This window comes from Martes martes (assembly GCF_963455335.1).
Source record: "Martes martes genome assembly, chromosome: 9".
In the NCBI taxonomy this organism is placed as follows: Eukaryota; Metazoa; Chordata; class Mammalia; order Carnivora; family Mustelidae; genus Martes; species Martes martes.
In genome coordinates, this window is record NC_137896.1 from 46,459,072 (window position 1) to 46,531,160 (window position 72,089).

A 72,089-nucleotide genomic window follows, 5' to 3' on the forward strand; every position below is an offset into this window, starting at 1 on the left:
AATCAAATAGGATAAAATGTCAGTCTAGCCCAGCCTGGGAGGTGGAAGAAATCTTCTCAGACTAAGAAATACTTACACAGATGCTTAGCAAATCCATAGGAACTGGCAGGTAGAAGGTGGGCACTGGGAGCGTGGATGTAAAGTCAGGACAGTGTCAGGTGTAGGAAGCAGTGAGGACACAGGCCCTGTGGCAGGAAAATGCTGACTTGGTTAGATAAAACTGACAGTTATCAGTAAGCCCAAAACAGAGCTAGCAAGGAATCAAGAGATAAAAAATAAGACTTAGGAGGTAGGCAAGGTCTTACAGGTTAACGTGAAGGTTAGGATAATATTCTTAGAATCATGGAGAGCCCTGAGGGCTCTGAGCTCAGGCTTGGCATTTTCCAATCTGTTCTAAAAGAGGATGGAGCTAGAGTATCCTACATTTCCTAAAATGTAGGAAAACATTTTATATGTGTGTGTGTGTGTGTGTGTGTGTGTGATTATATATATATATATAATTATATTAAAATTTTATATATATTTAATTATATTAAAATTAAAATTAAAATTATATATATATTTAATTATATTAAAATTAAAATTAAAATTAAAATTTTTTAATACTGCTTGGTTTGCATCCATTATTAACCCTTGTTTCCGGGGCTCTCACCAAGGCTTGAACGGAAGAGAAACGTTGAACAGCCACTTTGACGGTCTCTGCCCCCAACTGCCACATGGGGGCAGCACTTCCCTATGGTCATCACTGCAGGTCAACCAGAGCACTGCGGATGCTGCTGAAGGGGCAGATCCTGAAGTGCCGGGGAGACCTGGTCTTCCAGAAGGCCACAGCCACTCTGCGACACACTTTATCACTCAGGCCTCCGGGATGTGCTCTAGTCCTGGTTCCTGTCTCGACAGAGTCCATCCCCAAGATGACCCCTCCGGAATCTTCATTTTGGCTCTCTCCTCAGCCCTCGGATGTGTGAGACTGCTCCCAACAGGGCCTCTGCTCCAGGGTCTGGGCTGATCCTGGTGCTCCAGCCAGCAGCTCTTGCAAAGAGAGGCCTGACGCTCACCCACCTCCTCGGTCCCACGGCAGTACCCCTGAGTCCCTTTGGGACCCTGCTAGGGTCCCGGGGGCCCACTGCACTACTTCAAAGGAGCTGAGATGTCTGCAAAGTGTCTTGTTCACAACGCTACAGACACAGAGGAAACGATGGCAGATGCCAGTCTCCTACCCAGAATGTGCATTTGTATTAAATCCCTGTAACAAGGTCAGAAGCACAACTTCAACAATACCAACTTTCTAAATGAAAAACAGACAAACAACAACAAAAACATAGGTATGCACATACAAAAATCTCTTGGTCCAAGTCACAGAGAAAGTCAAAGTCACCAGTGGGATTTGACTCAGCAACTCCCCATAAAGGCTGTGCTTTCCCCCTCTATCATGTGGCAGCAGAAACCCAAGGAGTGTTAGCTACATCACAACAGCCACCCCCAGCCGCCCACCCTCACCCGCTCTGTTTAGTGAGGCAGCAGGCTTCAACAGTAGTTTAATGTGGTTCAGTTGCTAAAAGACTGTCTTTTGAAAAAATAATTCATGGGGTGCCTGGCTGGCTCATTCGGTAGAATGTCAACTCTTAATCTCAGGGTGGTAAGCTCGAGCCCCATTCTGGGTGTAGAGATTACATTTAAAAATACAATAAAATCTTAGGGGTGCCTGGGTGGCTCAGTCGGTTCAGCGACTGCCTTCAGCTCAGGTCATGATCTCAGGGTCCTGGGATTGAGCCCCACATCGGGCTCCCTGCTCAGTGTGGAGCCTGCTTCTCCCTCTCCCTTTGCTGCTCTGTCTGCTTGTGCTCTCTCACTCTCTCTGTCAAATAAATAAATAAATAAAATCTTTATAAATAAATAAACATATAAAATCTTAAAATAATTCATAATAATTCAGGAGGAATTTAGTTTCACAAAGAAGACAGTCTCCTATAAACGATGCCTGAACATTTTTTGTCTAAAAGTACACTGTGTTCTTCTGTAGCTCAGTTCTGAAGAAGCTGAGCGCCTCCTCCATTCCCTGTTGCTTTAGTATCTACCTGTTCATCAAGGGCCTGCCTTTAATAAGCACTTTATTCCAAACATTGTATTTTTTGTTTCTCTGATTTCCATGTTTTAATAGTTTCCATTTCTTTACCAAAAATGTCTCTTTTCCATCGCTAGGAGCGTGTTTTCTCTTACCTCACTGGGAATAGTTAAGACAGTTGCTTTAAAATCCTAAGGATTCAAATATCTGGGTCATCTCCAGAGTGGTTTGTGTTGTTGTCATTCTCCTGGTTCCTTAACATATTGAGTGATTTGGGATTCTGTTCTGGCATTGGGACCATACACTTTGGAGTCAATTATTTTTTTTAAGAAGAGTGCTAATGTTCGTTTGTTTTTGCAAGAAAGTCGGGCTCTGACTGAAAACCCTCCTTCCTGGATAAGAGAACAAGTCTCAGTTCAGGATCCTGACCCACAGCAGAGCTACTTGACCTTGTGGTTGAGGAATCAGCTGCAAGGCAGGAAGAGCCATGCACAGGATACAGGAGCCCCGACCCAGACTCCCCCTGTCCGGCAGCTGTAGTCACCCTGAACCGTGACCCGAGCTCCTCGAACCAGTAAAGGGACGAATCATCTGTTGGAGGTTTAGCCTCCCAGAATGAAATAGACTGGGGTCTGCCCTTGGCCAGAAGCCTGAACAGTACCGTGTCATTCCCTTCTTTCAAGTACCGATCCCCCCCCCCCACCGGGAAACTTTCTGCAGACCCCGTAGAGAATGTAAATACACCCCTCATTTCAGCCTTTTAGCCACCCCCTCAGGTGGGCGGTAGCTTAGTCATCATCCCCGCTTTACTGAATAAGAAACAGAGGCTCAAAGAGCATAAATCATGGCTTCAAGATCAAGGTCACACAACTAATAAATGTCACAGCCAGGAATCAGACCTTGTTTAGCCGGGCTCTGAAGCCCCAGTTCTTACTCTTTGGGCTGTGACGTCATCTCTGAGCAGCACAGTTGTCTCTCCTCAGCAGTGGTTGCAAGACAGCCACGGGTATCAGCGAGTTCTACATTGCAGAGGACCTAGAAGTGAGGAGAGCTGCTTAGGCTTGGATGGGGGTATGGGGTGGGGGCGGGGAGGGTAGGGGAGTTGGGGGTGGAGTGGGGAATGGAGTGTGAGAATGTCCCCTGGACACAGAGCTCAGAAACACACGGAAGCACAATGGAGAGTCACCAGAGGGGCTGAAGTAAGTTAAATAAGTTGAGTTGTCAAATGGAAAGGCAGCTTATGACTTTCTCAAGATGTGCAGAGAATGTTCTGCAGCATACTTGGAGGAAAGACGCAAACTTCCTTAACTGGGTGGTCGTTGGTAAAATCCGGCGCAATGGATGCCTACAGGTCCCTGGGCAAAAGCAAGGCTCTTCCTTATGGCACCACAGTGGGAGCCAGTGTCTGATGGGCAAGACCACCTTGAAAGACCACTGCCTCCAAACCACCTCGTTCTTGCGTGGCTAGTACCTTCCAGCTTCATCATCCGAGAGGCAGGGCCCACGCTATGTCCTTATCAGATAACACTAAGGAGAAAGGAGACAGGGTACGTGCAGCTTTTGCATGGAGCTCTGTATTACCAGATACAAAAACGTGAACACCATCTGCATGCCAGTAACCTCCTAACACAGAGCCTTAAGGAACGCAGGGCTTATCCATCTGTGCTTTCCTCTTTAATCTAAGTTTCAACAACCTTTCAGTAAATGCCTGTTGGGTATGCACTCATCTATTTAAACCCACAGTAGGTGAGCCTGTGAGGTTTATTTAGTACTGGTTCAGGCAGGGGAGAAGCTACAGAGGTAAATCAGATAAAGACTGTTCCTCCTAGGTATCTGGGCAAGGAGACAAGGGAGTCACAAAAACCCTTGCTAATCCACATATACCCCGTGGACCTACAACATCAGCTCCCAAGGAGCTTGTGAGAAATGCAGAGTCTCAGGCCCTGCTCCAGAGTCACTGAACCAGGAACCACATTTTAACAAGACCCACGGGGGTCCGTATGCACATTAAAGAAGTGCTGACATAGATCTCTAATTGCAGTCAGAAGGCTCTGTGCAGGTGTGAATCAGCTGCGAGGAGATTGTCTGAGGGAGGAGATGGGGCTTAGGACCTTTGCAGAAGCAGAAGCACCTGATTATTGATTTGGGTCTTGAGGGAGAAGCAGGATTTGTCAGTTGGGGAAGGCCAGTCCTGCTGGTGGGAACAGTGTCCTAACAAATAGCATGAAATATGGGAATGCGGACAATATTGTTTGCAAACCGAGACGGTGTGAGGGGTGACCAAAGGGAAGAAACTGAGACAGGGGCCAGGACATAAATGCCTGGCTCCCATGCAAAGAGACAGGATTCAGTCCAAATGCTTGCTGTGCATTTCTTGCTGTCCCGGGCCATCACGGTCCATGTCTGGCTGAGGGAATGAAGACGAATGCTGTCACCGAATATCCCAGTGGCGGTCTGGCTCAGAGGGTAGAGACAAAGCAAGTCCGAACCACGTTTAAAAGAAGAACATGAGCTGGAGCGAAAGTGGGCAGAGAGGAGCCGGGTCTCAAATGCCAGTAAAGAGTGTGAGGCTGGAAAGATGAGCCAGACCCAGGAAGTACCTGTGCTGCTGACATCTTGGTCCTGACATTCAGGAATAACGTCCGCTAAGGCCTGACCCTAATCCCAAAGGTCCTGCAGCCTGGGGTCTTCCATACAGGAAGGTGTCTTCCCGTGCCTTCCAGGGATGTGCAGCCCCTGGCTCTGTGGATGGGGTGACCCTCCCCCAAAGTCCTGATGGTGCAGCGCCGTGCTCTCAGGGACCCATGGCCGTCCCTGCGGGGGACTGTCTCCTCGGCCTCCGTGTTCTGGGCTCACACACACACCATGCTAGGGGGACTGTTCTTGTCTCCAGTATTCATAAAAGGCAGTATTGGTGACTGGATTTCTAGAAGTAGAGACGGGGAAGGGGATTCTGGCTTGTTTAGGATGAGGAGAAAGGTGGTGATAGAAGCAGGACGGAGAAGAGGAAGGCTAAGTGAGCATGTGGCATCAGCAGGAGACCGGCTTCAGCCTGATCCCACGGGGAGCTCTGAGGCACCCAGAGCAGGTCTCCCCTGGAGGCAGAGGAAGCCAGCCTTTTGTACCCACCCCCTCCGTCATTGGCCAAGGACCGTGAAGTGTCACATGGTCTGAAGTGTCCTGGCACCTGTAGGCTGGCTTGGCCCCCAGCTACCAGAGTCACACTCAAGCACAGACTGTAGCTCCAGGATCAGGGTGCCGGGCCGTGAGTGACGCTCAATGGTTGTCACTGCAAACATTTAAAGAAGCTCACCTGCTTCCCCACTTGAGCAGAACGAAAGCCTGGCCAGAGTAAACCATCCACTCGAAGGGCTGTGTGTGCAGAGTGCAGCCAGAGCTCCAGCTAACTACAGTAAGCCCCACTGAGCTGGCTAAAACCTCCTTCCCCAGCAGGGGCAGGGGAACGAAATGTAGACTTTGGGGTGAAAGGGTTTGCTTTGGGTTTTGGGGGTTTTTTTAGATTTTTATTTATTTATTTGAAAGAGAGATAATGAGAGAGAGAGAGAGAGAGCACAGGGGGAGAATGAGAAGAAGCAGACTTCCCACTGAGTGGAGAGCCCAGTGCGGGGCTTGATCCTAGGACCCTGAGATCATGACCTGAGCTGAAGGCAGATGCTTAACCAACTGAGCCACCCAGGCACCCGGGATTTGCTTTGGTTTAAGGACTCTTTAAAAATCGCCTCCATCTTTTTTTCTTTAATCCCTCAAGTCCTAAGCATAAGTTGTTTATTTTGAAAAAAAATGTCTGAGTATCTTGGTTGTCAGATTTCAGAAGCAGAAATGCAAAACCAGAGTTTATTTAAATATGTAAAAGTCCTCATTTCTCAAGGTCTGAGCATTGTAACAACTAGAAACTTCTTTGTGACAGATGAAAAGGCACCTGGCATTTTTTAAAAAGGCTTATTTCCATTGAATATGTAATTTTTAAAAAGATTGTTATATTTAAAAGCTTGCAGTAAACACACACACACACACACACACACACACACACACACACACACGACATTTAAACTTCTCCCCCAACCCCACCATGGCAATCAGATAACTGGGAGTTTGGTTCTTATAAACCCACATCAGATATTCTCCAGCACCTCTTGCTCAGGTGGAGATGGTCACCATCCTTTGTGTTCCCATAATGGGAACTTTGTCCCATAAGCATCATCATTACCACCTGCAGTAACAGCAACTGCTCATGGACCATTTATTCTGTTTCAGGCATCATATCAGAAGGAGTGCCTGCATTATCTCCTTTGATATGTACCATATTTGGTACTGATACTATTTGATAGTACTAATAGGAGATGTGGCTACTATTAGCTCACTTTACAAACGCAGAAACTGAGGCAGAGAGAGTGAATTTGCAGAGGCCAGGAAGATGGGAAGAAAGGACAACCAACCAGGGTCTCACCATGCCCTACCATACCTTGGCTTGGCCTCCACTAGGATCCTTTACTGGGAACCCACAGGGCAGCTCGTATGGTTTGATTTTTCTAGCAAATGTGACATTTGTCAGGCTAGGTGCTTTATTACACAGCAGGAGTAACTGGAAACGCCTAGCCACCCCCCCAGCCATACACATAATCCAATGATCAAAACAAATTAGGAAGTGCTTCGGATCAGAAAAGGTTTCATTTTTCATGCAAAAAGAAGTAAGGTAGAGTCAGCCAGACATCCCTATAAGCTCTGCCCCACTCCTCACGTGCAGTGCCCCCCTACCTGGGCATCACCTGCCTAACCTGTAAGGTGGGATTCTTAACCAAGTGCCCAGGTGCTGAGAAGAAAAGAGATACATATGTACACACACATACTTACATGTATATACACATATTCACATGTAGATGTGGCTGAGTCTTGAACAATGCAGGAGTTAGGGGTGCTGACGCTCAGCATAGTAAAAAATCCAAAAGTAACTTTTGATTCCCCAAAACATGTAGCTACTATTGGCCAGAAACCTTATCAATAACAAAGCATTTGCTTAATGCATATTTTCTGTGTTATATACATTATATTTTGTTTTCTTGCAATAAAGTAAACAAAGAGAACATACATTTAGAGAAGTATACTGTATTTATTGGAAGATATCCACATGTAAGTGGACAAGTGTGGTTCAAACCATGTTGTTCCAGGGTCAGCTGTATATGCGTAGCTGTGAGTATGTGCACACACAGTACACACATGCACACACGTATGTGTCATGCCTAACACAGTGTTCAGCTCAAATTCAGGCTGCAGGCAGAGTACCTTCCTCCTCCTTCCACCAGAAAACTAGATTTATTTTTTTTAAAGATTTTATTTATTTATTTGACAGACAGAGATCACAAGTAGGCAGAGAGGTAGGCAGAGAGCAAGGGGGAAGCAGGCTCCCTGCTGAGCAGAAAGCCTGTTGTGGGGCTCCATCCCAGGACTCTGGGATCATGACCTGAGCCAAAGGCAGAGGCTTTAACCTACTGAGCCACCCAGGTGCCCCAGAAAACTAGATTTACCACAAGTCCCCTTCAAATAGCATCCTTCTCAAATGGAAGGATGTCAAACACCATCCAAAACAGCTCCTTTATGATAAGAAGGTCTTGTTTGATGATCAACCTATTAAGTAGAGTGTTTTGCAGTCGTTGCTGTTTGGAACACTTCCTTGAACATGGCCAGAGATCTGGAGAGTTACCACAAACAGGTATTTCTAAGGAATTGTGCTATTTCTAACAACTGGTAAAGTAGGAATAAACATATGTCAAAAAAACACAAAGAAACGTGCATAAAAGAAGTCAGATGGGGACTGGCTTTAGCCTTGCAGTGGCCCTTTAAGAGGACAGGGCGTCCCAGCTCAGCAGCAGGCTTTACTGGAGGCATTTCCTCCAGGCTCCCCATGCATTGTCTGCAAGGGAAACCCAGGCACCTTCAAACCCCTGGCAGAGGTCGGCCATTCTGACTTCACCCCACAGAGCGTCAAGCTAATCCAGAGACTCGCACGTTGCCTGTTTATACGTTCAAAAACCAAGCTCATTGTAGCGAGGATGTCTGTGATCTGTGTGCGTTATCTTGGTAACCATGTTTGAAGAGGAGGAAGATCCTTAAAATAACAGCCATTATCTTGCGGATTTGGCATCTGCCAAGTATTGTCTAGATCTTCACCCAGTAACAATGGTAAAAGTACCAGAAAAGATAATGATCTCTCTAATATCACTGAGATGCTTAGCAAGGCAGAAAAAGCAAAAGGAAGGTACTTCAGTGCCTCCTCAAAGACCTGGCAGCCTCACATTTTGGGATGGTGGAGCATACAGAGTAGTCAGCAGAAAGGGTGTCCTTATGATAGTGAAACTCTCCAGGAAACATGTTAATTGTGTATGGGGAAGAGACATACCCAGTAGCGTGGGATCTGGAAAAATTCAGGCTTCCCAGAAAAAGGGAGGGGCAAGAGGACCAAATGCTTTCATCTACAGCTGCGTGAGTTAATTATCCCACTTGTGTGTGTGGTTTGGGTCCTATTTGGTGGGGGGTTGTGGGTGTTTCTTTTCTTTTCTTTTTCTTTTTTTGTCTGTAAAATTACCAGCTTTATTTTTATTTATTTTTTATTGTTATGTTCAATTAGCCAATATACAGTACATCACTTTTTCTTGATGTAGTGTTCAAAAATTCATTAGGTGTGTATCACGCTCAGTGCTCATATGTGTTTCTCAAATCCTTTAGGGAAGTAGGCACAGACACCTTAACCAGCAGAAAGAAAAAAAAAAAAGCACAGGGTACCCTGGTGGCTCCGTCAGTTAAGTGTCTGCCTTCAGTTCAGGTCATGATCCCAGGGACTGAGCCAGGCATGAGTCTCCCTGTGCAGGGGGGATCGTGTTTCTCCTTTACCCTCTGCACCTTTCCGCACTTGTGCTCTCTCTCTCTCACTCTGCTCTCTCAAATAAACAACAACAACAAAAAATACTTGAAAAGAAAAGCACAGTTGGAATATGTATGAAAAGAATCATTTTTTTGTATCATTTCAATTGTTCTTGGATTTCAAGGATAGTTAATGCTTATGACGATTACTTGGCAGAAAACAGATCTTTAAAAATGAAAAGGAACACGGCCCATAATCCCGCTACTTAAAAACAATGATAGCAATGACCATTCCCTCTATTTATGCACACTTTTTTAAAAAATTAAGTTTCCACAAAAAAGTCGTAAGAGTCGTTCAAAGACTTCCCGTATGCTCTTTACAGAGATTCACCTACTGCTTACATTTATCATTTTCATTCGCTCAGACTCTCCTTTTACTGTCTAAACCATTTGAGGCTAAGTTATAGACATCCTGCATACTCACTTCCTAAATATTCTACTTGTGTTTTCTTAAGAACAAAGATATTCTCTTACACAATCACAGAACAATAATCAATATCAGATAATTTAACACTGAACAATACTATTACCAAATGTACTGGCCACACCGAGTGGTGTTGGCTGCCCACTGATGCTCGTGCTAGTCCGTTCCCCCTCCCCAACATCCAATCCAGTACCACATGTGTTCAGTTGTCAGTTCTCTTGAGCCTCCTTGATTTGAAACAGCCTTTCAGCATGGTGCTCTTGACCTTGACGTTTTAAAAAGTAGGGGTTGGTTATTTTGAAGACTGTCGTTCAGTTTGGGTTTGCATGATGTTTCCTAATGGACTGATTGAGGTTATGCATTCTGGGCAGTAACGCCACAGTCATGCCTGGTATTCCCATCAAGATATCATCTTAGATGTTATGTGGATTTGTCTTGTCCTGATCTTGCTGATTTTTAGCTTCCATCCTTGGTTTATGGTAGTGTTCACCAGCTCTCTTCCCTCTATAGTTTCCCCTTCACACACCAATTTTTTTTTAAAGTAAGTTCTAGGGGCACCTAGGTGGCTCAGTGGGTTAAACCTCTGCCTTTGGCTCAGGTCACGATCTCAGGGTCCTGGGATGGAGCCCTGCATCTGGGCTTTCTGCTCAGTGGGGGGCCTACTTTCTGCTCGATGGGGGGCCTGTTTCCTCCTCCCCTTCTGCCTACCTCTTTGCCCACTTGTGATCTCTTTCTCTCTCTGTCAAATAAAAAATAAAATAAAGTAAGTTCTACACTTCTACACCCAGTGTGGGACTTGAACTCACAACCTTGAGGTCAAGAGTCACATGCTCTATAACCGAGCCAGCCAGCCACCCCTTTCTCATACTAAGCAAAAATCTTAGACTTTTTGGTCTTACATTAACCAACAATGTTACTAGGACTTTTTATTTCATAAAAGATAAAGAATTTCACTTGAATTCACCAAGGATGGTAAAAGATGGCTGGTAAAGAATATGGGGACATTGCAGCTAGGAATTTGTTCCAATGTCTCTGCACTGCAGTAGGAGGCAAGAAGATCTCAATTGTCCCTCTCCCATCTGATCAGGTAGCAGTGAGAGAGAGGACACGCCTCAGGTCATGGAGACACTCACCAGGCAATTTCCACCTGTCCACCAAAGTCGAAAGCATTGGTTCTCAAACTTGACCACAATCAGAATCCTCTAGAGGACTCATGAAAACACAGCTTCCTAGGACCCCAAGTTGATGATTCAGATTCTAGGGCACAAAGTTTACATTTCTAGCAAGGCCCACAGTGATACTGACACAGCTGTTCCAGACAATCATTCCACTTTAAGAAACATTAGACTGGGGCACCTGGGTGGCTCAGTGGGTTAAAACCTCTGCCTTCAGCTCAGGCCATGATCTCGAGGTCCTGGGATCGAGCCCCACATCCAGCTCTCTGCTCAGCAGGGAGCCAGTTTCCTCCTCTCTCTCTCTCTCTCTCTCTGCCTACTTGTGATCTCTGTCTGTCAAATAAATAAATAAATAAAATCTTTAAAAAAAAAAGAAAAGAAAAGAAAAGAAAAGAAAAAGAAACATTAGACTAGACTTCTTTAGAGTGACAACTAGTAATATCCTGCCCGAACTGAGAACCTGTCTCTCTGGGACTTGTCCTATCCCTCAGTCTCACCTGAAAAGTCCTTGGCCATCTCAAGGTCTACTGACCTTCAACTCCTTGTGTCACTTCCATTTACTACGGGCTATGAAAATCACCTCAGTTGAATCACTAAAAAAAAAAAAAAATGATTTATGATGTTAGGATAATTGAAAATCCATTCCAGCTGTTCTGCTCTAAAATCACTCTTTCCTCATTTATAAGTAACCAAAGTGCTTATAAAATATGTAGACTCTGGAATTTCAGCTCCATGGATCCTGGTTCATGTAGCCAGGGGCCCAACCCAAAAAATCTCAGAGGCACATTACATACCCATGGCCCCCACACAGATCAGCTGTAGCAAATCCTGGTCTTTTTTACCAGATCCTTTTACCCAATTTCTAGAAAAAGGGATTCAAATTTTGGCTTCCATTAGAATCATCCAGGGAGTGTGCTAAAAATGCAGATCCCAGACTGCAGCTCCCCACCTCAGCCCAGTGTTCTCAAGTCAGCCAGACCCCAAGCCTGCACTTGACCATATGCCCCAGGTGAATCTGAGAAGCATTGTTCCCCAGGAAAGTGATAGCTCCAGTCTTGGGGCTCTGCACAATGAGAGTCAACTCATCACTCAGCAAATATTGATTTTCAGCATGAATTGTTTTAGCAAAACAGAGAAGCTGGAACTTGCTAGAGTAATTGTTCCTAATGGTATGAAAACACATCTCCTGGGGCTGTTCCAGATGGTGCCTTTGAAGACCACCTCCACCCAGCTCCTAGAGGGTTGGCAGGGAAGAGATGAGAGCGCACGCGTCAACTTTAAATATATGTTCTCTTACTTTGAACGTGGTCCCATGCACACTTTTCTAGCCATATAAAACTGTTCAGACATGGTCAACACTCAGAGGTCCTCCAGGGCAGACACCACCCAGAATGTAAGTTATTGCCAAAGTGATGAGGAGAAATGTTCTCCTATAAGGTAAAACCCACCAGGGTTCCATCAGCACTGGGAACAGATGGGAAGGAAGCCTTCTCCCCTAGTCTTGAGTTCCCTGGGTCCCTCCACCCCCACACTCCTGGCTCCATCTTGACCACTTCTCTCGTCTACAGAAGTCTGAACACATCTTCAGAGTTGTCTGTCATTGTGAAGTGTGCCCAGGGCCCCCAAGATGAAAGGGGGCCATGCTCCCTAAATCCTAATGCAGTCTCCAGTCTGGCCTACATGCATTTGAAGAGTACCTTGTTTGCTTGACTAGCTCCTTCTCACAGTGGATTGTGATCTCACAAGAGAAGACACCAGGCTTTTGTTTTCATCCTTAAACTAACTTAGTTTGTTTGTTTCTTTCTTTCTTTCTTTTCTTTCTTTCCTTCTTTCACAGATTTTATTTATTTATTTTACAGAGAGATAGAGGGAGAGCACAAGTAGGCAGAGTGGCAGGCAGAGGAAGAGGGAGAAGCAGGTTCTTCACAGAACAGGGAACCCAGGACCCTGGGATTATAACCTGAGCCAAAGACAGCCGCTTAACCGACTGAACCACCCAGGTGCCCCTCATCCCTGCAGCTTTCAAAATGCTTAGTCCAATGCCTTGAGCATGCAAAAACAAACCTGGATGGATGGATAGATGGATGGATGGATGGATGGATGGATGGATGGATGGGATGGATGGATGAATGAATACCCAAGCCCTGGAAAGACAATGGGGATAGGTGGTAGGAAACCACTGTCTGAGAGTCAAGCTGTAGGGCCTAGGACAATACATCAAGGACAAGAGAAAAGCCACAGGCAGGGGTATGAGGTGGGGGACAAGGCAAGAGGTCAGCTTCCCCGTGTGTTTGGAGGAAGGCAGTCTTGATGCTCAGTGTCTGATGCAGGACTGCTTGAGGATAAGTAGTCCCAAAGCCTGGAAAGTGGTTAACTAGTGGGCAGGTATGAGGCCTCTCCGATTATGGGCCACAAGACAAGGCGGGGGGCAGATGTGTTCAAGTACTTCCAAGAACAGAGGAAATCAGACCCACTCCCCTCACATCAAATTTGCCTGTTGGATGTTGGTCATTGACATTTTCTAAACCAGAGACTAATGCTAACTGAGTATACATAATTGACCCTTTCATGCCCTCTGCCTTGTCTTGTTTTCTTTTGTTTTGTTTTGCTTTTTTAAGTAGGCTCCACACTGAGCATGAAGCCCAACACAGAACCTGAACTCACAACCCTGAGGTCACAAGACCTGAGCCAAGATTCAGAGTCAGACTTAACCAACAGAGCCACTCAGGAGCCCCTTACCCTCTGCCTTGTCTTAAACAGACTTTATTCGGGTTTCTTTCTTTGGATTGGTCTTTCATTTCATGATGAAAGAATAATTAAAACATAGATAAGGCCATGAAGTATCATGCAGGTTGAAAATGCATTCGACGCTGAAGTACACATTTACAAATTCAGAGCCTTGTTTCCTGAGAGGCCGGTGATTATGGAACCGGAAGGATTCTACTGATACAGACAAAAGGAGAAAGGCCATGAAGAGGAGAACCCAGCTGCCTGTTCTGACCCCTCCACCCACACTCAGCTGGACAGGCCTGGGAGCAGCCTTGCAGGGCCGCTCCTCACCAGTGGGTCCTGACGAGACAGACTTTTGCTTTTCAGAATTCCACCGTTTCCATGCCCCCACCCCTCCACCCCCATCCCTGGTAATCCCTTTTCAACAGACTGCCTTTTCTCTGGCCGTGGGACTGGTTTTGCAATTGCTTTTTTGTTTTTCATAAACAGCACATTTTGGTGGTGATACAAATGATTCCGATACCTTCCAAAGAGCAAAAACCCAGCAAGCCACCAGCCATAAAAAGAGCTGTCATGCATTGCTCTGAACACACACAGCAGGGTGGCACCGTCTAATTTTTTTTGAATATTCAGAACATGCAGACTGTATACTGAAAGGACTTTATTACAGTGACTGTTTTCTGCTGAAGTTATTTGAGTCATGTTTGATGACTCTCTTTAATAGAAGTGGTTTAGAAGACTTCTAAAGAGTCTGCTGCTGCCAACAATGGTAACATGGATGAAAGGATGGATGTTCGTTAGATTAGTCTTTATTAATGCTGTGTCCCTGCCTTCACCCTAAGAGGATCTGCCCCTCCTGCCCACCCACGAGGATGGGCCAAGTGTTGGTGCCAACTGACCCTGCCCGCTGACCACAGCTCGGTGATCCAGGACGGGGTATAGATCCAAGCTGGACCCATCAGATTCACTTGCCTGTTCATCTGAATGGGGACCCCGAGAATGATTTATTTGGAAAGTGATAGGTTACCAGAAGGTGAAATTTGGGGGCTGGGGCAGCTTGGAGCCCCATGCAGACAGCAAGCATTTCTGTCACATACCAACAGGGTATCCAGGAAGAGAGTGGTAGAAGCAAGACACTGTAGGGTTTCTACTCCACCCCATGTGAAGACAGAGTGTTGGGAGACAATCCATCCCAGTCTCTCTAGTCTCTGCATCCTTTGTGCCCAGGCCTTTGCCCCGAACTATTTTCCCAAGGCTGTTCGTGTAGCAAAAGCCTTGGGAGACATGGATAATGCCTGGTTGGGGCAAAAGGCAGATCTGTCTCCTGATCGGGTTAATAACAGTAATATCTCCCTCAGGAGCAAAGATGAGGCAGGTTTGCTACCTCTTTTTATAAGATTAGGAGTCTTTAAACTCAGAATTCTTTAGCTGTGATGCAAACTTCCATGCATGCCCAGCACACACGTGAGCCCATGTCCCTGGCATCTTCCTGAGCTGGGGGCAGGGGGCAAGGGACAGAGGAGAAGAGGGGGGATCTCAACAGGAAAGCCATGCCCCTGCTGAGCCCTAAGAGATGAAGTCCATGCCCCTGAGCCAGGACTTGAGCCAGCTTCCAGGAGACTACGGTCAGCTAACAGCTTTCAAGTAGGGTCAGTCTTCAACCCTTCACAGTTCTTGACAAAGCGTTAAGAAGCAGATGATTGATTGAGAGCCTACTTCTGTCCCAGACCATGACAGATAGAGCGTGGTGTTCCAACAGAGCAAAACCCATCCTTAAATTCGAGAAGCTTAGAATCTATCTAGGAGTCATTCCTACAATGAACTCTTTTAGCTTCCAGAGAGATTTTCAGGAAGTTCATCGTGAGTCTATTTTTAAATAGCCATTATAACCTGAACACAAGAAAGCAGCATTCTATGTATTGATTTCTATGTCATTCAGTTGGGGGAGGATGTGAATTTCCAAAATGGGCTGAGGGGCAAAAACATTTTTCAACTGGTTCTCAAATCCTCCGGGAAAGGTGGAAGAAGAACCAGAATGGCTACTTCTTCCCAGGGTAAGTAAAATGTTTAGGAACAGAATGTCCAAATTAATCACCTGGCTCCTGTGGCAATGTTTATAATGCTAAATGGTGAGAACATATAAGATTCAGGATCCCATACTAAGCATTTTATGGTTGCTACATGGGTCTGCTGTATTGAACAGTCTTGCACACAGTGAGTATGACATAAATGCCTACTAACACAAGTATCACATGATCTCATAGAATGAGGTGAGAAATCTGTGTTCATGTCTTAGAGATGAGAAAAGCAGGCTTAGAAAGGTCAGTGGCTGTTCCAAGGATAATGGGCTAGAGTGTTTCTGGCTGCAAATAACAGAAAATACACCAACAAGAATATAGGACAAGAATATACATCACTTCACATTAAAAGAAGTTCAGTGGGACCAGTGTCAGAGTTGGCTGTCCCGTCAGCTCTCAACTATTACCAAGCACCCTAGTTCCTTCCTGCTCCCTGCCCTCCCATCTTCAACACACTGGCTATCATATTAGATAAGCTTTCCACCTCACAGTCACAAAGTGGCTGCAGCCCCTCTAAGCATTATATTTCTGCCAGAAAATAGCCAAACCTTACTCAGAAACTACCCCTGCAACTTCAATAATTTCCCTCATGTCTCTTTGGCCAGAGTTACGGCCTATGCCCACCTCCAGAGAAATCACATATTCTGGGGAGGGAACCAATGTGAGCACCTGAGTGTATTTAAGGTTGAAGTCTTAAACAAAATCAGAGATTTACCCACAAGGAAGAGGAGAGAGTGGAGTTTGGAAGACAGGCAGCAATGGCTGAAACTTTGTCAAAACCAGACTGGAACTCTGGGAACTAAAGGTCCTACTCTTAACCTCTAATGCTATATTTTCCATTACAATGGATTGGTCTAGATTCCCATGGTTCAGTATGGCAGCCACATGTGACTATGGAGTGCCTGAAATACAGTTAATGTGACTAAGGCATTGAATTTATTTATTTATTTTTTTAAGTTTAATTCGAAGAGCCACATAGGTCTATGGCTCTGACCGCGCAGGAACGGCATGTTAACAGCATTGCCTGTGGCATCCGGCAGGGTCTAATGCTGTACAAATATCATGCAAGACACACATGTAACTTAAATTTTCCAATAGTCACAGTAAGAAAGGTAAAAAAGAGACAGGTAAAACTCATTTTATAATATGTTCCATTTTACCTCCATATCCCTAGCACTTCAACAAATAACCAATTTAAAAAAGATGTTTCCTATTCTTTTGTTCACTCAAAAGTCTGAGATCTGATGTGCAAGCGTTCAGGAGCCATGTGGCTAAGTCGTCCGGAGATTTCAGAGCATTCATGTCAAATAATCCTTCCTGATACTGGTTCACGCCTCTGGGAAGTGGGCCGGACAAGGAAGTGGGGCTCAAAAGGCAGTACCAGCAGCTCTCAGACTCAAGTGTCACCGCAGGCCCCTGGAGGGCTGGTGAGCACTCTGGCTGGCCCCCGCCTTCAGTGTTTGGGACTCAGCAGGTCCAGGATGGGCGCTTCTAACAGGTGGTTTGGGTGCTGGCCACCAGGCCCACACTAGGAGCACAGGTGCCCGAAAGGAGCCACCCACGCTCACACCTGTCATGAGCAGAGGGCTCAGGGTGGAACCCGTGTTTTGTCTTCTGACTCATTCTCTTCTACACACAGAACAATGAAGCCAGGAGGCTGGGATGGTAGAAAACAACTCCAGAGAACAGAATGCCGCTCCATTTCCTCACTCCAGGTGGTCGACAGCCCAATCTGGATACATGATCCGGAGAGCACATGTTCCTGTCCCAGACCTGTGCCTTTCTCGTGCCGACTTTCTGGTTATCTCACATGATTTTTGGTTCACTCTCTTTTCAAGGAAGTCATTTAATAGGTAATAAGCTCCTAAAGGAAACCCTCGACCTCACAGTCAAGTCTTTGGGGTGGAATGGGGCTGCGTTGTCACCATCCTGTCCACATCACTGGAAACCAGATGGGAATCTGAAGAAGAGCCGATCATGTAAATCGTTTCTGACAATGCCATGTACTCAGCCTCTGGTAAATTATGCTTCACTATACCCAGCAGAAGCTATCAAAGCCAAGCTGAGCTGCCGAGAGCACTTGAGATGATTTTCTAATCAGCAGATGACAGAAGTGGCTCTCCGGATGACAGTCCTCACACTACTGAGGGTCAAGCCTCTCCTTGGTGCATGGCTATTTGCAAAAGAAGCTCTTCTTGAAGACCTGTGGCCCAGATGCTTGGAGGCTCTGGCCTGAGGAGCACATCGGAAGAATGGAAATAGACAAGATTAATCATATTTTCAACAAAGTCACTCTTCCCTCTGGCTTGGGGGAGGGGCTGTGAGGCCTCTGCTCCACCCTCGCTGCCCAGGCTCAGCCTTGGAAATTCCACCAGCCCTCCAGCAGCTGGGGCCAGCTGGGTCCCTGGGCCGCCCTATCACCGCCCAGAGAAGGACACTCAGACCCAGCCCGGCCCCAGCTCTGCACTGCCTCTAACAATGGGCAGAGGACCAATTTGGGCCTGATGTTAGACATTTAATCAACAACCCCAAATTGGCCCCTATGTATACATCCAACAGCAAAGGACAGGGGAGCTGAAGGACAGCTTACAAACGGACTTTGCCCCCCTGTCCCCCCACTTTTATTCAGCATGAATGTTTCACTTTGTTTTCTGTCCCGGTGGAGAAATGTGGCTGGTCACCTTTCAGTGGCACTTAGTCCCTTGGGAGAGCACAGCAATGGGGCCCCGACCACCGCAGGCTCTTCCCACCTGGGTTCTAACGGGCTGCCCCTCTTGAGCTCTCTGTTTCTCTGAGCAGAGGGGTCTCTGGTTTTCCAGATGTTTCTCCTGGCCCCTCCCTTCAGCCAGCCACCCTGGAGGCACAGTGATCTCTACACACTGTGGCCCTCAGGCTGCCTGCCTCTTAATAACTCCTTTTAGTTGAGTGTTGCATCAATATGCTTTAGAATTATCTGGAGAGCCTTCAGAATATTCAGGAGTGATACCTTCTCCTTATACCTCATTGAGTCTGACAAAGGGGGTCATCTGCTTAATGTCAGTGTATTTGGGGCAAAACCAGATGTGCCCAGGAACTTTGAGCTAGCAAGCACCAGAGACTTGGGATGGAGTATTAATAATAATAAACATATATGGGTGCTTATCACTGCCAGATCTTGTCATAACTCTTTTATGTATGTCAGCTTGCCCAATCTGAACAACAGCCCCTCTGTGACGGGACTAAGATTGATGCCATTTTATAGGGGGAGGAAATGGAGGCACAGAGAGTTTGAGTAACTTGGCCAATGTCACATATCTGATAAGCAATGAGCTGGGCTACAGATCAGGGCAGTCACATTACACCATGTTGCCTCCAACAAGTTTGCTGTTCAAAACTGACCTCCTGCCCCCCAGTGTCAGCTCAAACAAAACTCCAAGTAACTCAGTCTCATGGCTTTCTTGACTTTGAGGAAGAACCTCCATATCAACCTCCTGTTCTTCTAGTCCATGAGATTTTTTCGTTATGATGATGCTGGGGTGAAGACAGTGATTCTTGGTATCAACTCAACTTTGTTTTCATCATTATAGCAATTTTTCAAAAGCTAATATACTCTTGCCAATCCCAACCCCACTCTGACAAGGCCTGATGGAATCTGAGGACAAAGGAGGGAAACAGAATGGGCAGAAGAATGTCCATCTCAGGACAAGCTAAATGTGACCTAGGGACATGTGTCCCTCCCCCCCAGGTCCATCTCAGGAGGGGTTCAGCACTGTGCATGCTCATTATCTAAAGAATTCAGTTGCTTGAGTGGTCCACATCTCAAATGCCTCTCTGATCCCTCCCTAAATATACAGTCTGGGAACAGAATGATTCCCTGTCCTGGCCTTGAACACAGACACATTGTTTTCAATACAGGTTAGATATAAAAGCACTGTCGGTAGAAACCAATACATCTGACAACAAAAGCTTTAATAATAATTCGTGGGGGAGGGTATTGGGGACCTCCACCATGACCTTCACTTTTTGCTCTCTGAAAGCAGCCAACCAATGGAACATGGGACAGTGTGGTGCCAAGTGGGAGGAGGCAGACATCCTCTCTAATCTCATCACCTAGAGAGGGGTAGAAAAATAAATAACCTGGATAGCCCATACTCACTGAGTGCTGGCCATGGCCAAGTGCTTCCCCCAGTCGCTGTGGGTATGCCATTGTGATGGATCCTCATGGTGCCCTACCAAATAGTACCGTAATACCCACTTTCCAGATGTGGAAACTGAGGCACCCAGAGGCAGAGGGATTTGCCCAAGGCTGCATATCTGGGAGGAGGTGAAGCTGGATTTGAACGAGGCAGCCTAGTTTCAAGGCCTATCTGCCCTGCGTGTGCCAGGAATGCACTGGAGTGCCTGCTCAGCATCCTGCTGCAACAGTCCTGGCACAGACATGCAGCTCGTGCTTGTGCTGTTGCCAACACTCCAAAGGCTCCTTGTGTAGACCTCGCAGACCTACACTCCCAGGCCATCCTCTGCCAAAGGTCAAAGAGCCATGCAGACCCCAACTCTGACCTCGACAGCTGACTTATACACATTCCCTAATGACAACGTCACCCTCTCTTTCCCCTATAAGAGTCTCTCCCTTAGAGACAATGAGGAAAATGGGAGCAGAGGAAAGGACAGACCCGTTTAAGGAGTGTCTATAAAGAGGAGGAGGGCTGCTAAGACAAATATTTTCTTATTTATTTTTATTTTTATTTCTTAAGACAAACCTTTTAAAGGAACCATTTGAGTGGCAGAAATTGGGGACAGAGATTAGACTTAGCCACTATGTTGCTTAGGTGCTTATCACCTGGGTTCCGCCCCCCCTCCAAAAAAATCCTGGGTGAATAGCAGTCAGCAGCCTCCAAGCCCTCTGAAAGGTCACCTCCCGCTGGCCTCAAGCATCCTGCCACCTTCTCTTTGGAAACTACTCCAGCCACTAGGCACTGGAACAGGGACCACAACCCCTGTCCCCCCCCACCCCACATACCAGCCACTTCCAGATACACCAAAAGCTTTTCAGGACTGTCCTAAAGGGAGTCTCAAGGAGGCCACTGCCGGGCTGATCTGGGGTTCCAAAGGGCCAGCATTACTATGCGGATAATCTTCCAAGGCAAATCCCCACTTCACTAATTCTGCTGTACCCCGTGTGGACTAATAGGGACAGGGTTGTGGGGCTGCCTGCTGGGTCCTCACACTGGGACTCTCTAGCCCAGGATCATCTAGTCCAGGGGTGTCAATGGGCACATTCTGGAGTTTGGGGGAGGAGGAAATCCAGCCTGGAACACAGACCTTTCCGGACCGCCCTTCCCCAGGCACATTTCCAAGTCTACAGTGGAGATGCCTCCTAAGATACCCGGCTCCGCATAGGTTTCGGGACATCTGGCTCTGGGGCGAGCTGTCTCCATCTGTGAGGTCTAGCACAATGGGCAGAGGACATGATGGCTGGCCTTCTTTTATGGCATCTCTGCCTTGGTGCGTGTGCACCTCCGTTCCTGGAGGCCACCCTCCCCCCACCCCACCGGTTGCGTAGAGTGCGGGGAGGGGGCGACCTGGATCCTGTAGACCTAGAACTTACCGGGATGCCTACAGGAGGTTCAGTATCCACCTCAGTGACATGAGTTTAAAAGTCGCATAGACCCTGCAGGTCTTGAAGAAGGTCACAGGGGTTAGGGAGCGGGGTGGAGACGGGGTGGAGAGGGGGTGGACGTCAAGCGCCTGGCAACTGGCTCCACACCCCCAGGTTAGTCCCCTGCCATCCCCAGAGCCGCGTCACCCAAACGGAGGACTCAGGGGACACCCCCCCCCCCCCCCGCAAGCCTCGCGGCTGCAGAGAACACAGCAGGGGAGGGAGCGGCAACCGGCTGGAGAAGAGGCCACGGGCCGGAGGAACGGATCTAAAGTGAAGGAGGACCTGCGGCGGGGCTGGATCCCGGGCGGGGGCCCGGATGGTAGCGTGGCCGGAGAGCGGAGGTGGGCAAACGGGGCGGGGCACGCGGGCGCGGGGACTGGGGCGCGGAGGCCGCGCGGCGCGGGATTGGAGGGTGCTGCCGGCGGGCCCGCCGCCGGCTCTTCAGGCGGAGCAGGGAGAGGCGCGCGCCTCTGCGCCGGAGCCCCCGCCGAGTCCGCTCCGACGCGCTCCGCGGCGCTCCGCAGCTCCGGGCGGGCACCCCTGGGCATGAGCGCTTCCCCGACGCTGCCCCCGGGGGGCGAGGAAGAGCTCGAGAAGGCCTGGTCCCCAGCGGCCAACGCCAGCTACGCCCCGACCGGGGAGGCGGCGGCGGCGGGGACCGGGGACGCGGGGGCAGCGGGCATGGTCGCCATCCAGTGCATCTACGCGCTGGTGTGCCTGGTGGGCCTGGTGGGCAACGCCCTGGTCATCTTTGTGATCCTTCGCTACGCCAAGATGAAGACGGCCACTAACATCTACCTGCTTAACCTGGCCATCGCGGATGAGCTCTTCATGCTGAGCGTGCCCTTCGTGGCCTCGTCGGCTGCCCTGCGCCACTGGCCCTTCGGGTCCGTGCTGTGCCGCGCCGTGCTCAGTGTGGATGGCCTCAACATGTTCACCAGCGTCTTCTGTCTGACGGTGCTCAGCGTGGACCGCTACATCGCCGTGGTGCACCCTCTTCGTGCCGCCACCTACCGGAGGCCCAGCGTGGCCAAGCTGATCAACTTGGGCGTGTGGCTGGCGTCCTTGCTGGTCACCCTGCCCATTGCCATCTTCGCAGACACCAGGACAGCTCGGGGCGGCCAGGCGGTGGCTTGCAACCTGCACTGGCCGCACCCGGCCTGGTCAGCGGTCTTTGTGGTCTATACTTTCCTGCTGGGCTTCTTGCTGCCTGTTCTGGCCATCGGCCTGTGCTACCTGCTTATCGTGGGCAAGATGCGGGCGGTGGCACTCCGGGCCGGCTGGCAGCAGCGCAGGCGCTCGGAAAAGAAGATCACGCGGCTCGTGCTGATGGTGGTAGCTGTCTTTGTGCTCTGCTGGATGCCTTTCTACGTGGTGCAGCTGCTGAACCTGTTTGTGACCAGCCTTGATGCCACGGTCAACCACGTGTCCCTCGTCCTCAGCTACGCCAACAGCTGTGCCAACCCCATCCTCTATGGCTTCCTCTCTGACAACTTCCGCCGTTCCTTCCAGCGGGTTCTCTGCCTGCGCTGCTGCCTCCTGGATGCCACTGGTGGTGCTGAGGAAGAACCCCTGGACTATTACGCCACTGCTCTCAAGAGCAGAGGTGGGGCAGGGTGGAGATGCCCTCCGCTCCCCTGCCAGCAGGAGCCCTTGCGACCGGAACCCAGCCGCAAACAGGTCCCCCTCACTGGGACCACCACCTTCTGAAGAGCGCTTTCACCTCCTCCGCAACCTGGCCACCTCAAAGGACTCCGTGCCGTCCTTACAACCCAGCAGACTGCCTGTCCCTGATGCTCACCTAAGAGCTGCCACCTGTTCCCACCACAGTCACCTTTTTCCAGCAGTCTCCATGCTAGCCCCAAGAGCATCCAAGCTCCTTTGCTTTCTCCCATCCCCAGGACTCTGGGTTTCAGGAGGACACCTCCGTGGGGGTAGGACTCTTCTGAATGCTGATCTATGATGTTAATTATCCTTGGACCTCTGACTATTTTCCCAGGGGTGGGAGGCCTGGGCATGCCAGGGAGGAATAGCCGTCTGCCTGCGACATGTGACAGAATCTCTATCTCTGCCCGGGAGAAGACTGTCCAGGGGTGGAGGCAGCCAGTGCCCTTACTCTGTGCAGATTCTTTGGCTGTGGTGGGGACATCACATGTTCGATACGAGAAGGGAAGAAGGAAGATGCCTCCAAGCACACTCCCTTTGCTTCCATTTCTGGGCTCTTCTCTAACTGAAATTTATGCACAAGGGTCTGGGGCAACAGTTTGTCAACCCCATCCCCCCAGCCCCAGGCCCAGTGCCTGCTTGCAGTCAGAAGTGTCCCTCCGGTTGTCTGGTCTAACAGCAGGCTTCCTGTGAGTAGAAAAGGTTTGGAGAATCGTAATGTGGGATTCGTTATGTCAGAAACTTTATTAGGTCAGTAATAAAAAAGCAGAAAGGGTAAATCCCATTTGCTCCTATGATGTGATTTTTTTTGCCTCGACCCTTTAGCATGGGAGCATGACCTCACTAAATCGGCAGTTTATACCACAGTGGTGAGTGGGAGGGGAGCCAGGGGGAGGGGAAAGGAGACCAGAGAACGCAGGTGGAAATCAGCCCAGATTTCGGATAGAGAAGGCAGCTCTATCACCCACTATTAAAAAAAAAAAAAATCACAATTCAGTAAAACATCAACCAGATGTAGATAATAAACATATGTAGGCTGAACACAGTAAGCGACTCTAACTTTTTGCCTGATGTTAACCCAAGGATAAATTAGCTTTTCCCAAAGGAAAAAGCTTACGATGAGCTTTAGTCCTGTTTTCTATGAAGAAATGATTGCAATGCTTACGTTGGGCTCTGGAGTGAAAACACGCTATTAAACATTCGTGAACAGCTATGTGGGGGAGACACCATCTGGCTTAGCGTAGCAGAAGACCCTTCTGGGTTTGGCTGATCCCATCCAGATGGAGAGAGGAACACAGGCAGGGAGGGAGGAAAGGGCAGCTGAAGAGAGAGGCCCTTTGCTCTTCAAAGAGCCCCCTGGAGCTCACAGCTTCCTGGCAGGAGGGCTTCTAGAGAAAATACTAGAGATTTGCCTGCCTAGCAGCCCTCACCTGCCTTGAGCCTTTTCACGCAGCCAGCAGGCATCCCCAGATGGGCACAGGGGGCTTCTAGGAGGCTAAAGAATACTGAGGTAGGGCCAGGAGGGCAGGGTAAGGCCTAGGGGGGATGTTCTGCTTCCACCCCGGGCAGGAGCTCCTCTCTGAGATCAAGGAAGAAGCAGAACAAGGCTCTTTGCTGAAGTGTTAAGGCCAGGATCAGAGTTTTACTTGATATGAGCAGAAGCTTGGTGTCTAGGAAACAGGGAGGAGAGCTGAGTTCTGGTCCTAGATATAAATATTGTGTGATGCAGGCAAACGGCTGAACCCCAGGGTCCTCAGAGTTCCACCGATAAAATCAAGAGGTCTTCCGGTACAAGCACACTGTGACAGAGGTCTAACCGTATGTTCTTTCCCTTGTGGCTATAGATTCCAGCTTCTTCCCTACTGAATGAAAACCAAAAACAGCCTGAGCTGTCTTTGGGCATATAACCATTGGATCCTTGTTCCTCTAGCTGGCCAGCCAGAAGCATGGTGTGTAGGCGATAATCAGTGTGGATCCAAGTGTGTCTCGTAGGACTGAGTGGGCGAGGTAGAGATGCCGGTCTTTCGGGTCTGCGCCTTGGGGTATTGTACATCTCTCTGGCAGAGAAAATATGTAGCCAATCTGTACTACATCCTGGGGACATGGCTGTGGGTTGGAAGCTCCCAGCTAAGGCACAGAACCCCTTGAACTCACAAACATGCATGCGCCCACGTGCACACACACATGCACATAAACACATGGACAAGGACCAGCCCAAACCTGCTGTACCCACCAGAGTTTCTTTGGGCACCCGGAGTAAGTCAGTGCTGGGGTCCACCGGCCTTGTGTAACTGTAATTTCCTGGTAGTCTTTGAAACTGAAGTATTTCTTTGTTCCCCAGTGTCCGGCAGCATTCAGCAGGGTGCTCACTCAGAAAATCTGGTTGACCCCCAGGCTGAGAGCAATGCGGCAAGGGGTTCGTGGCCCTGGCAATGATCTGAAATGAGCACGGGCTCCCGGACTTTTGCCAGCCCCCCACCCCACCCCCCTCAGTTGTGTGGGGCTGGGGTCCTTCTCTTCAGTCTCCAAGATTCACATCAGGCAAACTCTCTGCTGAGGAAGATAGGGCACTGCCCAAGAGTCTTGGCAACACTTCTGCTGGGCTGAGTATTTGAAACGCAACATTTTAAACTAGATGGCGATGGTTGCACAGGCAGCCTTAGGCAATAAAAGAAAAAGTCTCCTAGAGACAGGAGCCCTCCAGCAGGACCAGAGACTAGTGTTGAAATTTCTCTGAGCCTCAGTTTCTCACGTGAAATGTCCACAAAAGCAGGGTGTGGGTTTGGAATTCTCATCAGCTGTAAACTGCCTTCTCAGAAGCACTGGAGAGGCACGTTAACTGAGGCAGTGGGAGGGTGAACGACAGCATTCTTTTATGCTGAGTACTCTCTCTATCCCTTGTTAAAAATGAGCGTGAACACCGCCCCTGACTTGGGAGTCATAAATCAGGCCCTGGAGGAGGCGGGGCTGGTGGGGGTCGGGAGGTCGAGGAGAGCGCGCTGCGGACCAGGGTCTTCCTCAGCTGCAAAGCCTTCTCACTTCTTGGGGGGTAACACCTCGTCACTGGCAGCAGCATCTGTCGTGGGAACAGTTAGAACCCATCAACAGTGCTGTCGGCCTTAGTTAGCATCAACCCTGAGGCCTTTGGAACAGCTGGTTTCCTAAAACCCTCCCAGCTCCTGAGCAGCAAGATTACAGTGAAATGAAGTTAGGGACAGAGGCAGCTGGTGGCTTGAGACCACTCACACGTGTCACCTACCCGGGGGGGTTAGCCACGTAGGCACCCTCTGACCTGAGTCCTGCTCTGTTGACTGTAACAGCTTTTGGCTTCAAAATGAATGAAAATGTTATTCACCTGGGTAGAAACAGCTTTTTTTTTTTTTATTATTTCTTTTCAGTGCTCCAGAATTCCTTGTTTATGTACCACACCCAGTGCTTCATGCAATACGTGCCCTCCACAATACCCACCACCAGGCTCACCCCACCCCCCTCCCTTCCAAAACCCTCAGGTTGTTTTTCAGAGTCCATAGTCTCTCATGGTTCATCTCCCCCTCCAATTTCCCTCAACTCCCTTCTCTCCATCTCCCCATGTCCTCCATGTTATTCCTTATGCTCCACAAACAAGCAAAATCATAAGATACTTGACTCTCTCTGCTTGACTTATTTCACTCAGCATAATCTCTTCCAGTCCCGTCCATGTTGATACAAAAGTTGGGTATTCATCCTTTCTGATGGAGGCATAATACTCCATAGTGTATATGGACCACATCTTCCTTACCCATTAGTCCGTTGAAGGTCATCTTGGTTCTTTCCACAGTTTGGTGACTGTAGCCATTGCTGCTATGAATATTAGAAACAGCCTTTAGACACCCCCTTCAATCAGTGAACTTGCCTTGCCTTCTGAAGTTGTCTTTAAATTGCTGTTCAGTAACAAGCCAGGTGTTTATTTTTACCGGATGGTCGGAAGATGGTGTTTGAACTTGACAGGTGATCACTCATCAGAATTCTTGCTCAATTTGTCAGCACTATGTCACGGAGCAAAGATGCATACTATTTTCATTTTTATCTTTAAATTCTTGGCTTTACTTTCATTAAAAACATCATACCTAGCACTCCTTAGGTGCCAAAGGCTGATATCAAAGAAGAAAAAAGCCCCAGTGTTCGGCCATGCTCCTCAGAAACTGGACATGGCTGCCTGAGCAGTAACTGGGCCAAGACCTGTAAATTTGGGTTTTTGAAGATTTTTTCAGGCAGGCTGTCGGTGATAAACTATCCTCTCAATACCCCTTACCCTGAGTAGGTGACAGAAAAGCCTCACATTCCTTAAGCACAAATGTCAGAATCCTAAGGCTCTGTCCTGGGTTACGTACCATCCATTAGCATCGCACCTCGAAGCTCTGCACTGGGGAGCTGTGTGCAGGTGAGGGTGCGTGCACACAGCCCACTGAGTGCTGCTTCTGGCAGCTTTGAGGCACCATGGGGAGCCTCCACAGACTGCCCCTCTGACCTTATGAAACTTGGAAGTTAGGTGGCCAAAGATGAGCGTTAATCAGAGAACCACAGAAATGAGAGTAGAATTTTAAGCCGAAATTAGAGCAACCCAGGAATGGACTCTGGTTTCTATGAGATGATGTGCTAAAAGAACCTGGCATGGTTATCAGGGCGGGTTTCCCTGGGAAGTTTGCTGGAGATGACCTCCTTAAAGGATGAGTAAGACCCAACCAGGAGATGAAGGGGGTAGGGTGGAAAGTACAAAGGGCTCAAGGCAGAGGGGACAGCATGTTCAAAGTACCTGTGGTGGTAGGCACTGAAGATCCCCAAGGGATTAGGACAAGGGATAGATGACGTCCAGTCAGCAAGAGGTGTTGGGAAATAGACCAACAGTGCCTCATAAGTCCCCTTAAGGATTTGGGACCCTGGGCTTAGTGTCTAACCAGGAGGGGTGCCTCTGAAAATGGGGGAGAACTTAAAAAAAATTCAAGATCATTAATTGTGTCACCTAGAATGGAAGTACTGACTTGGTTAAAATAAAAACTACGGCTTTCTATTATGGAAAGACACCGTGGGCACCCACTGATGTCACATGGGGGTGCAGTGCCTGGGTCTAGATGGGCTGCCCGAGGTCAGCTCTGGCACAGTGTGGATGTGTGGCGGCCTGGGGAGGACAGACTTGCGGACACACAGACCAGGGACAGAGCATCAACTTATCAGCCCAGTGTAACTGCAGGAAAGCTCCATGGCCCCTGGAGAAAGGCCAGAACAAGACTGTACGGGGCCCTGGCCCAGAGGAAGTTCAGTATTCGAATGGTGACCAGTAGGCAGAGAACTAGACAACAAGGTCTGTACAGAGAATTGGAATTTTTTTTTTTAATTTAGGATTTCTTTAGCCACTCTTGAGGAGGCTGTGATTTCTTTTTAATCTATTTTTACTGAAGTGTACTTTACATCTGGCAACAATCACTCCTTCTAGGTGCTCAGCTCTATGGATTCCGACAAACGTACACCAACTACAGTTGTTCAACTGCCACCCCAGTCAAGGCGGGATGGTTTTTGTCACCACACACTTCCCTTGTGGTGACAGTGATCCATGCCCTGAGGGGGAGGGCTGCCAATAGCATGGGCAGACAAGAGGGGACCAGAACTGGGGGCAGTATGCTCCCTAAATTGAGGGAAACCACCCACTCATACCGTTTCCTGAGCTCCTTTACCCAGACAGGGATCTCTCAGCCCATTTACTGAGGAAACGCTGTCCTTTCGACCTACCAGATATGAAAAGAACCACCTTGGGGTCCAGAAATCCCTCACCCACAAACCAGGAGCTTGAGTACCTCCCTGGGCAAAGTCCCAACTTCTCAATGACCTCATAGTCTTTTACTCTGAACTTTGGAGAGAGAGTATGGCTTCCCCTCCAAGCCAAGGGTTCAGACTCCCTCCAAAGCTTTGCAGAGTGGATACACTTCAAGTGTATGGTGGACACATCATTTCCATTTATCCCAGGCCTGCAAGCGCCTTGCTGCTGTGTAGCCCCGTGTTCCCTGTCCTGAGCTCTGGACCTTCAGACAGAAGCCAGGACTTGCTCGGTGACTTTCCCTTCTCATCGTGTTACTGTTGGATTTCCGAAGTCCCCCCTTTGGGAGAAGGGTGAAATGTTTAACGAAAGATGGGAATCACATTCTGGCAAAGAATTGCTCAAAGTGGCACTTTGGGTTTTAATCACCATTTCAAGACAAATTTAACAATGTGTGCTCCCAGGACAGGGGTGATGGTGTGCAAGGCTCAAGATCCCCAGAGCCTGTGGGAGACTTTAATTCTCCAGGAATTAAAAGGAGTGGAAGCAAGAGGCAGAAGGAAGAAGGGAGGATTCAGGATGCTGTGGCAAAGCACCTTTTCCCGGCTGGGTGGCTGAAGGAAGGTCTGCCTGGGAGTCAAACAACCCACGAGTAAGCAGTTGGGTCCAGCCTCAGTGTGAAGCCAGAAGAAAGATTCCAGAAAGATAATAAAGAGAAGTTGCCTCATGTTCCATATGTGGAAGAGAAGAAAGTTCATCTCAGGATAATACCAGTCATGATATGTCCCATTAAAAAAAAAAAAGATTTATTTCAGGCAGAAAATCAGAAAGATGCGTGGCATGTGGCCCCAGGGGGCATGATATAATCACGGACCCCAGTTTAGAATCTTGGTGTTTTTCACTGGATCCTGAAACCCTTCTGTGACTTGCTCCCCTGTCTCCAGTGGGTGTGACTTTGAACTAACACATCCCCAGGGTTCTTTTTTCCTTTGTAATCACACTTTCAAAACAAGATGAGAAGGATTTTGATTCTGTTAGAATCTGATGTTAAAAAAATATTTCATTTCTCTTGTGAGAGGAAATCAGTTGTTTGCCTACATCTGAACCTGCTGACCAAAAGAAAAAAAATGGGAGAAGGACTCTCTCAAAACAAAAAGAGATAGTGCTGGACCCCGGGGCACACGTTCTGAAAACGAAAGGAAGAGCCGGGCGTTGCCTGTATTATTTTATGAAGAAACGCCTGAAAAGGTCAGGGGATGTGTTTTCACATGAACTTGGATACCCCCCACAGAGTCTTGACCATGATGAAAATGTGTTTATATATGTGCTTTGTAACCTCAGTTTTCCCTAAAGACATGAAATAATAATTTGCCCCCATTTAACACGAGACTAACAGACCCCCCTCCCAGGTTAGAACTTAGGGATCTCCTGTTACCTAGTCCTGTCCACAACCAGAATGGCAGACAGAGGTGCCTGAGAAAGTGTGAATAGGCGGCACCATCATTTCTCTTTGCACACTCCTTCCTTTCTTCTTTATTTTTTAAAAAGATTTTATTTATTTATTATAGAGAGAGATCGTGAGAGAGGGAACACATGCATAGGAGAGCTGGAGAGGGAGAAGCGGGCTCCCTGCTGAGCAGGAAGCCTGATATGGGGCTCCATCCCAGGACCCTGGGATCATGACCTGAGCCACATGAAGGCAGACATTTACTGACTGAGCCCCCAGGCACCCCTCCTTGCTTCCTTATTGCACCCTCAAGCTCCACCCCCGAAATTGTGGCATGGGATTTGTCATCTTGCTTTTTTGTTTCTTTGCACACTCCTGGTGGGTTGCTAGGAATTTTGGCAGCATGAGTCCAGAACACGGGGCCAATAAGCAAGGTGCTAGGAGACACAGGAGTCAGATTTCACTGAAACCTGTTTGCCGGAGGTTAAGAGAGTCAGGCAGTCTGGTCAAAGCTTAGAAAAGTTCATCTTTGTGATTCAAACATGAAAACATAGGATCCTTGGTGTGGGGGGACCCTGACAGGGTGGGCGGAGGGTTGGCAGGCATCAGGGAGGAAAGAAGACTCATCTGGTGTGTGCTCACAACTCCAATGGCAGTGAAGGGGAGTGGCCTGAGTGACCCTTCTGGTGTGACAAAAATGTCCTATATGTTGATGATGGTGCTAGCTCCAGGAATGTGTGTATTCTTCAGGACTTACAGATTTGGTTGCCAAAAGGGGAGAATTTTAATGTATGTCAATTATATTGTGATTTTTTTCCTTAAAAAAAAAAAAAAAGAGTCAAAGTAAAATGCATTATCCACCATCTGGGCCTAGCCTGCTCTTCCTGGCACTCATGGTCCTAATGGCCAGAACTTCCCAGGCTCACAGATTTTATTCTTTTGGCCCCTAATCAGTAATCAAACACCACTTAGATCCTTAGGAGCTTAGGTCTCCTTTCTCCCCGCAAAGAAAGAGGAAGATGAGCAAATGTGCATATATTTTTCTGATGGAGAGTTCCCCAAGTCCCCACCCTTTAAGAGACGATGCTGCCTTTCCTGAGACACAGGTGGCAGCTGACCCTGTTTTTTAGGGGGGAGGGGAGGGCACCCATGTATGGCAGAGCCAGGAAACTCAGTCACAGCAGAGTCTATGACTCCCCTGGGGGTATTTAGGTGTCCACTCCTACCAGCCTCCTTGCACTGTCCCAGTGAGGCAGATGGTTGACAAAGCTTAGAGATTTGCCCAAAGTCACCAGTCAAAAGTGTGGGCAGCTGGGGCTGCTAATCGTTTTCAACTGATGATTCCTTTCTCTTCTGCCAGTTCCTCTTTGGTGTTGCTACACTTGAGGCCCCTTGGGGCAGTTAGGGTGAGGGTGTGGGTAGTGTTGCCTTTCCCACGGCCCCAGGGGCTGCCTGGGATGGAGCCAATTTTTTCTTTCTCTTTTGGGTCCTGAGAAAGCAAGCAGGGTACTTTGGGGTATATTCTCTCCTTCTCTGTGGCCTAGCCAGGAGCACACTGGAGGGGATCTCTGCAGCCCTATGCTTTGATGGGCTTTATGAGCAGGGAGAAGAGAACTTGGAGGCAGGATTTTACAGCTCCCCAGGAGCTGTTTCTCACCCTGTTCAAACATCTCCCTCCTTAAGGATCCCCCAGATCCCACCAGAATGCTCCCTCAAGGGTGGACAGCATCTCTTCCAAGTGACTGCACCTTGCCTGCAAGGAATACTTTCTACTTCTCATACACTTCCGATTTGTTCTCAAGACAAGTGAGATCACAACTTAATCATTTGTTTTTAGATTTTTATTTATTTTTTTGACAGTCAGAAATCACAAGTAGGCAGAGAAGCAGGCAGAGAGAGAGAGGAGGAAGCAGGCTCCCTGCTGAGCAGAGAGCCCAACATGGGGCTCGACCCCAAGACCCTGGGATCATGACCCGAGCCGAAGGCAGAGGCTTTAACCCACTGAGCCACCCAGGCGCCCCTAATCATTTGTTTTTATCCACAGATGCATCCATTTACTTAGGACACATTTGCTAGCATTTACTGGGCACCTGCTGTGTGCCCAAACCTGTGCTAACTCACCTCATCTAATGCTCATGAAAACCCTGTGGGGTGTCACTTGCAGCACCCCACTTTACAGCCTTACAGGGGCTGCATGGTACCCATGGTTATGTGACCACCCGGTGTCAGGCTGGGATTCAAATCCAGATGTATATGACACCCGAACCCCTTGTTAGTCTTGCTGGATGCTTACAAGGGAAACCATCCAGGTGTCTGCCCATGGGGACATGTGGATAAGCCTAGAAGTAGCTGTTACCTTCTCAAGCAATTTTAGTACAGAAATTGAATACCAGTGTGCTCTTGTTAAAACTCTTTGACTGGCGCGCTTGCTTCTGTGATAGAATTCACCCTTGATAAGCTAACCTGGAGTCTCTTCTCCCTTCCACTCCTACCGCTCCATGCTACCTCTCCAGCTCCGTCTTGACCACCTTCCCCTTGTTCCCATGCTTCATGCCCTCTGCCAAAACTCTTCCCTGCACAGGGCCTTTGCACATGCTGTTCCTTTACCCAGACTGCTTTCTTCTCCACTCTGCATTTGACTAACCCTTGTCTCTCCTTGTCTAGTGTTAAGGGTCAGCTCATCAAAGACACCTTTACTCCTGCAACCTAAATTCCACAGACCTATTGGGCTGAGCTTCTCCTCCCCAGCTCCTACTGCTGTGTCTAAGTTCAATACAGTTTGGGGGCATTTATTTGTTTTATATCTGTCTCCCCCGCCAGAGTGTAAGCTTCTCAAGGTAGAAGGTTGCTACCATACCTATCACTAAACCAGGCACAGAGTACATGCTCAATAAATATTTGCCGAACGAGTCCAACAAAAGGAGCTAGATCTGAGGAGGGGACAGATGCCATTTAGCTCACAAAATCAAGTTTTGATTTATCCACAACTGTGAACTTGACCTTCTTCCCCAGGCTCTGCAAGTTGTGGATTGTCATCAGCAAACACGTACCACATACCGAGATTTGGAATTCTCCCTCAGACCTGGATATCCCATAATGTGAACAGAAAAGGAGACCATACAAATTGACCCACAGCCCCTGTTTCATAAGGTTTACTCTGATTCTAAATTCTGGGCAACCGTTCCTATAGCCAACTGATTTGTTTATATGATCCTGGCATCTTTCTCAGAGTGGGGCTGCGGTTTCCCAGTTGTTTTGAGAATCCCAAGTTTAGAGGAGGCCTATAAGCAGGGATGTTTAACTTCCCACAGGACAGGGAATGAGGAGGGTGTGGAGGGATTGGGCTCCCACCCCACGAGTGCCCTGGGGTCCAAGATGACCCAGTAAGGGTTTTCAACTCTGAATCTTAAAAGTGTGTTTTGGTCTTCTTATATTCCTTAAGAAAATTCCCCTCCTTTGGATTTTAGAGAAACCCTAAAGCAATGAGCCCTAGTTAGTCAATTTGCAAGCTACTTGGAAGCAGATGCTTTTGAAAAATGAAGTCCGGGACGCCTGGGTGGCTTAGTCATTGAGCGTCTGCCTTCGGCTCTAGTCCTGATCCTGGGGTCTTGGGATCAAGTCCCTGCTCAGCAGGAAGCCTGCTTCTCCCTCTCCCACTCCCCCCTGCTTGTGTTCCCTCTCTCGCTGTCTCTCTCTTTCTCACTCTGTGTCAAGTAAATAAATAAAATATTTTTTAAAAAAAGAAAAGAAAAGAAAAATGAAGTCCAGTAGTAAGGACAAATCTATAAGCTACCGCTCTCTCCTCTAGACCCCCAGCACAATTCATGTGTGCCTGCTTTGCTGACACTTATCAACTTTTTTCCTTCACATCTACCTACTACTGACTTTGGTTTTCTGTTAGTCTGCCAAACTCCTAAAGGCAACATTGCTCAACTTAGGATCCTGGGAGATCCTATGTGCTATGCATAGTGGCCACGCCTCCATACACCTCAAGGCTGTCAGCATCATCCAGGATGGATACAGAATTTCCAGCTGCATCTTTGCAACAGTAACTTTGCAGAGTTAAGCTGAGAAATTCAGCATTATCCAGATGTATAATAAATGTTTGAATATTTGATCAAACTCAGTTGTCTTCCAACTTCTGCTTTATGAAAATTTTCAGACCACTGTATATAAAATTCAGCCAGTGCCACACTCTGAGGAAAAGGGCCCCAGGAAATATGTGTCTTACAAAACACAGTATTTCTAATCTCCAACAGAAAAAAAGAATGATTTAATACTGCATGAGACCTTGGTATGTGGAAATGATTCTTTGAATTTGAGCCACAGACTGAGACCCCTTGTGACTGTTGTATTTGGATATCTCAGAGGGCAGATAATGCCAAACCATTCACAGGAAGGACACACAGCTGGGATTCTAGAAATGCCCCTAAGAACTGTTTCTTTAACTCATCCCAACAAATAATCCTATAATGTGTTTCAAAACACATAGACACAAGTCTTATGTATGAAGTTGTTATGGTTACAGAAGGAAACATAAATATTTGTGCACACGGACGTAACATGAAGTCCTTCTACAGTGAAAACAATCTTCTCTGGAAAGATCTTTGAAAGTCAGAGACGGTGCCATGAGCAAATGGAGTTAGTGATGGGGTGTGGAGCGGCCTTTCCAGGTGCCTCCCAGCATTTCTTTTTTTTTTTGTGAGCCCTGTTTAATGACATAAAATGAGGGGGTTGGGGAAGGGTAGGTGAACAGACACAAAACTCAAGAGCACTTTGTTATTTGTTTATTTTCTACATGTGATGTCATAAGCAAGAGTTTTGCCTGTGTTCTAGTTTATCTCCAATAAATAAATAACTATGTACAAATGTGCTGAGTTTACAAAATAGAGGAAAACCTTTGTTTTACAAAAGATACACTTGTATGATACATTTTTCCCATACAGTGAAACACAATTCATTCCTAGCTTAGTTGAACCAACAACCCTGTGTCGCGATGTCTAAAGGTGTGTACCTAGTCTTTTCTATCAGAAAGCAAATCTATAAACTGAAAATTCCTCAGTTTCTTAAGAATATAGGCCCGGACTTGGCCTGCTGCTTATTACTGATCTATATTTAATGTATTCCAGAAATTTGGAAGCTGTCTGAAACAGTTCTTCTCAAGTTATATTGGGCAGACCCCTGCAGATCTTGTTAAAATATGGATTCTTGTGCAGCTGGAACTTCTGCATTTCTAGCCAGCTGCCAGGAGCAGCTCTCTCTTCTTGTCCAGGGATCGTGTTCTAAGTGGCCTGGGTTAGAAGGCCCTTTTAAAGTGGGAGAAATTCCCGAGGGCCTGATCAAGGTGAGGCCCTAATTGGGCAACCTCCAGGCTTCATCCCCAAGTTCCCAAATCCCCCCCAAACCCAGCAGAACTGGTTTTGTTTTGGAGCACACATTACAAAAAGAGTAAGATTCAAAATGGTAACGCATGAATTGTGCAGCTTAGAACTTTCTTAAACTCTCTTCTGGGAGGAAATTCATTCCCATCTTATCTAGAGTAATAATGAGAACATTTTCAACCTTGTCAAAAATAACCAGTAATAAAAAAAAATAGCCAGTAATAACAACAACAACAATTATAATAATGGGAAAAAGAAACTGGCATAAGAAGCTTAACAACAACAAAGATCTTTCAGTTCAAACAAAAATGACAACAATAAAACCCAGGCTCATTGTTTAAAAAATAAAAATAAAAAAACTCCTTGGGTTGAATTTCTGTGACAGTCCGGCAACATTAGTTCAATGAATGCCCTCACATCTTAACTTTTGTTAAAATGATATTACTCTGGAAGCCTGAAATTTCAGGATAAATTAGCAAGCCTGGTTCAAGAGCAAAAAAATTCCCAACCAACCTTGACTGTAGTGTTTTTGATTCTGCTTCATACAGACATTTTGCCAAGGTAGATATGGAAGGACAGAAGCAGGGTGACCAGGTAGGGAGACTCCAGGTAGGTTGGCTGAATTCCAGGGAGGGGAAAACTGGGAGGAATAACGAAGGGAACGGGGGCTTGGCTTCAGCAATGTGAGAGTGCTGGGAACACTACCAAGATGGTTTAACTCCCACCTGAAGAGTAGAAATATATAAATACACAGATAGGGAAGGGGACATGAAGAAGGGAGGGAGGGAGGGAGGAATGCAAAGTAGGTACTGAAGATACACAGGTAGGGGGAAAAGGAAACAGAAAGGAAAAAAATCATCCTAAATACTTAAAAAAAATAAATATCTTGGTCATTATCCACACCTTGATTACACTCACTAGTCCATGGGATTGCAAGTCTGACCCAAAGGCTGCCAGCCAAGGAGGCTCCCCGCTCCTGTGCCCCTTGGCGAGGTCGTGGGACACTCTGCAGTCTGCATCTTCGCTATAAATCGCCATCTCTGCCTAGTCGTATGATGATGTCATGGAAGTGGCTGGGGCGCATACTCCTTCCAACCCCCACTCCCCAGCCAAGTGTGGAATCAGCAAAAGAAGGGGGGTAGAATCTTCTCCAGTTCTGATGCCAGCTAAAGTGCTTTGGATTAGGTGCCCAGGGAGCAAGGCAGGGAGAGGGGGAGAGACACAGGAGGGAGGAAAAGCCCACCCCACAGCAGGGGACAGAAAAGAGGCCTCTCAGAGTTTCTGAGGCATCTGCTCGGTTCGCACGTGCTGGAGCACCACCTCTTTGGCCGGGGAACCGCACTTGTACTCCAGCTCCGCCCTCGTGGCGCCTTGCTTCTTGCGCAGGTGGCACAGGAGCGCCAAAAGCGCCACCACCAGAGACAGGCTGGCGATGGAGATGCCGATGAGCACTCCAGAATGCAAGGGCCCTACAGGTGAAGGGCTCAAGGTGGCGCCGGGAGTCGGGCTGACCGGGGGCTCCCCAGAACCGCCATCACCGTCACCATCAGTGTTCACCTCGGTGGGGTCACAGTCAGGCCCACAGATGCACTCGTAGGTGCCTGGGAGGTTGCGGCAGGCCCCGGGGCAGTCTCCATTTTCGCACTCGTCGATGTCTGTGCACATGAAGCCGTCGTCCAGGATGTAGCCTTCAGGGCACTGGCAGGAAGTTGGGCTGTAGGGATCGCAGTCTGCTGGGCATGCAGTCTGGTTGCAGAACATTAGGCACCTGTGTGGGTCTTGAGGGCTGGGTGCGAAGCCCTCAGCGCAGATGCAGCGATAGTCTGTGTGGCCCACAGGCTGGCACTGGTACTCGCACTTACTCCCGAAGCACGGGTCCACTGACTCCACGCACTCGTTGTCCACCAGCTCGAAGCCAGGGTTGCAGTGGCATTCGAAGGCGCCCCGCGTATTAACACATCGCTGCGGGCACGGACTGGGCACCTGGATACAGTCGTCCACGTCCTCGCACCTGTGCTGGTCCGCAGCCAGCCGGTAGCCCGTCTCGCACATGCACGAGTAAGAGCCGGGCACGTAGCTGTTGGTAATGCAAAAGTGCTCGCAGAGTTTGTGGCAAGGGTGATCCGCTTGTGCGGCGCAGAAGCGCCCGTCAGCCTGTAGGTAGAAGTCGGCTGGGCAGAAGCAGTGCGACCTCTCAGCGCTCCTGTTGCAAGTGTGCTGGCAGCCGCCGTTCTCCACGCTGCAGTCCCAGGCGCCCTGGTCATCGCGGCCCCAGCGCGCCTCGGCCTCTCCTGGCGGCGCCGCGCACTCCAGCTCCACTCCGAAGGGCGCTATAGAGGCAGAGCTACCCGCGGGTAGCGCCTGGAAGTCCGAGCCAGTGGCCCCGAACGGGGTGGTATAGGTGATCGTTACACCCGCGGCCGCCACAGCGCCAGAGTCCACAAACAGGGGCCTGCAGGAGGCTGCAAAGTGGAACTCGCAGAGGAAACCATCAGCTTCTGCAGTGCACTGCTGCTCCTCCCAGGCTGGCTCGCCGGGTGCTAGGGCCCCAGCTTCCGAGACTGCGACGCACCGGGGGCCGCAAAGAGGCTCTGGGTCAACGTGGAACCGCGCCCACCTGCTGTAGCTGGTGCGGTTGTCGCCGGTAACCCACTGGAAGCCGCGCAAGGGCCCGAGTTGCCCTGGGTCGCTGCAACCGGGCTGGAGCTGCAGGCCGATCCAGAGGCGCGGGCTGTCGCCGCTGTCGCCGCTCAGTAGCAAGGAGATGACATCAGCTGCCACTGAGGAGCGCACAGTCATCAGGTGGCCCCCCAACCCTTCGCAGGCCTGGCTGGCGGCGAAGAAGGTCGCGGGGCCCCGGAAAAGCTCGAAGCAGTCGTGCTCGACGCACTGGCTGCCGCGTGGCTGAGGCTCTGGGGACGTGGGGAGCCCCAGACCGGCGGGGGCCAGCACGCCGAGGAGCAGGACCCGGAGCATGCTGTCCCAGCACGCCGAGTGCAGGCGCGGGGGAGAGCGCAAACGCCGCGACAGGGCCCGAGCTCGGAGCGGACTGAGAAGCGCAGGGTGCCGCCGCCTATAGCCGCTTGCGTTGGTCCCAGCCCAGACGTGTCCAGCCGCGGCGCGCAGCGCTGGCGAAGCAGCCTCTGACATGCCGGCAGGCCCGGGCGGGGGTTTATAAGTGCGCGGCCCTCCCTCCTGGACGTTCGGGAAAAGGAAGGAAGTGCCTGGTGGGAAGGGCTGATGCTGCATTCTCGGATTACTGGGTTCTCCGGACGCCTTGTGCCCGCCCTCGCGCCTGGGATCACCTCGCCGGGATGAGTAAAGGCCGGGGCGCTGGGAGGTCCCCAGGCGGGACCGCCAGGCGCAGGCGCCGCGGGAAGACAGCACCTCTGTCAGCAAGACAGTGTCCTCCCCCGCCACTAAGACCCTCAGGCTCGCGGTCGTAAAGGGGGCTTAATACGCAGCCCCTCTTAATCTCTCGGTCCTCTTTCTTTTTCTTATAAAAGAATGTTACCACCGATTTCAAGGGAAGTCTGGATTGCGGCACTCTGTGAAGTGGAGACAAGACAGGAGGGCTTTGAATGAGCTGAGGGGAGGTAGTGCCCACGACCGGCCCGTCTCTAGGGGAGGTGCCCGTCAAGAAGACGATTTGGGGAGGGGGTGCCAAGGGCGTGGGCTTCCCCCAAAGAAGCAGTGGCGGAGAAAGAACTGGACCCCGTCCCGAGCCCCGGCGCCTAGAGCAGGAGACACGGGTGCGCTCGGCCCCAGAGGGCAGAGGGTGTGGCTGGCGCGATGATGGGGGAAGGGGGAAGAAAGGCCTAACACTGGCGCGCTCCGCGCACAATCAAGGACCCACGGGTCCCTGAGCATGAGGCGAATTCTTGCCGAGCCCTGTAGGAGCGGGCGTGTTGGGGAGCGCGCTAGCCTGTTCGGTCTGTTTTTATCCAGCTTCACAGAGGGATAGGCCATCTCACACCCCAAAAGGGGCGCACGGGAGCCCTCGCGGGCTCCAAGCCAATTTGGCTTGGGACGGTTAAGGAATTTTGCATTGGCTGAGAGATCAGAGTGATATAAAGGTGCAACGTAATGCCGCTAGCGTTGCAGAAGGGCGGTCCTCCGGACGGACAGGGTGGGGACAGCTGCGACGAGGAGATGGGAATCTGTCACTTTCGCGACCTTTTCCGCTTATTCACTTAATAAGAATGTGTGTGTGTGTGTGTGTGTGTGTGTGTGTGTGTGTGTGTGTGGTGTGGGGGGGGTGTGTGGGGTGTGTGTGGGGGGTGTCCAAAACATAAGGAGGGGAAAAAAAAACATAAGGGAGGGACAAACTTTTTTTTTTTTTTTTAATCCTGTGCCACCTCTCCGCTACGGTCACTCACAACCAAACACCAGAGGGCGGCGCTGTTGAACTCTAAACAAAGCCCCAAAAGTTGGAGATGTCTAAACTTGGGCTGAGAAGTTAATAATGGGTGTGAGGAATGCAGGGCCCTTGCCCTGGGACAAGAAAATTCGCTCCAGGGAAACCCCACGCGGATTCCACCTTTTAGCTGGGTGTCTTGCCTCTTTGGTCCAGCAGAACGCAGGCCCTGTAGGGGCAGTGTGGCCTTTTCACAAGCGAAAGGCAAGCACGTGCCCACTCACCCCTCCCCCGGATTCTACTGATAGTGACCGAAGGGGTGGGGTGTGGGCACTCCAAGAGTGAAAGGGAGGAGGTACAGTGGTCCTTTCCTGCATTTCCCGACGTCGTATCCCAGGGTGGAACGCGGGAGCTCCGACAAGGCAACTACTGCCTCCGAAAGCTAGGTGGGGCAGCACAGCATGGAAACTAAGGTCTGAGGAACCCTGGCATGGGTGCCTCCGCACCTCCGGGGAGAGAAGGAAAGACCAGCAGATTTGGAGAGTCGGGTTGTCCGCTGGTGGGAGCAGGCAGATGCTGGTCTGACGTCCCAGCGGCTGCCTGTGCTGAGCCGGGGTCTTGACTCACGTACTCAGCCCACCCATGGAGGCTGGAGCTGGAGCAGGGCTGCCTCAGGTGCAGCTGGCCCTTTGGCCTTCCCCAACAGATGGATGGCCCCTGAAAGATCTCAGAAAATGAGAGCAATGCCTGTATGTGTGAGGCAAGAGAGAGGACAGGACCCGTTACACCCTTTCCTCAAACTTTACTAAAATTTTCAAGCCTGTCAGCCCTCAAAGGAGTTTGAGGGACATTCAAGAATCAAGTCTTGCCCCCACACCAGGCTGGTTCACTTCTTGGATGGGTTCTAGATGATTCATCATGGCCATCTTTAGTAGAGTGCCCTGTTTGGGTCTCCTTGGGCCATTACTTTGCATGTTTTAAACTACTTCCATTCCTCTCTGGACCTTCTGTTTAGGGGGATTGGCCACTATCTATGTCTCCATGGGGATGACACTAGTAGCTCCCTTTCCATCGGCTGGCCCCTGACCCTGCTGCCCTCAATGAGGGCTCACCAGCCCAGGCCCATTTTGCTGTTTCATTGCAACAGCTCCCTTGAGGAACCCATCATGTCCTAAATACTGAAGCCAAAAACTTATTTTTGGTCTCTATTTTTTTTGATGTCTCTATGTTGTTTGCACCCTTGATCTCTGGCTATTTCAGGTCTCTTCATCCCACAGCTTCTGAGACACCTACCTTCCTGCTCCTCCTCTCCTCTACTTGCCAGAGGGGTGGCCCCTCTGCCCTTCCTCCCCCGTGAGGGTGGCCAGTCCTCACAGTTCTGCCCATGGCCTTTACCTCTTTACAACCCACCTTTTGTCAAATTCACTTGTTCCTACAGATGCTGAAGGGCCCAGCAAGAGTAGCCCCTGCTGACTGTCAGAGAAATGTCTCACTGTGCCTCACCTCCACCCCATGGCTCCTGTCTTTTTGTCTACCGGGAAAGTTCTGTCGCTGCCTCTTCTCTGTCTGCTGAAATCCGACCCTTCCTTTAAGGCACCTGTGACACGCTGCCCCATCACAAGTGTTTCTGAGTAACCAAACCAGAACTGATCTCTGTGTGAAGTGCGTAGGACTTTCTATCAGCAACTTAGCACTTACACCTCATTTGCTTTACAAGTAATTGTGTACTTTTTAATCATGCTCTTTCCTAGACTTACAATCTAGGTTCCTGGGCATGGAGCATAGCTCTTAGACAACTTTGTATTCCCCATTCAGCCTACAGCATGTTTTGTTTGCAGGCAGTGCTCAGGGTTGTTTGAGCACCTCTTGGAGATGTTCCTTCGTGCCCTGGCTCTGGAATGACTTTCTCATGGTAAGTTTCAAACATAAGGATGGGGGACCTCAGAGCCTCAAGGTTAGGAGTGGGGGCTTTGCAGCCAGCTTGGCTGGATTTGAGCCCCCAGCTCCATCGTTTATAAATTATGTCACATATGGCAAGTAGCTCAGCCTTTCTGTTCCTCAGTTTCCTTAACTGTGTGATGAGGATTATAATATTAGAATACTAATAGTCATTGCCACAAAGTATTACAATGAGAATTGCGTGAGTTATGCATGTAAAGCATTTAGAATTGGTAAACCATGGTAAACTTTTGACAAATTTTAGCTAGAAAAGGATACACTCCGCTTTCTAGAATTTGAACTCAGCCACTGATTGTGTTCAACACCCAGCATGATTCGTGACCATAGCAGAGACTCATTAAATGTCTATTGGGTGAAATTCAGTTCAGCTAAGCATTTTTACTGATAGTAACAATAAGCAATCATGAAAAAAAAATCAAGGATAAAAATAAGTTCACATGCCAGGAGGGATAGGGATGGAATTGAAGATAGCCCAGGAAGCAAGCACTGGGCCCCTGTGCACCTGGAGGGCTCTCATAAAACCTCAGGCTAACTCCTTGTCTGCCCTGGAGGCATTCATTGTTAATTTCTCTTTTTCCAGATGTGGAAACTGAGGGTCAGGCAGAATAAGTGACTTCCCAAGGCCACACAGCTAGTCAACAGTGAAACTAAGATTCTCCAGCTCACTTTAGGATGAGAGAATTAGAATGTGCAATACATCAGAGCCCTGATTTTGCCATTTACCAGTTGCTAGAGTTTGGCTAAGTTACTTAAATCTCTGGTTTTCTCCCCCCAGATTGGAGATGTGTTATCTAATTTATGGGGTTGTTGTGGAAATTAGAAAATTTACACACAGGGACTGTTAACCTTTCTTGTAACACAATAGCTATTCAACAAATACAGTTGTTACTGCTGGTGAATGTTGTGAACACAGAAATGAAGAGGAGTCCAGATGCAGAAGGGGGCCCTAGGGAAATGTGTTGCCCCAGACATACCTTCGTCAAAGATTTTTTTTCAAGTGTGGGAGGCAGCTTTTTTCTTAAAAGACTTAAAAAGAACTTTCTAGTTCCAACATGAGCACTTGCTGAAAAGCCATCTATCAGAATGCATAATCCCAAGTGCTAAGGACATGGAGATCATGGAGAAAGATGATTGACTACTAATTTGTGCTGGTGAAGAAAGTTCCAGGCCCCTTGGGTGGAAACTGCTTTTGGAAGCACATGGGAATGAGGCAGATGAAAGCTGCATACACTGTCCAATAGGACAGGCACTGATCTCCCGTGATTATTTAAACTTAAACTCATTAAAATTAAAGTTAAAAATCAAGTCCCTCAGTCTCATTAGTCACATGTCAAGTGCACAATAGACTAATGTCTACCGAATTGGTTAGTATGAAGAGAGAACATTTGATCATTAGCAAAATTTCTATTAGATGGTGCTGGTCTACACAGATAGTCAGATAATGTCACCTCAAGGAAGCCATTGGTGGGGACACATGAGTGTCCCCTTCTTAGATTCAAAAGATATTGTTTCACAACAGTTATTTTCAAGGTAATGGTTATCAAAACCACAATCAGAATCTATAAGGGAAACATTAACAGGAGTGTTAAAATTATATGACCTTTACTAGTACTTGATTAATAAATACATGAGTACTATTTTTAATCTTGATTTTAATTACAATCATTGAGATATTAGGAAGAAATAAGTTATAAAAATAAAAACATATTTATAAGCCATAACAATACTAAAATGCAGACATAAAAATTAAGTTTGTGGTCATGCAGCAATATATGAATCTAAGCATGGAAAATAAATGCCTGATCAGCAAATGTTATTCAACAAACAGCAGTATGTCAGTGGGGCAGAACAAATAGTCTACTAAATTTGGCTCTCACCCAAAAATGTAAGCTTTCTTCCTGAAGCAAGGTAAAAATTGACAATCCTTTATTGGTTCATTCTTTTGTAAAAGGAAATATGTTGCATCTGCAAAAAACCCACAGCTGATATACTTAATGTGAAAGACTGAAAACCTTCCTCCTAAGATCAGGAGTCAAAGATATCTCCTCTTGCCACTACTACTCAGATGTCCTGGAGAGTCTCACCAGAACAGTTAAGCATGGAAACGAAACAAAAGGCATCCAGATTAGAAAAAAAAAAAGAAAGAAAGAAAGAAAGAAAGAATAAAATTATCTCTATTCATAAATGACATTATCATGTCTGTACGTGGAAAATCCTAAGGAAAATATCTAAAAACTATAAGAACTAATAAATGAGTTTAGTGGTTGCAGGATACAACATCACTATACAAAAATCAACTATATTCCCAAATGGTAACAATGCATAAACTGAAAATGAAGTCAAGAAAGCAATTCTATTTACAACAGTGTCAAAAAGAATAAAATACTTAGGAGTAAATTTAGCAAAAGTAGTGCAAAATGTATACAATTGACCCTTGGACAACGAAAGGGTTAGAGCACTACCCCCTGACATGGGCAGTCAAAAATTTACATATAGTTTTCTAATGCCCAAAACCTTATCTGCTGATAACTTATTGTCAGCTATAAGTCTTACCAATGACATAGTCATTAACATGTATTTTATATGTTACTTATATTATATACTGTATTCTTATAATAAAGTAAGCTGGAGAAAAGTTATAAGAAAATCATAGGGAAGATACATTTACAGTCCTGTGCTGTATTTATGACACACAAACACACACACAATCCTCATATAGGTAGACCTGTGTAGTTCAAACCTGTATTGTTCCAAGGGTCAGCTGTACTCTGGAAACTACAAAGCAATGTTGAAAAAAAAATGTTAAGACCTAAATAAATGAAAACCCATTCTATATTTATGAATCAGAAGACTTAACACGGTTAAGACAGACATCAATCAATGCTCCCAAAATTGATCATAATCCAGTTCAATCCTATCAAAACCTCTGCCAATTTCTTTGCAGAGATTTTCATGCTGATCTTAAAATTCACATGGAAATTCAAGGGATTCTAAAGAACTAAAATAATCTTGGAAAAGAGAAACAAAACAGGAAGACTCATGCTTCTTGATTTCAAAATTTACTACAAATGTACAGTAATCAGAAGAGTATGGTACTGGCAAATGGACAGGCATAAAATGGAGAGTCCAGAAAGAACCCTCACATTCATGGTCAGTTAATTTTCAAAGGGTGCCAATACAATTAAATGGGGGAAAGAATATTCTCTTCAACAAACGGTGATGGGATAACTGGATAGCCACATGAAATAGGGTCAGACTCCTACTTCATTTCCTTTCAAAAATTAACTGAAAGTCGATAAAAGTTCTATATGTAAGAGCTAAAATTAGAAAAATCTTAATAGAAAACATAGGTGTAAATTTTCATGGTCTTAGATTAGTCAATGATTTCTTAGCAATATGCCAAAGGCAGAAGCAACAAAAGAAAACACAGAAATTGCATATTATCAACATTAAAAATGTTTGTGCTTCAAAGTGAAAAGACACACACAAAGAATGGGAGAATGGGAAAAAATACTTGCAAATTATTTATATGATAAAGGACTTATCTCTAGAATATGTAAAGAACTACTACGAGTCAGTAATAAACTAATCCAATTAAAATATAGGCAAGTAATCTGAATAAATATCAATGGCCAATAAGGACATGAAAACATGCTCAACACCATTAGGCATCAGGGAAATGCAAATCAGAACCACAGTGAGACGCTATTTAACTGATACTAGAGCAGCTAGAATCAGAAAGGGTACAATGAGTGTTGATGAGGATGTGGAGCAAATGGAATTCTTCTACACCGCTGGTGGCGTTCTATGGTGGTGTAGCATCTTTGGAAAGCAGCTTGGTAGTTAGACAACATGTTAAACACACAGTTACTATATGATCCAGTAATTCTGGTATATACCCAGGAAAAATTAGAATGTGTCCACACAAAAACCTGTACACAAAAGTTCAGAAGAGCATTACACATAATAGCTAAAGAGTAGAAGGTACCCAGATGTCCATCAGCTAGTGAATGGATATATCCATATCACGGAATGTTATTCAGCAATAAAAAGACATGATATATTGATTCGTGCCACCACATGGGTGAATCTTGAAAACATTATGGTAAATGAAAGAGCTAGTCACAAAAGGCCACATACTGTGTGATTCCATTTCCAGGAAATGTGCAGCATAGACGAATCTAAAGAGATCAAAAGTAGATTGCTGGTTGCCTAGAGATCGGGAGTGGGTGGGTGTGTGGGGAATTGGAGCATGCTAATGAGTGTGGGTTTCTTTTGGGGTGATGAAATTGTTTTAAAATTGATTTGTTAATGGTTGCACAACTCTGTAAATACACTAAAAGCCTTTGTTCACTTTAAATAAGTGAATTGTGTGACCTGTGGATTATACCCCCAATCAAGATACTAAGAAAAAGAGAAAATGTCCCCCCAATTCCTCAAGCATGGGAGTCCCCAAATTCACCTCTGAGCCTTTTCCCACCACTGAAGATTTTATCATTTGAGGCGACAAATGGTACCAATAACTGTCTAGACCTTTAAACAGAGCTGTGCCTCTGTCATCTTGACGCCTCTTCCCATAAGCCAAAGGCAACTCACAGACGACTGGTGACCTGCTTCAGGTTGGTTGTCCAGTGTGGCCCACATTGGGACTGGAGAGGATTTTGTGTCCGATGGATCCATGGGCCAACACATTGGTCTTCTCACTCAAGTGTCCTGATGTGCCCCTCCTCTCAAGAAGTATTTTTTGAGAAGAGAGGAACACAGAGGAAAACAGCAAGACACACCAGCTGGGCAGTATCCCCTTCAGCAACCTTGGTCTGGCTGTATGTGGTGATCTCTGCTTGGGCCACAGACGGTGAGTAAGAGGCGAGTGGACATTTGTGCCATGGACCATCCTACAATTGAGCAGAGAAGACTGTCGACCCTTTCTCAGGATAACGTTTTGAATAAACGCACGTGATAAAATACACAGAATTACAAAGGACACCAATCATATTGAAATACAGTTGGAGAATGTCAAAAAGAAGCAAATATGTTGTATCGAATATAAATGCCTTTTTATGGGTATTTAAAATCACAACACTTGGTGGTGCATCACTTAAATACCATAAAGTGATGACGGAGGCAGACCAGCTGTTGAGAGATCTGTAATAACTACACTGTGGTGAGAACTATCTGTGAATTCAGTGCTGATATTTCTTTTTCAATAATGTTGGGATTTGCTAAGTTCCAGGTAGAGTTTAGCGAAAATAAGGTTGTAACTTTTTTTTCCCATTAAGTTCATGGAACTCCTCAATTACAAACTACTGAGTTAAAAGAATACAGAACTATCTCAGTTAGTCAGATAGAAGCCTCTGGAACTATGTTTTGTCAAGGTGTATTTATGCTATTTTAGACTCTTCCTTTATTTTTTTATGTAATATTTATTCATAGCATATTTTGTTTTTACTGAAAACACAATACATATTTGAAAGGAATGCTCTGTCCTTGAAGACACTCCTCACGAGAGAGCCAAGAAATCCAAAAACGTTATTTGAAAAACGTCAAATATGCTTTGACGTCTGGCAGACATTTCCTGTGGGATATGTTCTTGGCTCAACTGCATGCCGGATGAGAGGCTGAAAAGTGAAACGTGTGTAGAGAACATACCTTCCTTAGCTATGAAAAGAGGACTTATATCTTTGTTTATGTTACGTGACAAAATGGTATTTAAATATCTTTAAATGTATCAGATGTAAGAAATTTAGCAACAAAAACACTTAACTGTCATAACACTAACTGCATATAATCTTTTTGAGAATGAGATACCTGAATATTTCGTTAGCATATGAAGGACAGTTAATGAATTATAACTGATACATCCTTTGAATGGAAAGCTGTGAAAATAGATGATCTACTATATTTAGGAAAAAAAAACACCTACATATCATATAATAGGTAGCTTATATATGTCTATTTAATAAAATTATCTGTGTTGAAGCATAACAGACGATTTCCACTTTACCCCACGCTTTCGACAGCAAATACGTATTTCATAACTAATGGGTTCTAATTCTTTATAAAGAAGGTAAAATTGTTTTTTAGGAATTGAAAGCTAGTGACTTTGAAAGTAACTTGGTAAGTAATATACCACCTATATTTTGAAGTTTCATGCAAAATAAAATGTATTTTGAGTCACTTTTAGCTCACTGCTTTTGAAGCATTTAATGTGGGTGTCTTCATCAGCATGGAGAGCCGCCCTCGTGGACTTAGGAAGAACTTGGACTTCTGCACCCCAGAGCTCATGCACACATTTCCCCAAACACACATTTCACAAGTGAACAGATTTTTTATCATAGGGATTCAATCAGACCATGTATTAGAGCCTTGTCCCAACTCAATGACAATATAATTACCAATTTTCTATTTAGTTGTGACACCTTGCGGCTTCTTGGTTTGAGTTGTGGAAGGGGAGACAATCAGAGCCAACAGTTAAGACCAAGTATGGGAAGAATTCTGTGGATGCAGGAGGAGGGCAAACTTTCTCTGTAAAAGGCCAGGTAGCAAATGCTTCAGGCTTTGCTGGACATTTGGTCTCTGTTGGAACTACTCAGCACTGCTATTGTAGCATGAGTGAGCACAGGGGTGTCCAACACAATCAGCTATCTACTGCTATGTAACAAATCTTCCCCAAAGTTATTGATGCAAACAATCAACATTTAAACCTCCCCTCCCCCATTATCTAGTCAGGTTGCTATTGAATAATACAGACCTGAGTTCTTTCAGTAACTCACAGATGCTTGCGCAGGCAGATGGCTAGTTTTCATCACATCTGGTCAATCAGGTTTGCAGACTAGCTGCTGCAGATTTTTGGTGGCTGCAGTCCTGCAGGATGGTTTGACACTTCGGGTGATTTGACTGGGAACATCTTGAACTTGAGAAAGCAGGCCCTCTGGGGAGTGAAGGAATCACAGAGAGCAGCTATAAGGAGGGAGTTTTACTCTGGGATCAGGGTGGCCAACATTTGAGACTGTCATTCAGAAATTCCACTTCTACCCACAGGCCTATGGGTGCTTGAGGCTTCATCAAGCTTTTAGGAGAGAGGTACGGGAGTGGCTCCCCATTGAGGGAACTTCAGATCCCACTCACCTGCATTGAGAGCCAGCCCACCCATGGAGAGAAAGGGAGCCATTCAGTCCACACCCAAATCATTAGGAATACTTTCTGGACTGAGAATCATTCTCAAGCCAGATTTCAGAGAAGCACTGGCAAAGACTCATCTTTGGGATCTCTTCTGCTTTGGAAGGGACTTTTGGGACATTTGGCAAGTTCTGTCTTTCCAGAGTCCCTTAAAGTGTTCTCCGTCAAGGGGAATTATGGGATGCCTACTTGTCTCACCCCATAGGCAATAGAGAGAAACATTTTTCCTTGGAACTGGTTGTACTTTTATGATCACTTCTGGTGACCAGCTGGCCACTGGAGAACCTTGGAGCCAACAGATGCAAGGGAGAATTCTGGCAGCATTATTCATGGTGCAAATTTAAAACTCCAGCTGGTTCTATGGCAAGCAGATAAATGCACACAGCTGAAAAAGAAAGTAAGTTCAGAACTTGAAATATGCCACAGAGACATTCTGTAGCTCTATTTTCTCACATTGTGCCCTTTTTGCTCTTTTCCTGTGGTCTTGAGCTTGGCCATCATTTTCATATTTTATCTTGCAATCTAAAAGTTGTTTTTTTGTTGAGAATTAAGCAATCTCTGAATCTGGGGAAAATAATGATAAAAAAAATATTTGGTTTACTAATTCTCAGAAAGGGTTTGCTTCCATTTCCATTTCTGGCCCACCGGCTTTCCAAACAGTTGAGAACGTCACTCAAATAAGTTCGTCTCCCAGCCTCAGTAGAATTGACAAAGATATGGACATCTTACCCCAAAATACTTGGGCACTGCTTCCTCTAGCAGAGTGAGAGGCAGCTCCGGTTGGAAACAGGGTGACCCTGCTGGGGTGCAGGCTGAGGAAGAGGAGGGAATCTGCCAACCAAGGTGACTGCAGTCTTGTCCCTCCATGTGTCATCCCCAGACCAGCATTGTCACCTATAGGCTTGTTAGAATACAGCCTCTCTGACTCCATTCTGTGCCTTCTGAATCAGAATCATCCTTTGATAAGGTCCTGGGGTTTTGCTACACACAAAGTCCCCTAGCATGCTTGTGCCCCAGGAGGAGCCAGCAGGGCAACTGAATGGCCTCACTGAGATGAGAGGCTCCTTCCCTTGCCCTCTATTAGAGTTTCAGTGATCCTCCCTAAATGTGTGGAAAGGCACTCTCAAGACCATCAACGTCAGTCATGTCTTTGCTCTGTGAAGACCACTCATCACCTAGTGACTTGTCAGAAAAGCAGATTCAGGGTGCAGCCCAGGCCTCCTGAAACAGAAACTCCAGGAGTTAAGCCATCTGGGTTTGAGCATGGATTCCTGGGGATCGTGATGCACATGCATGAGAACCACTGGCTCGTGGCATGTAAGACAAATGAAGTGGCTTCCAACACTTTGATCTTATCCTCACCATCCCCATCTCCTTCCCTGGGCTTTCTACTCTGGGTTCTGTCTCTGCCAACACATCCATGGAAACTTCAAACCCAGTTCTTGGCTCCAGGGGCACATTTATCCCAAGTCTTATTTTAATGAAGTAGTAGGGATATGCTTCTAAACCAAGCAAGTTGGAATTTGTAGAATTTTGCCAGAGAGACAGAAGGTACAGCAGGTATCATGGTTATGAGGCTGACAGTCATGCATTGGGATAAAAGAAAAAGATTGAAGGCATCCAAGATGCTGAAAGCATTAAGAATTCATAGCCTCATCCGTGGACTATCAACCTTTGTCCTTCTTTTTGGGGAGGTAAATCAGTCCTCATCCGGTTCCACCACTATAATTGGATTTCTATTACAGGCAGCCCACTACAGGCCTAACTGGTACAGATCTGAATAAGTTCAAGTATAGCTTCCTGGATTGTCATTTATCTGATCTCATTTCTGTAAACTTCAAGGCCTGACCCCTATTTTTAGTCGAATGTCATCATTTAATAGTATCTTCTATATATTCATTAGATAATATGCCTTAAGCCAGAGGTCAACGAAGGGGGAAGACAGTCAATATTTTAGGTTTTGTAGGCCATTTGGTCTCTGCCATTGTGAATAAAAGTGCTCTGTCCCAATAAAACTTTATTTGCAGACTCTGAATTTTTTTTACAATGTTCTTATGTCATGAAATATTTTTGTTCTTTTGATTTTTTTCCTAACTACAAAACATGTAAAAACCATTTTTAGCTCATGGGCCTTAAAAAATAGGCAGCAGACCAGATTGGGTCTGCAGGTCATAGTTGGCCGATCCCTGCCTTAAACATTAGAAAAGAAAAAAATCCCAGATGATGCAGACCTTGCTCGCAAGAGTTTTCCCTAATTCAAAGAAGCTATCCAGACAAAAAGGTAAAAACCCAACACTAAAGTGACACTATAATAAGGGGCAATGGTGGGGATGGGGCCCTAGCTCTAATTTTTACCCTATTATAGATGTATTTATCACTATTGTGAAACCCTGGTGGGCAAAGGAAGAGAGAGAAAGGAGAAGCAGGAGTGTTTAAGAATTTGGAGAAGGGAAGGACAAATTAAAATGACCAGAAGCTTTGAACTGCAGAGGGAAACACTGCTCCATTCTCCAAGTTCAAGGCCATAAATCTTTCCCATGGCTCCCAGATAGAACCACAAATATTGAATTGGCTTTGCTGAGGCTGATCCCCTTTGGGCACTTGGAATCCTCCGTGTTGTTTCCTTCAAGTTGTGAGTCTATGCTTTACACTCCTCTGTATTCTGAACTCCCCACACCAAAGGCAGAAACAAGCCCTTTTCACCTTTGATTATTTAACTAGCTCAGTGTGGTCTGCTACACAGGTTCTTTGGTACCATGAATTACCTCATACAAGGTTGGCAAATGGGAACAAAGGTCACTGCCCTGCAGACAGGTACTAATTCAGACACTACATTTTATGCACTTTTATTAATCACTCTTCAGTGAACACTCTGTCACTACTACATTCTAGAACAAAGTTACATTTTTTAAAAACTTGGAAATATCTATAATTTGTGGTGAATAGCTTAGTATGTGAGTGAGTATGTTTGTTTCTTATTCCTGCTGTAGCCAACTACCACAGATCAGTGGTTTAAAACAACGCATATTTATTATGTTAATGGCTCTCAAGGTGAGAAATTCAAAATCAAGGAGTTAGTAGTGTTGTGTTCCTTCTAGAGAATCTAGGGGAGAACTTTCCACGTTTTAGAGATTGCCTATATTTCCTGTCCCATGGTCCACTCCATCTTCAAAACCAACAGAAGAGCACCTGCCAATCTCTCACTCTCTGACCTCCGCTTTCATTGCTGTAGCTCATTCTCGGACTCTTCTGTTTTCCTCTTCCATTAAGGGTCTTGTGGTTGCAAGTCCCACCAGGGGACTTGTGATTGAGCCCACCAGACTGAGGCTGTAGATCCAAAGATAATAAAGGGTTGAAAATAAAACCAAGGAAAAAAATCATTTTGCCCAAATGACACCATTGTCCCAACACTTCTGATCTAGGACACAGGTCAAATATGGCAAATATAGCACTTGGACTGTGTTTTATGAAACCTTCAGGGGCTTTTAAATGACATGAGTGAAAACACCATGCATCTCTTTCTGACCTAACCTCTGTTTCTTCTTAAAAATATCATAAAAAAAAAATCATTCTTGAATTCCATTCAGTTTCTTAACTTTCACACTTAAAACTGCAAGACTGTCATTGAGATACCACCTTACACCAGTTAGAATGCCCAAAATTAGCAAGACAGGAAACAATGTGTGTTGGAGAGGATGTGGAGAAAGGGGAATCCTCTTGCACTGTTGGTGGGAATGCAAGTTGGTGCAGCCACTTTGGAGAACAGTGTGGAGATTCCTCAGGAAATTAAAAATAGAGCTTCCCTATGACCCTGCAATTGCACTACTGGGTATTTACCCCAAAGATACAGATGTAGTGAAAAGAAGGGCCATCTGTACCCCAAATGTTTATAGCAGCAATGGCCACGGTCGCCAAACTGTGGAAAGAACCAAGATGCCCTTCAACGGATGAATGGATAAGGAAGATGTGGTCCATATACACTATGGAGTATTATGCCTCCATCAGAAAGGACAAATACCCAACTTTTGTAGCAACATGGATCGGACTGGAAGAGGTTATGCTGAGTGAAATAAGTCAAGCAGAGAGAGTCAAGTATCATATGGTTTCACTTATTTGTGGAGCATAACAAATAATATAGAGGACAAGGGTAGATGGAGAGGAGAAGGGAGTTGAGGGAAATTGGAAGGGGAGGTGAACCATGAGAGACTACAGACTCTGAAAAACAACCTGAGGGTTTTGAAGGGGCCGGGGGTGGGAGGTTGGGGGAACCAGGTGGTGGGTATTACGGAGGGCACAGATTGCATGGAGCACTGGGTGTGGTGAAAAAACAATGAATACTGTTACGCTGAAAATAAATAAAAAATTTAATAAAAAAAAATCTTAAAAAAAAAAAAAACTGCAAGACTGTCTGCTGATTCCTGGGGCAGATGAATGACAAGGATGAGGTCGATGTTATAACCCTTCAAAGAGGATTTCTTGGCCGGATGTAATTGTGGTACCTCACTTGCCACCTGAAAGCACTGGAAACCCACATCCACACATTTTTGCTCTGTCATCTGAATCAGACTTGCCTGGATTTAGCAGCAAGGTCTGTAAGAACTCCAACCCTGTGTCCCTTGAGCCTTTGTCAGGACCCCTAAACCTGAGTTTAAAAGGTTCAGTTTGCTTATAATACCACACATTCCTCTCTTTCTTAATTTAAAGATGAACAGGAGAATTTAAAGTAGGAGAAGAAAGACAAATGGAAATAAAAAGGTTATGTGAGTTTTTTCCTTCCTGGATTTGGGTTGTCCCGTGCCTCCTTCAGAAGCCAGAGCTGGTTCAAGAACTAAAGCTTAGATGGCTACTCTCTCAAAAACATCACTGCGGGTGGTCTGACCCCACACAGTTGTCTAAGGCCCCCACAGTGACCAGGACATTCTTTATTGCTCACTTTCAATTCCCCTCACCCAGCAATTAATTTTATTTGTAAGACAGTCACCTTCCCTAGCCAAATGGTTGAAAGATGGAAACATCATCTTCCAAGAAGGCGCACATCTTACACCCCATAAAAACCTGAAAGAGAAAACATAAAAGGCTACGTCAGTTTCCCCTCCACTTTCAGAGTGGGCACAGAACAGGGTTGTTGAACTTGAGCAATGTTTATGGCAAAAAGAAGTGATCGGGGGGTGCCTGGGTGGCTCAGTGGGTTAAAGCCTCTGCCTTCGGCTCAGGTCATGATCTCAGGGTCCTGGGATCGAGCCCCACATCGGGCTCTCTGCTCAGCGGGGAGTCTGCTTCCCTTCCTCTCTCTGCCTACCTCTTTGCCTGCTTGTGATCTCTGTCTGTCAAATAAATAGTAAAAAAATAAAATCTTTAAAAAAAAAAAAAGAAGTGATCAGAAGCAGGAAAGCACTGCAAAGAATAACAGTCCTTCATTTATGGAGCAATTTTATTTGCTTTAGCATGCTAATGAGTGGAAAGAAAATTTCTGTTAACAGGAATGTCACCCAATAGGGTGCCTGGTAATAAAAATGTCACCATCAACTATGTCATAAGAAAATGTGTTTTCTATATCTTGCCACTTGCATTTTATATCCCTTTAAAGGAGATGAAGTATAGCCTTATGCACAGGGTGGGTTTGCCTCGGAGATGTGCCAAGGTTCTGTTGAGACAGTCTTGTGAAATGCAGCTTCAAGCTAGAAACAGCTCAGGTGTTCATCAGTTAAACAGATACATGAATTGTGGTATGCCCATTCAATGGAATTCTATTCAGCCATTAGGAGAAGTAAACACACAATAGCAGGGATGAATTTCAGAAGAAATACACTGGATAAAAACAGATTTACACAAAAGGATATGTTCTGATTCCATTTTCATAAGGTTTTTTAAAACTAATCCATGGTGGGGGAGAATCAGAGTAGCAGTTGCCTCTAGTGAGAGCCTGGCGTTGGGAGAGTGTTCATAATTGGCTGAGAAGGGAGGTGAGGAAATTTTCTGGGATGACGGTCATGTTCCTTATATTGATTAAGGGTGGAAGTTACAAAGGTGTCTGCATCTCTCAAAACTCACGGAATGGTACACCTAAAATTTATACTTAAACATAATTTATAAATTATATATAAAATATAAAGTATAATTTATAATTAAATATTACATGTTAATTTTACCCCAAAAGAAAAATACAACCATAAACAATTATTGGACTCTAGTTAATGGCACGTGCCGACATGTTTAGGAGGAAATATACTGATGTCTGCAACTTACTTTGAAATGCACCCAACGTAAGAGGTATCGATGGGTGGATAGATGGGTAGGCATATGATAAAACAATTAGGGTACAATATTAGTGATGGAATCTGGATGAGTGAACATTTTGCACTGACTTGAGGGAAACTCACTTGCTCCTTTAAAGATGGATGCCGATCTTGATCTGCATTTAGCATCTGCTTTAGGCACTACTGGGTGGATGTCCATTCACATGACACCTGCAATAGCAACCCCAGAGGGTTTTCTGGGACTGCATCCTTGTCCAAGTCAGGGTATCATTAAAGGACAGCCTCGGGAAGAGTCTTGCAAGGACCAAGGTCCACCACCCAGCAGGCTGACACCAACACCATCATTCTGAGAAGTTGCTCCAGATCTGAGATTCCTTCTAATTGGCTCCCCTGTGCTCTTCCAAGGCCGTTTCTTTCTTCTCCATGAGCCCTCCTTCCAGCTAAACTGTGTGCTCCCTTTCTTTAGCATTCCTGAGTGCTGCCCAGAAACTTTCCCCTTGCACCTTCTGCCTCTGCATCCCAGCCCTTCCTGCCCTGGGTGGCTGTGCCAGCTGCTCTTCCATCTCTCTTTGCAACTCTCTTCCATCTTGCATTTTGCATGTCTGTGTCTTATTCCTTCCCAGCACCGTGCTCACACCACCCACCACTTCCCCCTCTTCATTTCTCCCACCCCACCCCTTCCCTTCGTCTCTTCCATCACATGTATTTACTTTATTCCTCACTTATTCCTCACATAAAAATATGCATCTATACATATACATGTATACATATATGTGCATACACACACACATAGGTAGTAATCACACATTTATTTTGTTTACTTCTCTTCCCTCTGTCTGCTCCATAGAGTGGGCAACATGTCCACACCATTTACTTATGCTTAGATGTAGAGCACAATGACCAGCACATTTTAGGCTCAGGATAAATATGTCTAAATGAATAATGACTTCTGTTCTTCTCATCCTGTCTTGGCTCTTACCTATTCAAATACTTGAGCTTAAAAGCCCAGTTCAAGTTCTAACATTAAAAATTATATAATAATTCTATTATTTTTGTTGTTCTTTTTGGAACATCTGCTTCTCAAAGGATTTGTAAACTCTCTGAAGGTTTCAGCCAAGTTTTATATCCCTATTGCAATATTTTATCCACAGGAGGAAATCATAAACATCTATGAGAGTGATTATTTTCTATCGAGAAGAAGATTCTCTTCCATTTTTCTTTATCTTTTGTTATTGAAGTGTTGCTGACACACAAGATTACATTAGCTTTAGGTGTATAACATAATGACTTGACAATTCTAAATGTTACGCTATGTTTACCACCAATGTAGCTACCATCTGTCAATATACATTATTACAATCCCCTTGACTCTATTCCCTATGCTGTATCTTTCATCCCCATGACTTATTCAGTCCATTTCTGGAAGCTTGTATCTCCCTCTCCCCTTCACTCATTTTGCCCATTCCCCCAAGACCCTCTCCTCTGGCAGCCATCACATATCTCTCTGTATTTATGAGTCTGTTTCTGCTTTTTGTTTGTTTACTTTTTTGTTTTATTTTTTAGATTTCCCATATAAGTGAAATCATATGGTATTTGTCTTTCTCTGACTTATTTCATTTAGCCTAATACCCTTTAGGTCCATCTATGATTAGGAATGACAAGATCTCATTGTTTTTTTATGGCTGAATAAAATTCCATTGTATGTATATATTATATCTTCTTAATCTATTCATGTATCATGGACACTTCAGTTGCTTCCATATTTTGACTATTATAAATAATTCTGCGATAAACAGAAGGGAAACATGTATCTTTTCGAATTAGTGTTTTCATTCTCTTTGGGTAAATAAAAAAAAAGTAGTGGAATTATGGGATCATATGGTAATTCTATTTTTAATTTTTAGAAGACTCTCCATACTGTTTCCCACAGGGGTTGCACCAATTTGCATTCCCACCAACAGAGTTTAGCTTGGGGCTGTTTTTAATAGCCAATGTCTCATACCACTGCAAACTCTTCTCTGATTTTTTCAGAAATTAAATATGCAATGGTCTTAGTAGAATTCAGAATATAGTGCCTCCAGGAGCCACACACACACAGGAAGTGTTTTAAAAGGTTCTGAATCTAGAACTCTGAGGAGTTCTGCTTTACTGAATTCTTAGAATGTTCCTGGATCCTCTCAATGCCCTCCCCCTGCAGTCCTTCATTTCACTGCAGGCAGATGAGTATGTGGAACAAGCAAACTCTGGAATTAAGTTGCCTGGTGTCTTCATTGTCAGCAGGTGCAGGGACAGAGCCAGTCCTGGGCCTCAGCAAGGTCTGGAGCAGACCCTCCTCAGCCCTCTCCTAGCGCTGACTCTTGGCTCTCTCTGTGCCACAGGTTCCTCCTCTCTGCCATGAGGATGAAAACCACCTCCAGGGATGTGTCTCAGAACCTGTCTAGGAGAAGATGTTCAAAAGTTTTCTCAGCTGCATTGTACAGTGTTTATAAATTGTTTACCCTTCCATCCTTTGGTATCCACTTACCGATTGTCCAAACACTAGAGCCTTCCCAGTGGTAAGAAGGGTTGCTGAAGCCTTGGATGCTACCCAATACTGGGACAGTCTCATGGGGATCCAGGTGGCAGAGAAAGTGGGTGCTGGAAATGCCCAAACTGAAGAATGGGATGTGAAGGAAGAGGCAGCATGGGAAGTCCCATGAGACAGATGGTAACATTGGGAGAAGGGGACCAATTAGCTTACTGAGCCCTCAACAGCCCCCTTGGATACAAGGTTCCATTTCACATAGCAATTGGCATGAATTTAAAAATCCATTGATTGGTGTGTATCAATCTCTAAGACTTGTTTTGCAGACAATGTCTAGAGATGCACATGTGTACAAACACACACGCACACACACACCATGCAGCCACCCACCCTTACCTCCCCCAGCCCCTTTCCACATAGCCTTGCGTCTACTCCTCTGTCCTAAACTAGCTCTTAACAGATTTTATGCACAGTTAAGTAAAACTCTTAAAAGATCACACTTTCTCTGCTTTCCTTTCCCTTTCTTTCTTCCTTCCTTCTTTCTTTCTTTCTTCTTCTTCTTTTTTTTTTTTTTTTGATCTGGGGTGAACAAAGATCATCTCTTTGGATGATACAATGTACACTGTACATGGTTCTGTAACAGAACCAGAACCATGTGTCCTTGTGCTATTCTTTCATCAACATTTAGGGAGTGACATGTTTTTCATAAGAGCAAGGTTCTGAGGAGTCAGAGAGGTTTCAGTTTAAATCTTCTGATGCTCGTGACACTGGGAAAATAGCTTAAATGTCATTAAGTCTTAATTTCTCCACCTGTAAATCTAGCATAATTTTTAATGTCTGGTGTATAATGAAATAAGGCATTTAGCACAATGCTAGATACATAGGATGAGCCCAAGCAATCATTACTACTCTTCCCCTGTTTTCATGATCTCTTTCTAAGTCTTAGTTTCCCTTCCCTCTCAGAGTGAGGATAAAATGCACATCCTGAGGTTGGACGACATAATTTGGACGACACAGTCAGGGTTGATCTGAATCCCTGGATCTGGTCCACGGACATCCAGGATGGGCAGTGGAACCAGGAAGACATGTGGGAATAGTGTCAAGAACTTGTTACAGAGGAAACGGATGTTGCCATCTACACTCTTGTCAGAAAGTATACTGCTATTGACATTGCTGCCCAGACCTTGTTGGCCAAGGAATCGTTATGAAGATCTATAGCCCAAAAAACTTAAAACTTAAGAGGACATATGATCATCTTCTAGAATTTGTACATCGAGGTCATGCAAAACTCTTGGGCTAATCTTCAGTTTTAGTTTAAAATTACTATGTCAACCCTCATTTATTTAGATGAGATATAAGAGCATGTATTGCTGGGAAAGAAAAGAAGGTGAGTCTAAAGATGTGAAAGGTTTGAACTGGAGAATGTTTTAAATGGTAAAGTTGCAGATACTCTGTGACGAAACAACCCCTCTTCCCAATCCACAAGCCCTACTTTCTAATCCTCCTTTGAGTGCTTGGCCTCGCCTTGGTCATGTTGTCCAATTCTAGCTAACTGAAAATCAAAACACTGCATGGTGAGTGACCGGGAGGGTCCTTCAAAAATGATAAGCTTAGGATCTGGTTCTGGTAAATAAATAAATAAATAAATAAATAAATAAAATGCAATTATTTGGGGCAAAATATGAAAAAGCCATTTGAAGACACTGTGGAGTGACCAAAATTGGGCAGAAACTGCAGGGTCTTAACCCTTCGAAGCAGGAAATTATTTTGGATGAGATCAATGTTATTTGTATTTTCCCTGAACACACACCCAATTCACAGGGTGCAGCTAACGAAAACCCTTGCAGACAGTCCCAGTATTACTGGCAAGAAGTGTTAAAGGATGGAATTCAGGGTTTGCACAGCTGGAAATTAAGATGGTAATCTTAGAAAACAGGAAGTCACAGGGAAGAGCCCTCAAATCATCTAAATGTAAGTAATACTTAGAGATTTGACTAACCCTGTGAAATACATGCATGAGGGAGAATCCAAAAAACCCGGTGGAAATTAACAGATGATGAACAAGAGGGCTGAACATGCATGCCTGCACTTACCACCACGGGGGAAACAGAGTTTAAAAGTTTAAGTCCCACCAAATTAGGAAGGCTTGGTAAACATGTGGGCTTTTCACTGAAACCCTGCAAAAGCCACACGTTAGAAATAAAGATTATGCCCCAGAACAAAGGAATTTAGTCTACAATTAAGGGGAAAGACAATAAAAGATACATGCCCCAGTAAGGCATAAAACCAAGTCTTCACAAATTCTATATAATCAACCAGGAATTTAACAACCTGGTAGAACAAAAGTCAAACTCACAGAAAAGAGGAAGATTATATAAACTAGAACCTCCAAGGTATGTCAAAGTCCACCATGCAATTTAAAATACTAGACATTAAAAGAAATGGGCGGGGGGGGGGGGGGAAATAACCCATGATTTAAAAAACAAAAGTTAATAGAAACAGGTCTTAAAATGAATCAAGCAGTGTAATTAACAGATAAAGACTTCAAAGAAACTATTATAAGCACAAAGAGCTAAAGAAAAAGATAGTCTCATTGAATAAACAATCTCAGTAAAGAAATGGAAACTGTAAAAAAATGGAAATTCTAATACTGGAAAGTACAATATCTGAAAAGAAAGCTTTACATTTTGAACTTAAAAGCATATAGGAGGGGCACCTGGGTGGCTCAGAGGGTTAAGCCTCTGCCTTCAGCTCAGGTCATGTTCTCAGGGTCCTGAGTTCGAGCCCCGCTTTGGACTCTCTGCTCAGTGGGGAGCCTGCTTCCCCCTCTCTCTCTGCCTACCTCTCTGCCTGCTTGTGATCTCTCTCTCTGTCAAATAAATAAAATAAAATCTTAAAAAAAAAAAAAAGCATATAGGAAATGGTAGGGAAATAGGTCAGTGAACTTATAAACTTGAATATAGCTCAGTAGATATTAACAAGTCTGAAGAACAGAAAGATACATAGTTTCAGAAAGAATAAACAAAGCTACAGTAGTATGTAATTGGAGGCTTAGATGCAGTGAAGAAAGAGAATGTAACAACAAAGTATTTGATGAAATATTTCCCAAATTTCCAAAATTTCCAAAATTTTGTTAAGATTTTGTAGGTCTAAGGATTTTAGTGAGCCCCCAGCACATACTACAGACAAAACCATAACTATGTTTCTTATAGACAAATCAATGAAAAGGAACAATAAGGAAAATATCTTAAAAGTAGCTAGAGAAAAAAACAAACTGATCTCTTATCAGAAACGATGCAAACCAGAAGACAATGGGGTGATATCTTTAAAGTACTAAAATAAACAAACAAAAAAGCCACTGTCAACACAAAATATTATGTCTGGATAAAATATTCTTCGAGGATGAAGGAGAAATAAACACATTTTCAGATAAAAGAAAACTAAAGTAATTCAGTGCCAGCAGACATATGCTGTAGTTGAGCTAAGGGAAGCTCTCAGGTGAGAGGAAATGACACCAGATGGAAATCTGGACCTCCAAAGAGAAACGAAAAACAACTAAAATGGTAAATATTTGAGTAAGTATAAAAGACGACATTTATTCAATTCCCTCAAAGACAACTGGCTCTTTAAAGCAAACACTATGATATTGTATTATAGGATTTATAAATTCTGTAAATATGAAATTTTTATGTGACAAAAATAATATAAAATATATGCTTAATGGAATTATAGTTTCAAGTTCCTTGTTATTTATTTATTTATTTATTTATTTATCTATTTATTTATTTATTTTCAGTGTTCCAGAATTCATTGTTTATTCACCACACCCAGTGTTCCATGCAATACGTGCCCTCCATAATACCCACTACCTGGCTCACCCAATCCCTACCCCCCCTTCCCTCCAAAACCCTCAGTTTGTTTCTCAGATCCACAGTCTCTCATGGTTCATTTCCCTCTCTGATTTCCCCCAACTCACTTCTCCTCTCCATCTCCCCATGTCCTCCGTGTTATTTCTTATGCACCATAAGTAGGTGAAACCATGTGTTAATTGACTCTCTCTGCTTGACTTACTTCACTCAGCATAATCTCTTCCAGTCCCATCCATGTTGATACAAAAGTTGGGTATTCATCCTTTCTGATGGAGGCATAATACTCCATAGTGTATATGGACCACATCTTCCTTATCCATTCATCCGTTGAAGGGCATCTTGGTTCTTTCTACAGTTTGGCTGCTGTTGCCATTGCTGCTATGAACATTGGGGTACAGATGGCCCTTCTTTTCACTACATCTGTATCTTTGGGGTAAATACCCAGTACCACAACTGCAGGGTCATAGGAAAGCTCTATTTTTAATTTCCTGAGGAATTTCCACACTGTTCTCCAAAGTGGCTGCACCAACTTGCATTCCCACCAACAGAGTAAGAGGGTTCCCCTTTCTCCACATCCTCTCCAACACACGTTGTTTACTGTCTTGTTAATTTTGGCCATTCTAACTGGTGAAAGGTGGTATCTCAATGTGGTTTTGATTTGAAGTTCCCTGATGGCTAGTGATGATGAACATTTTTTCATATGTCTGATAGCCATTTGTATGTCATCTTTGGAGAAGTGTTTGTTCATGTCTTCTGCCCATTTTTTGATGTGATTATCTGTTTTGTGTGTGTTGAGTTTGAGGAATTCTTTATAGATCTTGGGTATCAGTCCTCTGTTTGTACTGTCATTTGTGAATATCTTCTCCCATTCCATGGGTTGCCTCTTCGTTTTGTTGACAGTTTCCTTTGCTGTGCAGAAGCTTTTGATCTGGGTGTGGTGAAAAAACAATGAATACTGTTAACGCTGAAAAGAAATAAAACATTAAAAAAAAAAAAAGAAGAAGCTTTTGATCTTGATGAAGTCCCAAAAGTTCATTTTCGCTTTTGTTTCCTTTGCCTTTGGAGACATATCTTGAAAGAAGTTGCTGCGGCTGATGTCAAAGAGGTTACTGCCTATGTTCTCCTCTAGGATTCTGATGGATTCCTGCCTCACATTGAGGTCTTTTATCCATTTCGAGTTTATCTTTGTGTATGGTGTAAGAGAATGGTTGAGTTTCATTCCTCCACACAAAGCTGTCCAATTTTACCAGCACCATTTATTGAAGAGATAGTCTTTTTTCCACTGGATATTTTTTCCTGCTTTGTCAAAGATTATTTGACCATAAAGTTAATGGTCCATATCTGGGCTCTCTACTCTGTTCCAATGGTCTATGAGTCTGTTTTTGTGCCAGTACCATGCTGTCTTGTTGATCACATTTTTGTAGTAATTTTGGGTTTTTTTTGTTTTTTTGTACTAATTTGTAATTTTTTGTACTAATTTTGTTTTTCTTTTTCAACATTTCCTTAGCAATTCGGGGTCTCTTCTGATTCCATACAAATTTTAGGACTATTTGTTCCAGCTCTTTGAAAAATGCCAGTAGAATTTTGGTAGGGATAGTATTGAAAGTATAGATTGCTCTAGGCAGTATAGAAGTCAAACTCTCTCTTTTTGCAGATGACATAATACTTTATATAGAAAACCCAAGACTCCACCCCCAAACTACTAGAACTCATATAGCAATTCAGTAATGTGGCAGGATACAAAGTCAATGTACAGAAATCAGTTGCTTTCTTATACACTAACAATGAAAATACAGAAAGGCAAATTAGAGAATCGATTCCATTTACTATAATACCAAGATCCATAAGATACCTGGGAATAAACCTAACCAAAGAAGTAAAGGATCTGTACTCGAGGAACTACAGAACACTCATGAAAGAAATTGAAGAAGACACAAAAAGATGGAAGACCGTTCCATGCTCCTTGTTATCTTTTACAAAGTGGTCCAATATTAACTCTAAACAAGCTGATTAGATATACATTTTTAAAAGATTTTATTCATTTATTTGACAGAGAGCTAGAGAGCACAAGTAGGCAGAGCAGCAGCAGAAGGAGAGGGAGGAGACTCTCCGCTGAGTGGGGATCCCGATGTGGGGCTCGATCCCAGGACCCTAGGATCATGACCTGAGCCAAAGGCAGATAGATGCTTGACCAACTGAGCCACCCAGTTGCCCTTTATATATAATTTCTAAAGCAACAACTAAATAATATAAATGGATTATCAGCAAACACCCAATGAGAAGTCTGGCTCCTGGCCAAAATGTGTGTGACTTTTCAGGCTTGACCACAGGTAATTGCAAAGACTTAGGAATGGGTGTCATTGGGGAAGCTGCCTCACCCCCATAGTGGACTTGGGGCATGACCAGTCCATGGCAGTCTCTAAAGGGAGGTGCAGTTGGGGCGCCTGGGTGACTCAGTGGGTTAAAGGGACGTGCAGTCAAGACTCAGAGTCCCCTGCCTGGATGTGCTTCTTGCATATTTGCACTCCTAGCCCTGGGTGTCTTCATTCCCAGGTGTCTTTTACCTGAGGCCCAGGACAGAGGTGTTTCCAGGTACCTTTGCTCTGGTCTCCTTACTGGCAGGGCTAGGGGCCCTCACTCTGACTCAGTCCACTCCTAGCCTTCTGCCTCTCCACCTCTCCCCGCCTCAGAACCCATAAAACTACTGGAGACTTTTGTCCAGGGCTACATCCATAGTGAGACCTCTCCCAGGCCTGTGCTAATCTAGCTGACCCTTTACCTTCCATGGGAGAAAATGGAAAAGAGGTTCAGCACTTTCTCTGGTTTTAGACTCTTGCTTACAGAGACTGTCTCACTAAGTGATTAAAGTCTTTATTGATTCTTTCATTTTGGCTTATTGTTGCTTTAATCAGCTACTCCAACACCTGACAGTTTCTCTTGCTCTCGTTCTCTCTCCCTCTCTCTCCTACTAGCTCAACTGAGCTCTTGACACTCAATAGAAAAATAAAAATGCAATAGTAAGATATACTTAAAAACTTTTGTTAAGAGAATGGAAAGACAAGCCACATCCTGGGGGGAGATATTTCCAGAACAAATATCTGATAGAGGAATGCTATCCAAAATATACAGAGAATTTTTAAAATGCAACACTAAGACTACAAACAACTCCATTTTTAAAAATGAGCAAAAGACCTGAACATACACTTCATCAGAGAAGATACACAGATAGCAAATACACAAATGAAAAGATGTTCCATATCATGTCAACAAGGAAATGTAAATTAAAACAATGAGGCACCACCACACACCTATTAGAATGTCCAAAATCGAGAGCACTGACAACAGCAAATGCTGGCAGGGATATGGACCAAAAAGAGCTCTTACTCATTGCCAGTGGGAATGCAAAATGATACAGTCTGTTTGGAAACCAGTTTGGTAGTTTTTAACAAACTAAGAGTATTCTTACCATGTGACCAGTAAACACACTCTTAGGCATTTACCAAAATGAGTTGAAAACTTATGTTCACACAAACACCAGCATGCAAAAGTTTGTATTTTATTGACAATTGCCCAAACTTGAAAACAGCAAGATGTCCTAAGATAGGTGAATGTGTAAACAAATGGTGGTACATCTGGACAGTGGAATATGATTCAGTGCTAAAAAGAAATGAGCTCTCAAGCCATGAAAAGACATGGAGGAACTTTAAATGCATACTGCTAAGCCAATCTTAAAAATCTACATACTGTGTGATTTCATCCATATGACATTCTAGAGAAAAAAAAAAACTACAGAGACAATGAAAAATCAGAGGTTGCCACAGGTTCAGGGGCAGCGGGGAGAGAGGGGAGGATGGGGGGCACACAGGGAATTATTGGCTTATCAAACATGCAAAGGCACCACACCAATGCAAAATGTTAATAACAGGGAAATTACTGAGAGATTGTATGGGAACTCTTTGTATTTCAGGTCAATTCTTCCACAACCCTAAAACTGCTCAGAAAAACAAAAGTCTAAAAAAAAAAAAAAAGAGTACTTGATTAACCCAAAATAAAACAAGAAAAGAGAAGAAGAAAGACAAGCACACAGGTAAGAGAGGCAGAAAACAAATAACAAAAATGCGAGGCCTCAACCTGATAAATTCTGATTCCATCAATATGAGTTTCTAGAACAGGCAAAACGAACCCGTTGTGGTAGAAAGCAGAAGGGTGTTTGTCTCTGGGGTAAGAACGAACTGGAAGGGAGTTCAGGAATGGTGCCACATGGTGGCATGTTCTGTGTCTTGAGTGGAAAGGCAGTTATGCTGTGTATACGTTTTTCAAGACTCATCAGATTGTATCATTAGCATTGGTACCTTTCTCTGCATATAATTTCTTAATTCATTTTTTTAAAAAAGAAAATAAAAAGGACTGCCCTAGTAGGCCATGCCATACCCATGAGGATGAAACCCACAGGCTGGTGATGAAGGACCAAAAAGATAGAAGTCCCCTGAGAGCACATGCAGGAGCCCCAGAACCCCCACCTTTGAGCTCTGGTGATGGAGAGAAATAAGCATCATGTTAACTAGGCTTTATAACATTCAGGCAAATTCATGGCTAAATATTACAAGTTGCCCTCACATACAAGTAGAACCAGCATCATATGCCCAAAACAGATATTGATTCATTTGCATTCATGTAAGAATTACTTATAATTCATATCTGTTTTATACAAATACATATATAAATTGAGATAAGTGCCCCAGGAGAAGAATTTTTAGCTGGCTACAGCTGGAAATCTCTCATGAACCTCATTCCCCCAGCAAACCTTTATTTATTTATTTATTTATTTTTGGTTTGTTTTCTTGTTTGTTCAGCTAACCCATGAGTTGATTCCAGACCTTGTGACTCCAATTTTGAAAAAACTTGGCCCAAATGAATCATCTTTTCCTATGCTCAAAAAAGATAAATGCCTCATGTTGAAAAGACCTTCAACATGCAGCCGAAGTTAACAAATAACATTTAATTTCAACCACAAACCATTAAACATCAAATCCAGTCTCTGTGAGTATTAAAGAAGTCATTCTGGGCATCTGGTCTCCTCTGTGCAATGGAAAAAAGCCTCTTAATGAAAAGCCACGATTTTACTGCTGACACTGGTTTCACTCTCAACTTGGCATCTGCAGTAATTAAGATATTTCTAAGGTTGTTTTTATTTGTGAATTTTAATAACATGAAAGGTTGTTCCCATAATAAAAAGCTGCTTCCCTAAAAGTGCATGGTTTAAAGCGCAAGGGTAGGGTTTGACTTGACCATCTTGAAGAAGGAAATGTAGTTAGATGATTTTCAGGAAGGTAAGGGGTGGTAAAAGAAATAATCCAACAATATGAGTTGTAAGAGTCCATACTCCGTGTGAGGGAGAGTCAGGAAACAGACAGGGAGCCCCTTTCCTCATGGTACTATTGACTATTTTGATGGAGGTCAGCAAAATGAAGGAGATTAGTAATGCCTGTGCTGCCTGGGAGGGAGGTAGAGAGAGGACTGGTTGCCCAAGGGATACCTCCCGAAGCAGAGCAAGAAGATACAGACAATGGAGGAAATTCGTACAGTACAAGGCTAACTTCAGTCATTCATTCTTCATTACCTCTAAAATAATGCAGTCCAACTTACTCATGGTTCCCTGTTCCACAAAAAATACAGATCACAGCTTGTAAACTTTTATTTCATCTATAACATCACTAAGCAAGAGTTTAAAATCAACCTAATGTTGGTTCCCAGAGGGGAGGGGTGGGAATGGATGAAATAGGTGAAGGGGATGAAGAGTACACTTAGCATGATGAGCGCTGAGTAATGTCTAGAATTGATGAATCACTATATTGTACACCTGAGATGAATGTAACACTGTGTGTTAACCATACTGGAATTAAAATTTTAAAAATAAATATAAAATACAAAATAAGATCAATTTAATGAGGTGTCATTTACATACAATAAAATGTATCCATTTTATATGTATGGTTTGATGAGTTTTGACAAATATCAACACTCAGTAACCACCACCCAATCAAGACAGAAGATTTTTCTCCACAAGGGCCCCTCAAGGTCTTTTGTGGCCAAACCTCACCCCCACTCTCATATAAACATTTTTCTACTTTCTCAGACAGTCTAGAATTTCACAGAAATAGAAGGTGTGTACTCTTATGTGTCTGGTTTACTTTGCAAAACACAATACTTTTGAAATTCACCCATGTCATTGTGTATATCAAAATATGTCTTATTCTTCTCCTTTTCTCGAGGAGGAATATTCCACCGGATGGGTAAACCTCGATCTTTACCCATTCACCTGCTGAAGAAAATCTGGTCGGCACACAAACATGACATCTTGCTCAAGACAGAATAGGGATGACCACTCTGAGTCAATGAGGATGTGATTGTGGGATTTACAGGTGGGGTGCGGATGCCACAGTCTCTCTGGGGATGGCAGGCAGCTTTTGAGCAGTTCCAGCCCTAGAACGTGTGTGTGTGTGTGTGTGTGTGTGTGTGTGTGTGTGTGTGTGTTAGGGGCGTCCATAAGCTTGAGTATGTTCATTTGGACATGAGATAATATTAAAACCACATACCATTGCTGAGTGCTCCACCTTCCCTATCTTGAATAGGCTGAGAGGACAACCAGTCTAACTTGTTGCTGGTTGGCACTATTTGAATGGCACCTCCCTTTCACTTTAATGGAAGTCAGGGAAACCCAGTGATTAAGACTGATACCGCAAGATTCTACCTATACTTCATCAGCTGGCAGCCGTGTGACCATGGGCAAGTTTGTCAACTTCCTTACCTATAAAGTGAGAATAGTAATAGTGCCTGTTTCTCAATAAATACTATTTCCATATCCAGTAAGTAGTAAAAGTTAAATGATTGGTGTCCCATACGTGGCTTTAATAGCATGTCATATGAAACAACATATTCAGTTGGTCTTTATTTTAAAAAACATTTGCAACTTGGGGCACCTGGGTGGCTTAGTCGGTTAAGTATCCAGCATTCGATTTTGGCTCAGGTCATGATCTCAAGGTAGTGGGATTGAGCTCTATGTCAGGCTCCTTGCTCAGCAGGGGGTCTGCTGGAGATTCTCTCTCTCCCTCTCCCTCTGCCCCTCCTCTCACATGTACTCTCTCTCTCTGTAAAAATAAAATCTATAAAAAAATATATTTGCTATTCAGCTATGTGTAAAGCACTGTGTGAAGCATGATACAGATTCAGTCCTTGCCCTCTAGCACCTTATCATCTCTTAGGAATACACAGGCATGTAGCCTCTGAGCCAGCGCTTGAGAAACTAAGTGATGAGGATTATAGCAATCCAGAAAGAGAAGCCCTTCCTTGGGCCCAGCTTCCTCCTGGGGAAATCAGGCCATGAGCTATAGAGGAAGGAAGGAGTGCCTCAGCTTCGTGTAAGGACAGATGAGGACTCAGTCCATAGCCCTTAGCCTTTTCACCATGGGCAGGGTCAAATTCTACCCACCTGTGTCCTTGTCCCTGTACCTGATGGCTTCCCCAGCCCCTCTGCCCACATGCTGGGTTGTCTGGAAGTGCCAGGAATTACTCATTACCAACACTGGGAACAGCCCTTAACTGGTTATGGATGGGAGTTGTATAAATATCCTGGTTCCCTTGTCCTGCAGGTGGAATGACTCTGCTGTGTTTTATAACATTTCCTAGAGTTTCCATCGTTATAAGACTCTATCACATTTTCTTGTACTTCTCAATAAAGTACTTGCTTTGAAATCCTTGTCTCCAGCTCTGCTTCTGGGAGTTAGAGTGGAAAGAGCTTGGAAGCCAAGCAGACATGATGGCGACAGGCCAGGGGAGCCATAGTGAAGGCCTGAGTATGGACCTGAGCCAGACAGGGTCAGGGTGAGCAGGCTGTGGTCTGAGGCTGCTGGGAGAGAGAGGTCACAGACATCAAGGGTGCAAACATGACCACCCGGGGGTGGTGTTGGCTCACCTTGCCTATTATATTGCTGCAATACCCCTGGCCACCCATGCATTCAACATTTGTTGAGCACCACTGTATGCCAGGCCCTGGTCTAGATGCCTGGGTGCCCTTGTGGAGCTTGCATATATAAAGGGACTCTAAGTAACGCATCATAATTGTGATACACTATGTTAGAAGGTACCCAGTGCTTTGGGAAAAAAAAGAAAGCAAGGCAGAGCAAGTGTCCCTGGGAGGCTGGAGAGAAGGAACAGTTCTATAATCCACTGCAAGAGGACAGAAAGATGGAAAGCTTGGAAGGAAAGTCAGGAGACCAGAAAAGAATCCCATGACAAAATTGTTTCCAGAGTAAGAGAATCAACCGAATGGACAAGAGGGAATACTCACAATAGTAGGAGAAGAAAATTACCCAAAACCGAATAAAGCAGAGGTTCTCCAAGCTTGGGTGGGGGGAGATGCGGGTCCCTAGGCTGGTGACAGCAGCAGCTTCACCTGGAAACCCATGGGAAATGTAACTTCTTGGGCTTCATCACAAACTTACTGACTCACAAACTCTGGGCTGAGGCCCAGCTCTCCGGGTTTCAGCATGCCCTGAGGGGACTCCAGGGGATCCCAACAGACACACACACACACACACACACACACACACACACACATACACACACGCGCACACGCGCATGGACACCAGAATAAAGCAGCCTCCTGAGATGGGAGGCACAGCCTAGCGCAGGCAGGATGCGAAGAAGGACCACGTCGGCACACCTGAAATGAGAGAAGCATCAGGGAAAGAACAAGAAAGAAAACAAATTGCTTGTGAAGGAAAGTAACTTCTTGACCATAGTCTTCGCATCCGGAACAGCCCCCTAGAGAAAGCAAGGGCTCCACATCTCGAGCGTTCTGAAGGACAATGGTTTACAGGCAGTCCCTGACTTACCATCATTCAACTTGGGTTTTGGACTTCTTGGCAGTCTGAAAGCAACAACCACTCAGCAGAAACCACACTCTGAGTTTTGATCTTCTCACAGCTAGGGCTATGCGGGACGATCCTTTGTCATGATGCTGAGCTGGGGCAGCAACTAGTCAGCCAAGCCATCCCAGAGGTCAACAAATGGTACGCTGGCGACCGTTCTGTTTTCCACGTTTAGTGCAGGTTTCCATTAATCACATGAGATAGTTAACACTATCTCTATTTATAACATTTTATAAAATAAACTTGGAGTCAGATGATTTTGCCCAGCTGTAAGCTAATGCCCAAGCATGTTTATGGCAGGCTAGGCTAAACTGTGTTTAAGGGGTTAAGTGTATTTAATGGATTTTTAACTTAGAGTATTTTCAACTTACTATAGCTTTTGTGGGATGCAACCCCATTGTAAATCAAGAAAGGTCTATATATTACGGAAATCATTATCCAGGTAAGCCATCATTTGACAGGGAAAAGAATTATTTCCAATCATGCAAGGATGCAGCAAAAATGTACTCTTTGATGGCACCCGCAGAAAAAAACAAAAGCTAAACAACCAAAACACTTGGTAGTTAGCTCCACTCTCATGAAATGCAAGAGCACTGGGAATTAGGGGACGGGGAACAGAGAAAAGGATCATGTAAAATTCATAGTATCTAAACAGGCATCGATTTTAAAAAAAAGTGTAGAAATCGAACACTAAAATTCAGATGCAATTAAAGTGAGTGACAGTGTTAGGGGTGGGTGTAGTTTGAGAAGAGAAAAGAAATCACAGATTGCTATGGTTCTTGTTATTTTTTTTTTTTCAGGGAGAAGGGCATAATTATGAGTTAACATTAGATATTGATGAAGAAGGACAGGTTTGAAGATGGGAGGCAAAAATTAAAATGAAATGTTTGAAGAATACAAGCAGTCTTACAGAGTTCCATACTATTAAAGGGAAAAGTAGACAAAGAGGGGCGCCTGGGTGGCTCAGTGGGTTAAAGCCTCTGCCTTCGGCTCAGGTCATGATCCCAGGGTCCTGGGATCGAGCCCCACATCGGGCTCTCCGCTCCGTGGAGAGCCTGCTTTCTCCTCTCTCTCTGCCTGCCTATCTGCCTACTTGTGATCTCTGTCTGTCAAATAAATAAATAAAATCTTAAAAAAAAAAAAGAAAAGTAGACAAAGAAATGTCAAGCAAGCTGATAACTGATAGAGAATAGAAGCACCAAGAAAACTTGATAAATAGAATGTACAAAATAAGCCACTGCAAATTCACTAGTCCTCTCAGTAACTGTGAATAGGTTAGATTTCCCATTAAAAGACAGACTTTTGATTGGATAAACAGTTGGGCGGGGTGGTGGGGGGAAGATAGTGAAATCCAGCTTTGTTTTTGCAAGAGAAAAGCAAGGAGACATGAGGAAGCTGAAATGTTTTAAATGTTTAAAAATAAAGTATTCATCAAATGCAACTAATAATCAGGTATATCAGTTGTAATAGACAAAACAGGATATGAACATGTTCAGAAAGTTCATGTTCACGTTCATGCTCAGGTTCAGGTTCATGTTCAGAAAGTTTCATGTTGGTAAAGAATCTGCCAAATACACATCAGTCCCTTAACCATACAGTTTTAAGTAGAAAACAAAAGCAATAGAAATGTGAGGAAGTCAGCAAAGCCACATCACCGTGAGGGGGGCTAGGATACCTGGGGGTC

At 45.3% G+C, this 72,089-nt stretch overlaps 2 protein-coding genes across 2 annotated transcripts; one reads left to right on the forward strand and one right to left on the reverse strand.

Annotated features, from left to right (window-relative positions):
• Positions 1-21,595: 21,595 nt before the first annotated feature.
• On the forward strand, positions 21,596-22,759 carry SSTR4 (somatostatin receptor 4; the record flags this gene model as incomplete). The annotated part of the gene is made up of 1 exon (XM_080812774.1): positions 21,596-22,759. One exon carries the CDS (start codon positions 21,596-21,598, stop codon positions 22,757-22,759), a length of 1,164 nt encoding a protein of 387 aa, XP_080668900.1.
• Positions 22,760-34,749: 11,990 nt separating this feature from the next.
• On the reverse strand, positions 34,750-38,474 carry THBD (thrombomodulin). The gene has a single exon (XM_080813246.1). It carries the CDS (start codon positions 38,304-38,306, stop codon positions 36,603-36,605), a length of 1,704 nt encoding a protein of 567 aa, XP_080669372.1. The 5' UTR covers positions 38,307-38,474; the 3' UTR covers positions 34,750-36,602.
• Between the last annotated feature and the right edge of the window lie 33,615 nt (positions 38,475-72,089).

Excerpts from the sequence above, each read along its gene's own strand:
- THBD (XM_080813246.1), bottom strand. The coding sequence starts at position 38,306 with ATGCTCCGGGTCCTGCTCCTCGGCGTGCTGGCCCCCGCCGGTCTGGGG.